General features: G+C 43.3%; 1 protein-coding gene and 1 long non-coding RNA gene across 3 annotated transcripts; one reads left to right on the forward strand and one right to left on the reverse strand.

Annotated features, from left to right (window-relative positions):
- The first annotated feature begins 13,556 nt into the window (after positions 1–13,556).
- RGMB (repulsive guidance molecule BMP co-receptor b) lies at positions 13,557–28,996 on the forward strand. Its single transcript, XM_063180158.1, has 3 exons — positions 13,557–13,837; positions 15,903–16,414; positions 25,528–28,996. The coding sequence occupies exons 1-3, from the start codon at positions 13,567–13,569 to the stop codon at positions 26,224–26,226; spliced, it is 1,482 nt and encodes a 493-aa protein (XP_063036228.1). The 5' UTR covers positions 13,557–13,566; the 3' UTR covers positions 26,227–28,996.
- Positions 28,997–29,514: 518 nt separating this feature from the next.
- On the reverse strand, positions 29,515–51,321 carry LOC134431888 (uncharacterized). Of its 2 annotated transcripts, none has more exons than XR_010031129.1 (3): positions 46,255–51,321; positions 34,089–34,183; positions 29,515–33,590 (listed from the first exon to the last, which is right to left on the reverse strand). It is a non-coding gene; the product is annotated as an uncharacterized LOC134431888 (long non-coding RNA). The 2 variants fall into 2 exon arrangements; XR_010031128.1 differs by having other exon boundaries at positions 29,515–30,754; positions 46,255–51,293.
- Between the last annotated feature and the right edge of the window lie 385 nt (positions 51,322–51,706).

Consider the following 51,706-nt stretch of genomic DNA (forward strand, 5'->3'; position numbering starts at 1 on the left):
TTTTTATTCAGCAATGGTGTCCAAATTATCAAAAGCTAGAGCTAGTAAAAGAGGACAAACAGAACACTCCAAGAAGGACGCATCTGTCCAGACCCCATCCTCTACGGTATGTTTGAGCCTATGAGCAGTACCAGGGGATGGTGCAAAAGACACATGCCTGTGGTGTGAACAGGTGAATGATCTCTGTCTGGTGGCTGAGCTTAAGGAGGAAGTAGAAAGACTAAGGAGTATTAGGGACAATGAAAGGGAAATGGACTGGTGGAGTTTCACCCTTCCATCTTCCATCATCCATGAGAGAAGCCCACCATGCATTAGAGGACTCCCATGCCTCCTACCATCAGGCAGTAAGAGGAGACCTAGTTAATGAAGGGGAGTGGAAATGGGTCCCTCCTCAGGGAGAGGAGAGGTGGTTGGGTGACTATAATATAAGGAGGTTCTTGACACCACAGAAATTGAAACTAACAACAATAAATTCAAATGCCTATTGATAAGAATCAGGGGGAAAGCTAATAAGGCTTAACATCCTGGTGGGAGTCTGTTATACACCACCCAGCCAGGAAGAGGTGGATAACTTATTCTAAAAGCAGCTGGAGGATGTTTCAAAATCACCAGCCCTTGTTCATGTAGGTGACTTTAACCTACCAGATATCTGCTGGGAACTCAACACAGCAAAGAGACAGTCTAGGAGGTTCTTAGAGTGTGTGGAAGGCAACTTCTTGTCACAGCTTGTGAGTCTACCAGGGAAGGGACTACATTAGACCTGTTTGCAAACAGAGATGGGCTGATAGGAGATGTGGTGGTTGGAGGCCATCTAGGGCACAGTGATCATGAAATTATAGAGTTTTCAATATTTGGTGAAACAAGGAGGGACACCAATAAAACTGACACACTCGACTTCTGGAAGGCAGACATAGGCCTATTCAAGAGACTTATTTGGAGAGTTTCTTGGGAAGCAGCCCTTAAGAACAAAGGAGTCCCAGAAGGATGGGTGTGCTTCAAAGCTGAAATCTTGAAGGCACAGTAACAGACTGTCCCTGTGTGTCAAAAGATGAGTTGAAAACGACCAGCCTGGATAGGCAAGGAGCTCTTGAAGGAGCTAAGGAAAGAAAAGAGGGTGTATCACCTTTGGAAGGAGAATCAGGTATCTCAGGAAATATTTAGAGGGTTGCTAGGGCATGTAGGAAAAAAATTAGAGAGGCAAAAGCACAGTTAGAACTCAAACTGGCAACTTCTGTGGACAATAAAAATAATTATATCTATACAATAATGGAAAAAGGAAGGGTAAAGACAATCTCTCTTCTCTATTAGATGTGGGAGGGAATTTAGTAACTAAAGATGAGGAAAAAGCAGAGGTACTGAACACCTTCTTTGCCTCAGTTTTCAACAGAAAGACAGGTTGTCTTCAGGACAACTGTCCTCCTGGGGTGGTAGATGGTGTCAGGGAGCACAACAGCCTGCCTATTACTGAGCAGAAAGCAATCAGAGACCTGCTGAACCACTTAGACCCTCATAAATCTATGGGACCATGAGATGGGATACATCCTAGGATGATGAGGGAGCTGGCAGATGAGCTTGCAAAGCCACTCTCCATCATTTACCATCACCCCTGGCTCACTGGGGAGGTCCCACATGACTGGAAGATGGCCAATGTGCTGCCCATCCACAAGAAGAGCCAGAAGGAGGATTCAGAAAACTACAGGCCAGTGAACCTAACCTCAGTACCTGGCAAGGTTATGGAACACGTCATCTTGAGTGACATCATATGGCACCTACAGGATGGCAAGGGTATCCAGCCCAGCCAGCATGGGTTTAGGAGGAGTAGGTCGTGCTTGGCCAACCTGATCTCCTTTTATGACCAGGTGATCCACCTGGTGGATGCAGGAAAGGCTGTGGATGTTGTCTATCTGGACTTCAGCAAAGCTTTGGACACTGCGTCCCACAGCATACTTCTGGAAAAGATGGCAGCCCACAGCTTGGGCAGGTGCACTCTTTGCTGGGTTAAGAACTGGCTGGATGGCTCAGTTCAGAGAGTGGGGGTGAACAGAGCTGCATCTAGTTTGTGGCCAGTCACAGTTGGGGTCCCCCAGGGGTAAGTGCTGGAGCCAGTCCTGTTTAATATCTTCACTGATCTGGAGGAGGGTGTTGGGCATCCATAAAATTAGAGGGTTTTGAGAAAGTGGTAAAAGGGATAGGCTTCAGACAGCAGATTTGTGAACAGTGCTAATGCAGCAGAAAAAGTTTTCTAAGCTGTAGAGCACACGTGAGAAATAGAACAATAAGCCCCTGTGATTTGCCCTTTTAGGTTGCAACAAGTTTATTTAATGTTTATTTAACCTTTAGAAGGTTAGTATGAATGAGTCTCTGTGCTTTGTCTCTCATAAACGAGCCATTGTGTTAGAAAATAAGTCTCTATTGTGTTAACTATGATTACGTGTGTTTCATATGATTGGACAGAATTATTGTCAATATGTTTTGCTCTATGTGTGATTGGCTGAAACTTGGACTGAGATAGCTTTATGCTATGCTGTAACGTTACATTTCTTTGGCATTCCATTTGAGTCAGCAAGCTGTTCACATCTGTTGTCTCCATTGTCCTAACAATGTACCGAGACTGATGTTTGAAATAAACAGCTCACGGTGCTGATTTTGGGTGTCCCGTCCCTGTTCGTGACTGTATATAGTGTGCCAACAGCATGAGGGGACTGAATTTATTGATTCCATCAATAAATTTGCTGGTGACACCAAGCTGGGAGCATGTGTCAATCTATTGGAGGGTAGGAGGGCTCTGCAAAGCAACCTGGACAGGCTGGATGGATAGGCTGAGTCCAACAATATGAAGTTTAACAAGTTCAGCTGCCAAGTCCTACCACTGCAACGCCCTGCAATGCTACAGGCTGGGGACAGAGAGGCTGGACAGTGCCCAGGTAGAAAGGGACCTGGGAGTACTGGTCAACAGCCAAGTGAATATAAGCTAGCAGTGTGCCAGGTGGCCAAAAAGCCCAATGGCATCCTGGTCTGTATCAAGACCACGGAAGTAATTCTTCCTCTGTACTCAGCACTGGCGAGGCAGTACCTTGAGTACTGTGTCCAGTTCTGGGCCCCTCGCTTCAGGAAGGATGTTGAGATACTCAAACAGGTCCAGAGGAGGGCAACAAGGCTGGTGAAGGTCTTGGAATACAAGCCCTCTGAAGAATGGCTGAGGATGGTAGGGTTGTTTAGCCTGGAAAAAAGGAGACTCAGGGGTGACCTTATCACTCTCTACAACTACCTGGGAGGTGGTTATAGTCAGGTGGGGATCTTCTCCCAGGAAACAGCTGACAGAATGAGAGGGCACAGTCTTAAGCTGTGCCAAGGGAAGTTTAAATTAGACATTAGAAAAAAAATTTTCACTGAAAGAGTGATTGTGCACTAGAATCATCTGCCCAGGGAGGTGGTGGAATCACTGTCCCTGGATGTGTTTAAAAAAAGATTTTACATGGCACTCAGTGCCATGTTTTAGTTGATGAGGAGATGTTAGGTAGTGTAAATTGCTGATCTCTCCTGGGGCAGTTTGGGTCAGATCCAGCCTTGGCCCCTTGCAGCCTTTACAAAGACAAAAGTAAAAGACATGAGGTTCTCTTCTCCTCTGGGCTAAAAAATTCCACAGCTTTATTGTGGAATTACTCCAGGGGGTCCGCGATGGGGAAGAAAACAGTGTCCCAGGGGAAAAAGAGGGTGAATGCCTGATAGTGGGAGACTTTTAAACCCAGGGGAATGGGGGGCGGAGGAAGAGGACTACAGCCAATGGGGTACAAAGGGGCAAGGGGAAAAGTAAACCTGGGACAAACCATTACCACCAGGGCTTCTGGGGGGAAATAGGACAAGACCATTGCAAGTTACCAAACACCTACTGCAAAAAGAACTACTAAATTAACTATTTAGTGCAATACAACAATGTAGGACTACATGATCTTAAAGGTCTTTTCCAACCTAGTTAATTCTGTGATTCTGTCACTTGTCCCACACCCATTTGCTGCCTGCCATGGTCAAGTCAAGGAGAACTGTTTCAGAATTACTGCCAGGTTGTGTGACAGAGGGAGCTGCAGAATATGCCACTCAGCTCTCTCAGGAAGGAAGGTGCCATCCAGCAGAAGAAAGGCAGGGCAAAGAAAGGTAGTCACTGCAAGCCACAGCCAAGTCCATTGGCACTTCACTACTTGCCTTCCTGCTCTTGCCCTGGTGCTGAAAACCACCAGTGGTATCTTGGTGGGCTTCAGAACAGCACCTAGGCCTAAATCCTACTGGCATCAACATTTCTTAGAGCCTTGGAGGTTCCTGAGCAATGGCTTTTTTCCTCATTTTTGGCAACTCAAATCAGTCTTGTCTGTAGAAAGAGTGAGTTTTGGAGTTTTCCTGAAAGGAACTAATCCCTGGGACAGCATGCAGCATTCCCACAGTGCAGTAAGGGTAAAAATTCCAGCAAACTGAAGACTCCAGGATGAATGGAGTAGTGGGGTTACAGACCATATTTGCCTGTCATAACCAGGTCATGAAGATGGAATGTAAATGGCCCCTTCCTCCTATTTCAAGGTGTTTCTGGGCACCAGATAAATCCTGCTTGAGCCTGTGAAGCAATGAGTTTGGAAAGGAATGGGTAATTTCTGGGTTTTTTTGAGCAGCATCTGTTTTTAAAATCAGCTGTTCCTCTGTCCAGCCTGGTATCTCTGACCATTGCAACACAATGGCAAGGACTATTTCAGAATGGCTTTTGCAAGTGTCAACTGTCCTGAGTGGGACTTGCAGTAAAACTCTGTAAGACATCAATACTGTTGGTAGATTGTATTCCTTGTCAACTTGTGTATAAGCTATACATGGTCTTCTGAATTGTCCATTGTTTCTTAGAGATGGCATGTCCTGTTTCTTGGGGTTTTGGGATGGTTTGGAATTGGGGGTCTCCTTCTTTCATCTGCTCTGTGCTGGCTTTGGAGGAGGGCCCAGTGCCCAGCTTTTGCCAAGCCATATTCTAGATGAGGAAGAAAGGGCAATTGCATTTCCAGCAAAATCCAAGGAAGAGTGGGGTAGCCAAAGTATCCTGTACAGATACAGGCTTTCAGCTGTGACTATAGAGTGTTTCAGTTCCTGCCCAACACAGAGACTCTTCTGTGACTGCCCCCCTTCCAGGTACCCATGGATGAATAGGTACAAGGCTATGCAAGCAGAAGAGAACAATGTGGGGATGTCTGCTGGCAATATAGTGCAGAGAAGAGCAAACAATCCAGGAGGTTCCTGGAGTGTGTGACAGAGAACTTCTGACACCTGGTAACCGAGTGAGTGAAGGATGGTGATGCTGGGCCTGCTGTTTGTGAGCACAGGACTGGTGAATGACAGGACGGTTGGATGCTGTCTTGGGCTCAGGAGTCATAAAATGGTCATTTTTGATTCTCCGAGAAGTAAGGATAGGGATGAGCAGAACTGCTGCCTGGAGCTGTCCTGCTCAGTCTAGAGAGGGAGCCCCCACCTCTGCTTGGTGCATAACCTCCAGGAGCCCAGGGCCTGTCACCTGAAACCTAAGCTAGCACTAAGGGTGGCCAGGTGCCTTGGGCTGATAAGACACTACTGCAAATAGGAGGCAACAGTGGCAGGTGGTTGTTTTGAAAGACAGCTCTTTTTACTTCTGTCTGTCTCATTTGTCCAGCTCAGACTCAGTCATATGCATAAGGTATGGGAACTGCTACTTCTCCCACTGAAGTCAGCACAGATTTTGGTGGTTGGCTGCCATGAGAGCAGAACTAGTTGTTTACAAAGTGGGTGCCTATAGTGCCCTGAGTCTTGAGGTCAGAGGGGTCCCTCGGTTGTGTGGGTGACAGGGAGCTGCCCCTTGTTATTATCCTTTGTCATGAAAAGCTGTGCTGGACAGAAGTGGGTCAATAGAGCAAACAGGTACCATGCAAGTCTCTTCTATCTGGATCCTCTGATATTTTAGGGGCACAAATACAGTGACTTTTGGTCACTTTGTGGATATCCATGTGAAGTGATGCTGCTGAATCTGTCTGTAGCACACCACCAGAGGAATAGCTTCTCAGTTCCTCAGGTACATTGATCCTTGGTATTGTCCTTTTATGAGGGAGAGACAAACTGGCTTAAAAGTGATGGGAGGGTGAAAGATGCTTCCAAACTTTCTTCCTTCCTTCTCTTCATTACAGGTAGATCTCTGCAGCTCATGGATTTGCCCAGGAAAACTCTCAGATATTTTCACAGGCTACAGGTATTTACTAGAGATATCATACCACAGCAAGAGCAGGTTTCTTGTTTGGTGTGTGCAGCAGGTTTCTTGCTTGTCTTTTCCCTTTTTTTTTTTTTTTTCATGAATCATGAATTTTGAATGCCTGAAGCTTGAGTGTCCCCATGACAAGTGTAGAGGCTAGGGAGACATTAATCTCATATGTGTTTGCATAGATTGACACTTGAATAGCTTTTGTGTTGTCAACACCTCAGGGACACATCCTCTAAGCTCCTGTGTCCTGTGTATGGCAGGGGGTGTCCTTGAAGCAGCCATCAGAATGTGGATTCACCTGTAGGTGTATCTGCCCATTCTCCCCACTGACCATTTTTCCTACAGTCTCAAAAGCCAGACCTTCTCAAAAAAAGTTCCCTGTCTGTAGGAGAGAGGGTGAGTAGGACGGGACAGATGGAGACAAGAGATGTCTGAAGCCAGGTCTTGGGACTTGTGGTTTATTGCAAAGGGTGTGGGTGAAGGGGCCCTGATTGGAGGTGCCAGGTGCAGCTTGCTGTAGGCCCAAAAAAGCAGCTCCAAAGAGAAGCCCAAAAGAGAGAGAGAGAGTGTAAGAGACAGCAAGAGGAAAAGAGAGGATGAAAGAAAGGAATAAGAGCGGACAAAAGAGAGCAAAAGAGTGAAGTTCCCATTACAATACAATAAATCTTCTTCTGCACTGAATATTCTAATTTTCACAAACCAATGTAGTACAAGATACAAATCCTATAGCATCTACATACAGCCTATAAGAATCATTACATTACCATACTGTGTTACATTTTAAACTGTAAAAACTACTCTTTGGACTCCTTCTGCCAAGCTAGTAGGGTCTGCTCTGACCCTTGGACCTGTCTGCAAGCAGAGGGTATTGTTTAATCAAAAGGGGATTATCTTCAGCCGGCTATACCATTGTTTTCCAGTTGTTCAATAACTAAGGCTTGGTATCTCAAAGCTTGTTTTCATTTCTATCTCACTTATAGTTTCCATATTCTCAAAATCTTTTGCCAGGCAATCATATTTGTAAGGCTTTTCTGTTTCATCTTCCCCAACCCTGTCCAGCTTTGGACTCCTGGTGCCCTTTGCAAATTCCCTTGTGGGAATCTGCAGCACCAGATCACTCAGCAGACTGCTTTTAAATCTCTGTCCCATTCATGATGGATATGTGCTGGATGGCAATACATTTAAAATTATTTGCTGGACTCTAAAATCCAGCCCAAAGAAGGTGCGTAAACTGAGATCACAACTTCCATTTTTACAGTGGACATTTGTAAGGAGTAAAAGAGGGATGCACTGTTGGTAGAAAGTACAGTTTTGTATGGAATTTTTCTCTGTTATTAAATTCTAGATGTCAAAATAAAGTGCTACTGAAAAGAACAAACTGATGCCAGTGCCACAGGTGAGAGGAGAAGGCAGCAGGTAAATCACATGATTTCAGACCCTGGATAGAGGTAGTCCTGTTTGTGTGTCTGGAAGCCAGGGAATTTTCAAGGTAGGTGAGTCTTTGAGACAGCGTAGGGCTGCCAAACAGCACAACAGATTTGTGTAACACAATACAACTCTGAAATTCTTCTCCTTACTAGTTGTGTACTTGGGCTATGAATAGCTTTTCTTTCTGCAGTAAAAGAACATCAGAAGCTTTTCAGTGCATCTATTAATCCATTTCTCTTCTTACTTTCATGGTTTAGCAGTGATAGTCCCCAGTTTTGTACTACCAGTAAAACCATGCACTTCCTCCCCCCTCCAACTGGAGGCATGAGCACCTGGATGTTTCTGCACATTGTGGAAGGGAATTCTCAGAGGACTCAGAAACACCTGTGGGTTATTGCTGTTCGAATGCAGCTCCTCAGACAAGTCCCTGCATCCTGTGTCTCCCGCAGGAGCTGCTGGCTATCCTGCACCAGCAAAGACCCACAACAGAAGCCACCTTCCAGAAAGTTGACAGTGTGTGAGCTACATGCTATGTAGCAATCTGTGGCAGAGTACAACCCCATCTGATGTACGCGTCACATAAGCACTATGAAAGGTGAGGTTATAATTCTAGAGGCCTGTATTTCTAGAATTCTATGTCTACAGATATTTAGGTATTGATATTTGTGGAGTTATATGCTGTTTTTTTACCTCTTTCCCCACTCTGCTGCCTCTGACCCCTCTTGTCATGGTGGGGTCTGGGCTAGCAGGCAGGCCGGCTGAGCAGCAGTTTCAGTCCCAGGTCCCTGCTACCCATACATGACAGGAGTGGAAGGAACCACCAGAGGCACCAGGCACCGACTCCCTGGGGAGTATCTGGGCTCAAACCACCAGGGAGCTAATAAAGGACCAGTACAGCTACGGATAACAAGGTTGTCACAGGGGACACCATGACTGAAGGCATGGTGCTGCTGTGGGTGGTGATGGTGGCACTGAGAGTATGGTATGGCTGTAGAGGCTGAGAGGAAGCAGTGAAACTGAGGGGTCTGGGAGAGCTGATGGTGATGGCAGTGACTGAGGAGAAAGAAATGGCCTGGGCTGAGAGAGGTGGTGGGGCTCCGGGCACTGGGGACACTGAGGGGGATGGCAGCACTGTGGGGGCGGATGGGCTTGGAGGGTCTGAAGGGACTGGGGGAACTGCATGTGTGCTGAGACTCTGGCGAGGCTAAGGGCATGGTGGAGATTACTCAGTATTTATTTCCTTTGTTTCCTAAATCTCTGTCTGCTCTGTTTCCAGAAGGACTGTTCTGGACAGGAGGAAGCAACTGAGGGGAATCATGGGGAAATGTGCTAGCTGGGTTCTGTCTCTATCTTGTTCTCTCCATATCTATATTCATCTATGTTTCTGTCTATATATACCTATGTTTCTCTATGTCAAGAGTTGTATTTCAAATTATGCACCATTATATACACTTAGTTACAGTATACAGAGATTTAGATAGGTACTTTAGTATTTGCGTATTTATGTACAAGCTCACCATGTAAACTGTTATATTTACACAGATGTCAATATATTTACATAAATTGTTATGCTTATATACATATGGAGTTCTATGTAAAGCTGTGTTGAGTTGTGCAGTTTAATGTTGAAGTCAGGTAGAAAAATTATGAAGAAAAGCCTCATAAAATCAGGCCTGCTCTGCTAGATCGATGGCTGGCCTGTCATTTCTTCTAAGCGCACCCAGTACTTTGCAAGTTCCCATGCGAAAATAATCTTGGTATGAATAGTTCATTAACAATCTATTCCTGGGTGAATAGTTCAATAATGATCTATTCCTGGGTGAAAAAACAACTAGCACCTGCATTAACATTAAATTTATCCCACAGAGTTAGTGAAGAAAATATATAAACAATTTAAAAATAGACAGACTTGATGGACAAGTAAAATACCTTTTACAAACCAGTAGAGTAATAGTCAAGAAAGCTATTATCAATTAAAGTTGTACACAAGGTCTGTAAAAACTGCATTAAAATGTGTTGTGTGAATAAAGAATGGGCTTTTTTCCCGTATTTAAAAAAACATGGAGTATTGAGGTGGCTGCTGGAACCCAGGCTAGCTCTTAGAACTCCAGCGCCAGGAATGGGAACTGCCTCAGTATGAGGATATACCAGAGGCAGAACCTTTAGAGCCACTTGCTCTAAAGTGCCAGACACAAGCCATGACAGAGACCAGGCAGAGGAAAAAGGAAGAGGCTCCTTGTCTTGGGGTTCCACAAGGAGCATTTAATCCAGGTGAAAGGAGAAGGAGAAAAAGCCCCACATTGTATTCCCAAGGGGTTTTGTACAGATACAAGTCAGGGGGTGGATACAAACAGCTAACCAATAGGGAATCCTCAGGGGAGGAATGAGCGTCTGGGGCCAATTGGGGTAGGGGGGTGGAGTGGATGGGTCACATGGGCCAATGGGGCTTCGAGGAGTAGGGGGATTTCAAAGGGGTGTTGCATACAGGGATTGGCCCGAGGTTTAAGTCGCAGAGAAGGTTTGGGAGTCAAGGGCTGGGTTGCCTTGACAGGCCGGGAAAGAGCTGGAACAAGAGGCAGGAATGGCATGAGGGACAGCTTTGAGGGAGGGTAAAACCCAAGGATAAACCAACTCAGGGAGAATGTGGGGGTACAACAGAACTAACTATTTAACAAGGAATCAATAAAATAAATTCAAACCACTACAGAGTCTCACATGATTCATTCTGATAGTTTGATTATTGCTTTGTGGATATTTAGATAGTTCAATTGATGTTTGTCTCTGTGTATACATATGTATGTAGGTATTACTTTATAACCTGCAATACATTTGATTGTGTGAACTGAAAGTGATATTTGTATCTTTATATATGGTCAGTACATTTATACCAATTTGTAGTAAGCTCTTAAACGAAACTGGTAATTGTATATAAGCACCACGGTTGCAAGCACTGTATAATCAATGAAACTTTTAAACTGAATAGGGTATTGAATTGTGGTATTTGAAGCTATTAGCAGATGCTGACCTTAGGATCCAGGAGGATTTTGGCAATGGGTCATGATAGGGACTGGAGGAAAATATGCAGGTATGCCTCAGAGATCCCCCAGGTCCAAAAAGGCAGGGAAATAAATGGTAGGGTTTGGATAGGCAGTGGAGCCACACATTCAGGGAAAACTCACTGCAAGGGCCTGCTAAGGAAAGCTACAATTCCAAGTGTAACTTTGAGAAAGGGAAAGAAACCCCCAATCCAAGAGGACAATTTATTTCTTTCAGGCCACCACTACTTTCTCACACAACAAGCAGACGAACATAAATCAACCCCACATACAGTGTAACGATTCTTCAGGTATATTTACACCTGTTACTACTTTGGAGTCCAAGATATCCCTTGTGTGAGAGATCCACAATGAGATCCACAATGCATTTGTAGATTTGTGTACTCTCTGAGAAATTATTTTTAAAATATGGCCCTTCACACCTTTCAGACAGTTTCAGACAAGGAAGATAGGTTTGCCTCAGCCTTAAAACCCTTTACAAGCTGTCTATCCTCCTACTCCTAGGGAATTTTTACTGCATTAGCTGGGTGTTTGAACACTTTAAAAATCTTTAGGACTATTATATATAATGAGAAAAATTTCTTGATATAGGTAAAATCACTCAGTTTTAGTTCTGATTTACATAAACCAGCATGATATAGGAAAACATAATGTGGTTACAGAAATCAATAGCTATGCTTGTAGAATGAATTGGCATTAGTTAAGGGAACATAATGATATATATCATCCTGTCAATTATCTTGTTTTCTTTGTACTTTTTGCTCCAGTTAAAAAAGTCCATAGCAGTGTAACAATATTCAATCCTAAGAGAAAAGAAATATGCCATATGACCTGTAATGAAGTATCTTCTTAGGTAAGCTATTTATAGATATAAGTGGTAAGAACAGGATCATGAACAACTAAGGCTGTAGAACTTTCTATACAATGTAGTTCAGCATGAGAAGATTCTGCCTCTGCTCAGATCTGGCCACAGTTCAGCCAGAACCCAGGAATGCAAGTAGCTGTAACTACATTATAAAAATTAAGTTTTTATATGAGCAATATGAAATTAAAAAGAAGAGTGTTGTCTCTTAGTAGAGGTGAACAGCAGGAATATTTCTCTAAGAGCATTGAAGAAAAAAGAAACCATAGATGATAGTTCTCAAAGCCCCAGCTAGATTAATGAATACTACGTGACCTACAGAAGAAGCCAAAAGGCTTCTTTCTAGGTTGTGGCAATTTACCTTAGTTTTAATGGTTACTGAAGCCCAGGTTTTTGGGGTTGGGGTATTTTGGTTGGTTGGTTGGTAGGTTGGTTTGTTTTTTTTTTTCAGATGTGGTTGATAAAAAGAACAGTTTATGTCTTGGATATTTATTTTCCAGAAATTTTCTAATAAAGAGAAATTCAAGGGAATCAGTTTGTCTGATTTGTATTTGTGGTTTTCTTATTGTCCATGCTTTTCCTAAAGAACCATATCACAGAATCACCAGTGCTGGCTCCTTGGTGCAACTAAACACCATTTTCGGTTGTCCTTTCATTTGAGATATAGCAGGAGACACATCCCCACCTGACTACAACCTCCTCTCAGTGAGCTGTAAAGAGCAAAAAAAGTCATCCTCCTTTCCTCTAGGCTGAACACCCCCAGCTCCCTCAGCCACTTCTCAGAGGACTGTGATTCAGACCCTTCCCCACAGTCTGTTTCTCTCCTCTGGATTCCCTCCAGCACCTCAATGTCTTTCTGGATATGAGCAGTGCAAAACTAAACAAAGGATTTGAAGAGTGACCTCACCAGTCCTGAGTACAGGGGGACAGTCCTGCTGGCCACACTACTGCTGACCCAAGCCAGGATGCCATTGGCCTTCTTGGCCTCCTGGGTCCATGCTGGCTGATGTTCAGCTCTGCCAGCCAGAATGCCCAGGCCTTTTTCCCCATGCAGCCTTCCAGCCACTGCCTCAGCCAGTAGCACTCCAGGCATTGTAACCCAATGGCAGGACCCAGCACCTGGCCTCACTGAACCTCGACCAATTGGCCTCAGCCAGTCTAGTCTTAGCAGTATGAAATATCTTTGCTAGCAAGGAGAAACAGATTGAAAAAACAAACAGCCTGAAAGCAGTGTTTTTACTTACACCTGAGATGTGCTGTAGTTCCCCCTGTTAGTTTCTTAACGACATACTCAAAGGGAAATTTACCCTTGGATGCTCAAAAAATATCCTGACATGATGGCATTTATCTTCTCCTCCAGATTCTTTTCCTAATTCTCACCTCGGCGATGTCCCCTGCTCTGTCTCGGTGTTCTGTCACCCACCCTTGTCCCTGTGCTGCCATCTGCTCTGTTCCCCTGGTATCCTCTGCCCTGTTCCCAGCAGTGCACCCAGCATTTGCCCTGTTCGGCCGTGTCCCCTGTCTGCGCCGGAAGTTTTCCCCGTCCAATCCCTGAGGTGTCCCTGCCCTATCCTGCCGGTGCCCCCTTTCTTATCCCACAGGTGTTCCTATTCCGGCGGGGCGCCCTCTCTTCTTCCTGGTGGTGTACCCCATCCTATCCCGGGAGTGTTTCCTTTCCTATCCCGGCGCTGTTCCCTGCCCTGTCCCGGCGGCCTCTCGCGACCTGTACCGCCTCAGGAGTGCGGCTCGTTGTGCGGGCGCACTCGACCGTTATCGACGCGGCGGCGGCGGGGCCCGCAGCGGGCGAGTCGTTGCCGCCAAGGGGGCATCGGGCGCCGGGGCCAGCCGTGACGGACAGCTCAGGTAGCCAATAGGAGGCGGAGCAGCGGGAGGGGCGCGGCGGACGATGAGCGGGCGCAGGCGCCGGCGCCGCTTCCGCCCCCCCCCCGCCCCCCCATCGGGGATCTATGTGTGCGCGTCGCGTCACGCCCCGCTGCCGTGGCTGTGGTTGCGACCCTGGAGGAGGAGGCAGAGGGGGGAAGCACCGTGGAAAACGTCGTCCGCTCGCCCGCGCCTCCGCCGCCTCATGCCGTGGCGCCGTCCTTCCGCCAGCCCGGGAACCTGCATGGTCGGGCATGGGGAGCGCTGTGCCCTCCCGCGCCCCCAGGGCTGAGGCGCCGCTCGCCATTCTGCGGCGGCTGCTCGCCGCACTGGGGCTGCTGCTGCTGCTGGGCGCAGGTACCGGGAGTGGGGGGCTGGGAGGGACAGGAGCGCAGCCGTGTGCGCGCAGACTCGAGGAGCTGGCGGGTCCTTTCCCTTCCGGTAGAGCCTTTCATGAAGGAGGGATTAGCGAGCTGGGGCTATGTAGTCCAGAGGAGAGAAGACTGAGAGGGAATCTCGTTAGTGCATATAAATATCTCGATCCGAGAGGATGGTGCCAGATTTCTTCATTGGTACCGAGCGGCAAGAAGAGGAACAAGGCTATAAACTGAAATACAAAAAGCTTCACCTCAACATTAGGAAGAACTTCCTTGCATTAAGGGTAGCAGAACACTGGAACAGGCTGGCAGGGAGGTCGTGGAGTTTCCCTCTCTCGAGACGTTCAAACCCTACCTGGACACGTTCCTGTGTCACCTGGTCTGAGCGATTCTGCCTTGGTGGAGGAGTTGGACTAGATGATTCCCAGAGGTCCTTTCCAGCCCTAAAAATTCTGTCATTCTGTGTTTTATTGGACTGTTTGATAACTTAACAGACTTGCTCAGCTAGCCTGATTTACTTGGGATTAAAATAATATTATGAATACAACTAAAGAGAAATAAAAGTTTTGATGCTTTGAAAGTCTGGCTCTAAACCCAGTATTCCCTCTGTCATTTTGCTTGGCGTGGGTCTTTTTTGTGTATCTGGAAACAGAAGTTGATTCTTGTTAGGTTTTTTTTCCCGTATTGTGCAGAGGCATGTATGGCTTGCACAAAGAAATTTTTACCTTACCTACACGAGTTATGGTCATACTTAGCTGTAGGTGGGGGATTCCTCATTCAACTTTGTGTTGTCTTGGGATTTTGACAGATTTGTGTTAGGTATGCGTCACTGGCAAAACAGTGCTCTTATAAATTCATGGTTTGGGTATGCAGAGTAAGTTGCCGCAATACTGACTCAGGAAGGTCAGCTAAGGAGCAGGCAAAGAAATTGATGATATTCTCTTATCACTGGGTGCATTGCTGAAAACAGCTGTTTAAAAGTGAAAAATGTTGTTATTCAGGCTATTTTCTACTTCTCATGGCTCAGGAGTTTCTCATACATTTTGTTTTCCCTTTTTTTGTAACTTTTCTATGTGTCTTTGTGGCATTCAAAACCTGCTTTATGACCGTGGAAAATTTCAGTTAAATGTTCCCACAGATGAATTTTAGTAGATAGTTTTGCACGCTTGAACAGCTATTGCATGAAGTTGTGCACCTATTCTTTATGAAGGTCCATTTTCTCTTTGCATGGCAGGAAATGTGATCTCTCCTAGATTGGGGTCCTCCTGGTTTTAACCTGTGTGAAAAGTGGGGTTCTGTTGCTCTTAGTGTGTATTGTTCATTTAATTTTTGCCCCTAGTAAGTTCTGCAGTGTATAGCTGTGTTAGCTGAAAACTTGCACTTCAGACAACTGGGTTTTTTCATGCTTTAGTCCCCAAAAAATGAGCAGTGAAGCTTTAGCTATGGCAGTACCAGGGAAATAAAGCAAACTGCTTGTCCACTTACCTACCCATTCTCCCCCACTCTGGTTTCTAAAAGAGAACTCGGTTTTTGCTTTATTCAGTCTAGTTTTTGTCTAAACATTTTTAGACATTTGGCATCTAACATCTAAGCAATGTCTAAAGAACATTGCTTTGTTGCCTTTACCACATTCTTCAGAGGGGCAGAATTCTTTATAAAGATTAAGTGAATTGTGTAAAGCACTTCAAGACTAAATGAAGACTTCTTATTGACTAAATGATTAATTTAAACAGAGAACTGCATCATCATCTTGGTATCTAGAAAAATATTTGGCTTGTACTTGATAGGACTTAGTGCTCTTAATTTTCATCTGGACAATATGAAGTAATGGATTAAGACATCACGAGTCCTGTCATCCGAGATAGTCTCCATTGTTATCTTTCTATCTTTCAACCTTTCTTTTTTCTAAAATGCAATGATTCCCTAATGGGTGAGCACTTTAAGTTTCTTTTAAGTAGTTTTCTATGGTACTTGTGGGAGTGGAAAGGGGGATTGCCACCGAGGAGGTTTGCTTTATGTCTTTCTGCTGTCTGTTTTGTGCTTAGGTGACTGTGAGCTGCACACATCTTGTGGAATCCAGAAGTGCACCACTGATTTTGTATCCTTTACCTCACATCTAAACGCAGCTCTTGAGGACTTTGATTTGGAATTCTGCAAGGCCCTGCGGGCATACTCTGTGTGTACCTATCGCAATGCCAAAGTATGCCGTGGAAACCTAGTCTACCATTCTGCAGTGCTTGGGATCGGTGATCTCATGACCCAGAGAAACTGTACCAAAAATGGACCCATATCCTCCACCAACTCTGAAATGACCCATGATCTTTGCAACTACAGTGGCCACACAGAAGCAAGAGAACATCAGGGGGGAGAGGAGATACCTCCTCCTACTTACCTGTTTTGTGGTTTGTTTGGGGATCCTCATCTGAGGACTTTTAAGGATCACTTCCAGACATGCAAAGTGGAAGGTGCTTGGCCCCTCATAGACAATAAATACTTATCAGTGCAAGTGACCAATGTGCCTGTGGTCCCAGGATCCAGCGCTACTGCTACAAACAAGGTACAGATTATTTTTCTGCACTGTGCATGCATGCAGAAGTAAAAGGCCAAGACAGTTAAGTAAGTCATTTAGCTCTTAACAGTGAAGAAGTGTATTAGCTTCAGAATCTTCTATGCAGTAGTATAAAAAAGTAAAACTCTTAGCATCTTCTTTAGTGAGCAAACAAAACAGGTTCGTTTCTTCCCTCTGCTCCTGCTTAAGACAAGAAAGCCTGTGCATATCACCACACAAGCCTGTAATTATACTGATGTAACGCTTTAAACAGTTATTGATTATTGAACATCTGTGACTGCCTCTGCACTAACTAGAAGTTTTAAAAAACCATACAATGCTTTGGATTGGAAGGGAATTTAAAGATGGAAAGAATATATGTGTCTTCTTTTTATTAATTTTCTAAACTTCACAGCTAAAACAAAACTGGTTACCAAAACACTGATGACTCAGAGCCAAAACAAGAGGACTGAGAGGAGGTAGCAAGCTAAATGTTTGTGACAAGGACTTAGAACCTCAGCTTTACTAAACAAGCAGTGGCCTTAAAATTGTGCCAAGAATATTAAACCCTTGTTGAGACAGGCAAGACTTAGGATTGTATGCCTCTCAGATACTTAGAGGAGTGTTGAATAGAAATATGTCTGCTAGTATTTAATAACTGATGCTATTTCTTTAACTTAAGAAGAGTCCTTGTTTCTTCCTGCTGGATGTGGGTAGCAAGTGTGTCCATCAATTACTTAATTGTGCATTTGAAGATGATATTGTCACATATCTCTTCTGGAGGGAAAGAGCTTTTTTAAAAATTGTGGTAGCATAGCTCTTGTATTGTCAAGCTACATCAGGCTATGTGTACACAGCCTCAAGACATTTACACTAGAGAATTTTCACTGTGTTGTTAAACCTGGAGGTAGGTTTTCTTAATTGCTGGACTCAGAAGCAGGAGTTGTCTGTCACAGTAGGGTAGAGCATCTTCTGTAGAGTTGGCTGGGCAGTAGTATTAATATAGAAAAATCAGTCTTACTATTAAGTTTGTGCTGGATTCTGAAGTATTGAAGTAATGGCAATGCTTGGATGAATGAACAGAGATTGGACCAAAGTTCAGAATTACATGTTCTTAACTTATACTAGTTTCAAAACCAGTCTTCATTGAGAATGAGTTCTGAAGGTGTATAAAATAAGGAATGAGAGTAATATGAGTGTGCTTTGCAAAAGAGACTTTTATCTCCTGCAGTCTCCTCCAGTGGCTTTTTCTAAAGTGGAAGAAAAAGCTGCATTTCATAATCTGCAGTAAGCTTTTATGCTCAGTTTTACTAAACTCTCGCTGAATTTTCTTCATTTTCTTGTTCCTGATAGTAGTAGAGGAAAAAGTTGAGATTCTTGTGTACAAAGTGTATGGATGGCTAGGGTGTGGTTGTAGTAGATAGGTGATCATAAGTTTATCCCCATTCTGAAAATTATTGATTATGGTAGCACATTATGCTGGTATTTGTCTTTTCAAAGAGATAAAGAGGAGAACACCAGGAGTAAATGTACGCACATACTGAGGGAAAGTATGATTTTAAAAAGTGCGCCTTCTGTCTTTATATATTCTTGATAAGAGGGGTTTTTTCCTTTTTCTTTGATTTGGGTATTTTTTTCTTCTCTTCCACTAGTCCCTGTCATTTGCCCAAGTGCAGCTAAGTGTGCAGAAGCAATCAAATGAAACAAGATCTATTATTTACAATACTAGAAACATTTCTAATGCTGATATATCTGGATGTTGCATAATGCTGCACCCCGATTTCGGGAGAGGAGGTGACGCTGGCTGCCAGCTAGCTCCAACCCCCTTCCTCGGCACGTGCCTTTAAGTGGCTGCTCCCCACCTTGAGCCACAGGCTAGGGCCGAGGGTAGCAGTTTGGCCACTGGTTGGAACCCCTTCTCGTGACCTGGCCGAGCAGGCAACCGTAGTCCTCGTCCAGCGGGAGTGGTTAAGGAGAAAGAGAGGGACTCTCTGGCTGCAGTTTCCAAGTTGCTTTTATTCCTTCCTGGAGAGGAGACCACAGATGATAACAAAGAAGCAAATCAACACCGAGGCGGCACAGAGGAGCAAGGAGTATGCAGATACATTAACTTATAAAGGGGGGCTGACTGTGGGGAGGAGTCAGCCTAACAACCAATGGTTAACAACTGGGGAAGGGCATAAGGGGGGACTAAACTATCATATAACCAATGGAATAGGAGAGGGGAGGAGAGCAGATGTAACCGACTAATAAGAGGAGGAAAATTACATAACTGACATGGAAGAATCTAGACAAAGGTGTGAGGATTAGCAAGATTGACAGGCTGTAGGGGCAGAATTACAGGGATTGACATCAAAGTGTCTGGAAAAAGAGGCAGGAACAAGGGTGATTGATAGAGAGGGTTGGTACAATGTAGGGTGAAACCAACTAGGAATAATGTACGGGTACATGGAACAGAACATCGCAAACATGTTGAAGCACAGAACTAAAAACAATAAAGCTGAAAACCACACCACCACAGTTGCCTAGTCCTTGAACTTTTTTCCTTTTTTTTTGACAGATAACAGAATTTACCACACCTGTTGTAGGCAAGGAAGGTTGTTTGAATGTACAAGTGACTTAGAAGATAAGCTTTAATATCTCTGATACATGCTCTTGACTCTGTTATTTCTAGTAGGAGCAGAAATACTACTATAATGAAATAGAAGAGGCCTGTTAAGCTACACTACCTCTGCTTCATTCACTCCAGTAACATTTTCCTCTGCAAGTATTCCATTTTAACTGTGGTTGGCTGTCTGCTGTTGGATATGCTTAAATTATTTTGGCCACCGGATAGCTTAAAGGACTTCTAAAGAGCTACACTTCAGTGACATTTATCTACATAGAGTAATCTCTACCTGAGAGCATCCAATAGGTCATCTACCTTCACCATATGAAAAGTTTTCAGACTATTCCTTTTTGTTAGTTTGGCTGTTTTTCATTGCACGTATTTGAAATAGATGTTTAATGGGAAATAAAAACAAAGGTATATGCTGAGCTTAAATTGTACAGAAGCCCAAGCAAATACTAACCTAATTAGTCCTGTCTAAAGAGGTTTAATGAAAAGAAGTACAACAAGTGTAGAAGATTTAATTTTTCCTGAATGCATTTTTCAGGGAAGTGGTTTTAGAAGCCGTAGAAACAGAATGGTTAATCTTCAGCCTGTTCTCCTTTTGAAAGGTGCAAACTTTCCCTTGCCCTTGTAGGGAGTTAGTACTTTTCACTTTTATGGTAGCTTTCTGCTGTACCAATCTTTGAGGGAGTTGATAATGAAGGCAACTTTATAAGTGAAGTTTTCTCTCTCCAAAACCTAAGAGACTATGGGAACCCCAGCAGCCTGAGGACTATCCAGTAAGTTCATAAAGGACAAGAGAATGCCAGGACGACACTTCAAGTAAGAATGTGAGGAGTAAACGGATGTTGTGTCTCCCCTACCCCTGAACTTGCATCTGGCATGAAAGTATGAAAAGCAGGAAAAATTTCCCTTGAATCCCTTAATTGGAAGAGCGCATCTTGTGAGAGTTGTGTACTTACAAAAATGCTCTTCACAATTTGTTTGTAGATCTTTTGCACATTTGTGTTACTCATAGTAACATGTTATCTTTCACCATGAGCAGAGCTATTCCATGTTCTGTGGTCTAGCTGAAACTTTGAAACTCCAGTTTTTTGAGCTTACCTGATGTATTTCCCTTGGCATAGGATCCTAGGGCCTTTCAGATAGAAAAGGAAGATCATCAGCAGATAACTGGGAAACTGAGTTTAAATTTAAGCTCTTCTTTATTTATTTTTTTTTTGACAGACTTCCTGCACGTGTTTTGAGTAGGTCACTGGCATTATTCATGTTTGATTTCTGCAGCTGTAGATAAAGAGCTTCCCCCTATCTTGGAGGGAGTTTTGAATTCCCTGAGAATAAATGTCTATTACAGGGAGCAGGTAGGAAGGGTATTGTATAGTGCATGAAATAGTACATTGAGGTTTTTAATTTTTATTTATTGTGTCCTTTTCTGGAGTAGTACAAAGTCTTTATAGCCTTTTGCTCCTGTGACAGGTATTCTGGATATCACTAAAGTTATTGTCCCTGAATAGAAACTGAGGCAGGGATGCATAGGCTTGCCAGTGGCAAGCTTCCCTTCTTGTTTGGAGGTGTCTTCTTGTTTGCATTAATTGGAAATGGGGGTTTTCCTGTCCAGGTGTTTTATAATAGATAGCTTGAGGGTGAGAGAGTGAATTTAACGATACAGAGAAGGAAAAAAACTACAGAGCTTTTCACTATAGTGATTTATTGGGTATAAACCTTGGAACTTGGGAATTGGTGCTATCAACAGGGTAAAGGAATTTTGAGGATAAATGTTATTTTACCCAGAGTCAAAAAACCTTAAATATCTCTTTTGTAGCATGGTTTCATTTTTGCAGGAAATTATTGCAGAGTGAGTACAGTGTAATAGAAAAATAATTAAAAGGTAATTGGAAAATAAATGTTCTAAATGTTTTAAGAAATAGAAGGATCAGGTAACTTGTCACATCATTATTCTTTTCATCTTTATGGACATTTTGCTTTAAGGCAGAGATTAATTTGTCTTATTACGTAGAAGTAGCTTTATACTACAGTTTCATTGGAGGCTGCAATAGAATCATTGAGGTTGGAGAAGACCTTTAAGATCATTGAGTCCAGTTGGAAACTGTCCATTCCACCACTTAGTGTAATCTGTGAGTGCCGTGTCTATATGCCTTTAAAACATTTTTGGGGATAATGATGCAAGAGGCTGAGAAGCCTGCTCCAGCGCTTGACAACTCTTTCAGTGAAGAAATTTTCTCTAATATTCAATCTAAATCTTCACAGGACAGCTTAAGGCCATTTCTTCTCATCCTGTCACTTGCTGTTTGAAAGGAGCGACTGACTCTTTCCTGGCTACAACCTCTTTCCAGAGACTTGTAGAGAGTAGTGAGGTCTCCCTTGATCTTCCTTTTCTCCAGGCTGAATGCCCCCAGTGCCCTCAGCCTCTATTCATCAGTCTTGTCCTTCAGATCCTTCCCCCGCTCCTTTTCCCTCCTGTGGACTTGCTCCAGCACCTCAGTGTCTTTCTGGTTATGAGAGGTGCAAAACTCAACACAGGTTTTGAGGTGTCACCTCAGCAGTGCTGAGTAGCAGGTACAGTCCTGCCCTAGTCCATATAGCTGCACTTTGGCACCCAAGGCAGGATGTCCTTGGTCTTCTTGGGCCCCTAGGCCCACTCTGACTCGTTCAGCCAGCTGAACAACCAGCATCCCTATGTCCTTTTCCACTAGGCACTTTTTCACTCACTCCTCCCCAAGCTTGGCAGTGTTACAATAAAGGTTGAAGTTAATGATGTTAGAGGTCTTTTTCTACCCAAACAATTCTAGAATTCTGTGAAATGCATAGTGAAATAACAACATAGTGATACCTTCGTCATTGTAATTGAATTGTGGCACTAGGGAGGATATCACTGTTGTCACTAGAAATGTAGGGATGTGACTACCATCAGGCTAAGAACAATTTATTGCTCATCAGTCTAAGAAAAATTTACTGCTCATCAGTCTCAGAGGCCATGAGATTTTAGAGGAGCAGGCAGTCGGCTGTAGCACAAAGTAGTCACAAGTTTCTTCGTTACAAGGAAAATATATAACTTTCTAAACCAATGGACAGTTGCCACAGGATTTATTTTATTTTTCTAACCTATCACCTTTACTTACTTCTGCTACACTGTGGATTCTTTTTATCCAATGGTCTTCTAATTCACAGGCACACATATGCTTCTATTGTTACTTCTAAACTCTTAGCTTATTCCATACAACCACACCCCTACATTATAAACCCTTCACCATTTTACCAGTACAGATTCTCACTTGCTTAAGGCATATTCTTACCTACAACTGTAGAAATACAAATTTATGATTTTTCTGCTTAGTATCTGTGTATTGTATTTTTTCATCAATCTAAGCCTCTAAGGCTGCAGATCAAACCCTTCCATGTCTGATTCCCACAGGAAGATAAGTACAAGAATTTAAGAGTTGAAAGTGTTGGTTTTGTTTAAGGCATGTTTAAGGCATTTTTGTTTAAACTTTCTGCAAACACATTAGGGTCTTCTCTAGAAATGGTAGTTTTACAGCTCAGTAACACCATCTTTGAAAGGTTTTGTATGTGCAGTGGAATTTAAGAAAGCTTTTTGAGCAGTGTACTCATCAGTACTGGCATGACTAGGAGTGGGAGGATGAAGTCCAAAATGAAATGTGTAAATTTTATGTGTGGGATTTCTTTGGTTTAGTAATCTTACTATAGCTGATGTTTGTTTATAGTATCCTCAGATACAATAAACAAACCTCTGGAAACCTTTACTTTCATCTTTCAGGGTGCCTCACTGCAGAAGACCTCTGTATGTGCCCAAAGAACAAGGCTGATACACTGATAGTTTCAAAGATCTTTCTTCATGTGAAGATTTTGGCATTTGGGTTTTTCCATCCTAAGTTTAGAAAGGGCAGCTAATCTAGTCTGTAAACAGTACTGCATAAGCAGCTTTGTGAAGGTGTTCTTGGGAACCAGACAGAATATGAAGAGTACTGTAGGTACATAAATATATATAACATGAGTTTGTTAGAAATAACCATTCTCACTTTTTAATTCTCTCTGATACCTTGGTAATTTAGAGAGAAAGCTCTGCAATGACCTTGTGCTTCATCTCCCTTCACAACAGGTTCTAAAGTATCTATAGTACCAGGGCATGATACTGAGATGGAATGTGTGATAAGGCAAAGCCCATGCAGCACTCTGGTTTTACTAATCTGGCCTATGGATTAGATGGATGCCACCCAACATACAATAGAATATTAAAAATCAGCGTCTTGAGCTGCAATGTTTAAATACAGTTATGTCCTTGGAAAATCTTAATGGTCTCTGTTGAGTCTCTGTTTAGAGAGTCCTTGCACCATGGAGGCCTTTATTCATTTAATAGTATTTCAGCTGTCATTCAGCATCAATTGTTATTGCTAATCTTAAATTAGGATGAAGGCTTCTTGTTCCTTCTCTGTGTTCTGAAATTGTGTGCATTTCATTCTTGTAAATGAGGGAGTTCTGGAGAGAGCAATATGATAGCTGCTTCCTGATAAATTTTGCCAGGTGCCTTGCTTAAATATTTAATCAAGCAGCCAGTTCAGTGTCTCATTAAAACAATGTGACTTCTTTTTGGCTCCAGGCTAAGGAGACTTAGAGCTTTACTTCTGTAGGTGTGTAAATTATTCTTTCCTGGCAGAACAGTGCAAATGTGCTCAAGGAAATAGCAATGCTTCTTTGTCTGAGCAGGCTGAGATTGAAGTCTGTTTCATTCAAACTGTGTTACACAAAATAAAAGGCCTTTTACTGCACTATGGCCTGGATTATATGCAGAAATATTAATCATTTGAGAGACCTCAGGTTTCTCTTCTGTAGGTTGCTGAGCTTACTTTACTAAGAACAAAGCTGTGAGATCATCTTTACAGCAACAGGAGCACTTGTGTGTTTTCTGGATTTTGGGCGTAAGCATTCCAGCTCAGCTGTGGTTCACAGTCATCACTTTACCAAATTACTTGACTACAGATGGTCTCAAGGTATATAGCTGATACATCTTATGCTGTATAACTAATTAATGCAAGGAAGAACCATTGGAAAAATCCAGTCAGCACTAGTGAGAATATGTGAAGTCAAAATGGTAAGTAATGTCCATGCTGTGAGACAAACACTGACAAAGCATCAACCACCTGAGATTAACAAATATTGAAAATAAATGTAATATTGCTTAGGATACGTCTGCAGACTCCAAAGAAGAAATTGTTGCAATGGAAGGAGAGAGGTGGGAAGACTTGTGTCTTATACAAGTGGTGTAGAGAGGTGACGCTAATGAGGGCAGAGGTTTTATTCAAATTGTTTTTAACTGGCTCTTGATTTAACCTCTTCCTTTTACTTTAAAACAGAGAGGCAGAAATAAAAGTTGTGCAGAAGTGTGATGGTTAATTGAAATTAAAATGTGAAGTTGCTGTGGAACAGATTTTAAGTTTAACCTTTGTTTAAAAATCCCTTCTGATATGTTTTGAAGTAATGTGAGTCTCATGGCAGACTACTTAAAACATAGACTGTAAATCATTTGATATAATCCATCAATGATGAAAATAATTATTAAAATATCTATTCTTGGTGCAAAATGTCTTTTGAGCTTTTCAAGAAGTCATTCCCCTCTAGTCATTCTTCCTCTAAAGGGAGTAGCATATCTGTTTGTAATACTTGGATGTGAATTCTAATTTTTGTTTTAGGAAAGCTGCTAGACACTCCGAACTTGGTCTGCCATATAGCCTAGTTATTCCCTTCAAGTAAGAATGGAGGACCTGCTTTTTCTTTTTTTTGTGACCTACTCCAATAAATAGAAAGGTTTAAAAGGCTAGTTCTAATATTAAAAAAAAAAAATTAATTGCTTTATGCTTATGATTTTGATGTTGAGCGTCACTCACTCTTCAAAGGCACATCTCTGGGTGTCTTTCAGTTTTGCATTGTTTCTCCTGTGGGCACATTTTCTAGCACAGTGGACTCTAAAGTCAAATCTCCCAGTTCCTAGGACTAATGTATCCAGGATCCCTAAGCTGTTATTTGACTAGTTGTTGTTCTTGGTCCTGATTATACCTTTCCCTGATTTGCATGGTCTCATTCTGGTTTTGCCATAGTTGCCAGCATTGTGGGAATTACTCGGTCGTTATGCTTCTCTATCATTGCAGGATGCATTCCAAAGTGTTAAGGAAGTGTGAGGCAGGAGTAGTTGTTATGCTTAATTAAATGTAAAGTGTTTTCCTCTCCTGACTGGGAGGCTGTTGCCACATGCTAATCGTCTTACTTCCAGACCAACAAAAACACAAATCTAACACATGCCATCCAGTAAAATACTGCTTTAAGCATGTGTACAGACTGCTTTCCTTAGGCGAGAGTTGTGAACAGCTGTCAGGTTTTAAGGTAGTGGGCAGTTCCAGACATATTCAGTTAAAGGAAAAGGGATTGAGGTGATGATTTCTTTCCACTAACTTTGCCCTCTTTTCCCCCTCCCCCGCAGATAACTATTATCTTCAAATCATACCAAGATTGTACAGATCAGAAAGTATATCAAGCAATGACTGATGATTTGCCTGCAGCTTTTGTTGATGGTACAGCAAGTGGAGGAGATGAGAACACCAGGGGCTTGCACATTGTGGAGAAAGTCAGTGGCAAATATATTGAGATGCATGCAAGGTACATCGGAACCACAGTGTATATCCGCCAGCTTGGGCACTACCTGACCCTGGCCATTCGCATGCCCCAGGAGTTGATCATGGCCTTTGAGGAGAGCCAGGATCTGCAGCTGTGTCTGAACGGCTGCCCTTCCAGTGAACGTATTGATCAGAGTGGCTACTTGCCATTGCCTGTGATGGGAAAGCTGCTTCCTTGGGGTACTGCATCTCATCCCCGATCAGGGTACACACTGGAAACAGCCACCACCAAATGCCATGAGAAGATGCTTGTGAAGGACATCTATTTTTACTCATGTGTATTTGATCTACTCACCACTGGCGATGACAACTTCACGGCTGCTGCTCACAGCGCCTTGCAGGATGTGGAGGCACTGCACCCCAGCAAAGAGCACTGGCATATCTTTCCCAGGAGTGGAAATGATGGTGTGGGCAGGGATAGCAAATTCTTTGTCAGTCTTGGACTTCTATGCTTGATCCTTGTTCCATATTTGTACGATTTTTTTAGACTCTTAACAAAATTTTGAAATATATATTGTCATAATATATTGAGTTAAGAGGAATATGTATGTATATACCATGTATATGAAGGAATGTTTTGTCTTGCGGCATCAATCAGATAGGATGTTCACTGTTTTCATGTATGTTTGATTCAGTATTCTAGGTATCTCTTTGTTTTACAGTTGTTGAAAAGTTTTATAGTGTCCCTGCATTGAGACCTGATAAAAAGCACTTTATTTTTCACACATTAAATATATAAGTGTGTACCTCAGTAACTATGTGTTACACAGTGCTCTCTTTTCTCTAAGTACTACTTGGTTTAACACATTTTTTAAACTGTTTTCCCAAGAGACCTTTAGTTAATGCCAAACATTTATCTTTTGAAGTTAGTGAATGGTCTCTGGAGAGAGCTTAAACTTAGAGGGAACACCTTTTTTTATTTTTTTTTTATTCTCTCTCTTATTATTTTTATTGTAATGCAACAGGCCCTCCAGTTGTCTGTATTCTAGAAGGCTACAGATTTATGGTTTTTTCATGCTTGGAAACAATGTATCAATCTTTGCAAAAAGTTGTAGGTGTGATTCATTAGCATACCAGTAAGTATTTGTGCGTGTGTAATAGAGTGGCTGTGCAGTGTGTAAATATTTTAAATTATTATAATAGAAGAACAGTTGTTGTGTCCCATCCCTGCCCCTGCTGAGGAATGTCAGTAAGGTGGTGTAAGTGACCCCTGATGGGGTGCACAGAAATTGGATACATAGACCATGTACTGGGCAGGTAATCTATAAACAAACTCTCAGTTTGTCTCCTGGCCAAACAGGATGGATAGGATACTGGATAGCTATGTGCCAAATACAGTTGTTATGCTTCTTGCAGATGCTTGTTTCCCTCTGTTATATAGGATATGTAAATTTATGACCAGCAGCTGCAAAACAGGCTAGTTTATTGAAAAAGATGAGTTTATTGAAAGAGATGAGGGAGGTAAGATGAGGAACCATTCCCTCAAGATCAACAACTCCCAGTTGTACAGTTCCTTTGTGGTGTTTGCAGAGATACAAGAATTTTAACACAGGGATCTGTGTTACTTCTGCATCCCTCCTGAGAGACATTATAAAAATCCTCTTTTCAAGTTATTGGAGAACTCTCAGACCAGAAGAACCCCAGAACAGAAAATTATTTTCTGTAAAACTGAAGAAGAGATGGGGAAATTTGAATAAATTATACAGAAAAGTCAACAAGATTACAGAACTTAGTGTAACAAGGTGATATGTTAAATATTTATGGAGTATTTCAGCTGCCAGGCTAATCACACTGTGTATAGGCAAAGTGCCAAAACTTATAAGAAGTTAGGTCAGATACATACAAAGAAATACAGACCTAATAAACCTAATCACAACTGTGAATATTGGTTCACTAAGCTTGTATTTCAACTGGAAGTTGAAGTGTGTGAGAAATAATCTTATCTGGAAGATGAATGAGTCAAACGAGTTGTGGAAATTGCCATAGAAGGCAAAATGTGCTTTAAACATGTATATGTTTACTGTACACAGAAGGCAGCTGTCATATCAGTGGGAGCTTTCTCACAGGTGTCAGTCTAACACCACAAGCTCTGGAGAAGGCTATGTAATGTGATCATCCATTGGTATTGTAATGCAACAACCAGTCAGCCATTACTGATGCTGTTTGCTGGGTGTTCTCTTAAGCTACCTTGGGTATTGACACTCAAAAGGGTTTTTGAGTATCTTCTAGAACTGTCCTAATTATATGCTAACAGAGCTTCTAATAACAGGTGATTATAGTTCTCTGTAGTTGTGGAGTCTGACTTCTTCCTTAGTGAGCATGTTGCAGGACTGGCAGAGACTGTATGCCTAATCCTTTATTTTGTGTGTACAGAAGGCTCCTAAATAAGGGTATTATAAAAAGAAATAGTAGGCTCAATTGCGTGTCAAACCAAAGATTATTTTTTTCTTCCTGGAGGACTTGTCTGGAATGTGCATAGAGCATCTGTTAAGTGGAATACAACCGGAAAGTACAACCTTTTCTTATGGGTCAAGTTACAGACCTTCAGTATTGCATTTCCTTTCAGACTACTGCTGTACTACCAGAAAATAGGATACCAATTATTTACATTCTCCTACTTTAGTGTTATGACTACTATGCCTTTGTTGTATGAGTTTTGAGGCTGTGCCAGTGTCTGTTTACTTATATATACTCCAAAGTGAAGCAAGCAATTCTGCAAGCTTTGAACTACCTAATGAGAGTTTCATTACTGGACATGTTTTGAAAAAAAGCCTAGGAGCATTATGGCTTTCTTCTCTTCTGAGAAGAGACACAGAGCACAGTTTAAAATCTTGCATTCATTTTGTCATAAAGGTACAGCTATTGTCTGAAATTTTCATGCTCTGGTTATTTAATGCCCATCTGTGTCTTGACTGATATAAATTATTTAGTGTCTTTCCCTGTTCCAGTTATACAATATCCAAATGGGACTAGTAGCAATTCCCTTTTTTTAGCAGGTATTGTGTGTTTTTTACAAGGTAAGTATTCTCTGTACTGTGCTGCTACTTCTCTTCAATTGTATTCAAAACAAACAGGGATTGTGGGGATCAGTGTTGTGCATTAGATTTTATAGTTCTCATTAATTACCTTGTTATGGAGAGCAACATAGCTACAGATTGAGTACAAGTATGCAGGTGAATTTGTGATGCTGATGTAAAACAACTGCATCTGATCTGATTCAGAATTCTTTATGTTTGTAAATGAACTTTGTTGACATTAAAAGCTGCTATTACTAAATAGACTGTGAACAGTAAGATTGATTAAAATCTTTGTGGAGAGGTATATATAAGAACTCATTAACTAGATATAAAAAAAGTATGTCATACGAGGTGTGCCAATACCTTATTTATAGGAATTATTTTACACTTATTTTCCAGTTACATTATTACATTATTTTACAATTATTTTAGAGCTTAATGTACACATCTGTCTACACTGTAACAATAGAAGAATATTTATTTATGTACACAAAATATGTACATGTCATTGATTTAGCATGTGCTGAGGGCTGGGTCTACAGAAGTTCTGTATATCTACTTAGTGTGTGAAGTATCTAAATCCAAAACTGAGGCACACAGTAAAGCCTTTTCATCTTGAACCCAGATGTTTTTCTGGGTGAAGCAGTCCAGCTGGAGAACAGTTGTCCTTCTCAGACGCCCTGGCTAGCTATCCAGCACCGCTAGCAGTAGGGGGGCACTATCTCGATTGCTGTTGGCAAACTATATACAGACATGAACAGAACAGGACAATCGGAATCAGTGGTGTGAGCTGTTTATTTCACACTTCAGTCTCAGTACATTGTTAGGACAGTGGAGACAGAGTATGTTTACAGCTCTCTGATTCAAATGGAATGCCAAGGAAACGTCGTATTACAGGGTAGCATAAAGGCATCTCAGCCTAGGTTTCAGCCAATCACACATAGAGCAAAACATATTGACAATAATTCTATCCAATCATATGAAACACACGTAATCGTAGTTAACACAATAAGAGACTTATTTTCTAACACAATGGCTTGTTTATGAGAGACAAAGCACAGAGACTCATTCATACTAACCTTCCAAAGATATATATTACATAAACTTGTTGCAACCTATAAGGGCAAGTCACAGGGGCTTATTGTTCTATTTCTCACATCTGCTCTACTGCTTAGAAAACTTTTCGCTGTATTAGCAATGTTCACAAATCTGCTGTCTGAGGCCTAGTTTTTTTACCACTTTCTCAAACCTCTCTAATTTTATGAATCCCAACACCCTATCTCCGTGGTTTGGGACAGCACCTAAGATAACCGCTCTGTGCTATGACAGCAGCACTACCTTGTGGTAGGACATGGCTTGGCTTATGGCCAAGTCAGCAGAAAAAGAAGAGAGCGCTCTCCAGCTATGGTGAATCCAGGTTTATTGGGTCCCAGGGGGAACCGACAGCCGAAGGGAAAGAGGGGGAAGTTGTAACAGCTTATAAGGAGGGAGGGAAACAAGGGAGGAGTCGGTCCTTGGACGAATAGGGTTTCAGAGGGGAGTGGGATACAAAAGATTGACTTGGGGAGAACACCAATGGGGATAACTTGAGGGTGGGACCCTGGCCTCTGAACCAATCACTCAACGCTCTAGCTAGAAGTTTCTAGAGAGTTCTAGAGAGAAGGGTGGGAGCGCTGAGTGACAGGGCACCGGGGAGGGATTTGAGAAAGGGTACATTAATCTCCAAGGCAACTGGGGAGGAGTTGGGATAACTGGCAGCACAAGGGAGGGAAGGGAGAACCAGGGCAGAACCATTACATGATAGGGGGGAACAGAACAGTCCAACTTACATAGACACAACACAACATCTCCCCCTTTATTGTTTAAAAAAATTAATGAAAAGTAATCTCCAAATGATGGAGGACACAATTGAAACTACAACTAAAAAGAACTAAAAGCACAGAAAATTGGCCCCACCCGACCTGAGAGACCCCATAGGATAACAGCAGCTTGAGAGGGAGCCATCAGGTTGGGGTTGCTGAAACAACAGAGAAACAAAATTGAGAAACAAGTTTAAAAACGTTGGTTCTGCCCCAGGAGGTCTAGATCTAGGCTGAAGGGTTTGTGCTTCCTCCTCCAACGGGCCTCCTTGACCTGCGTCACAACCCTGACTACCGGTGCTTTCCTTGGAAGAAAGGGCCTGACCCATTTGGATGGAGCCCATTTCAAACCTGAGGGAGTGGACACACATGCGTATCCCCTTCCCCAGGTTACCAGGTCAAAGGGCCCTTCTGTCTTCCAGGTCTCCGGATCCTTGACTAGGACTGGAGGCCTGGCTTTCAGGTGCAGCTGTATGTGGTGACCAAAGTGCCTCACTATAGAGGGATTAAGGTTGTCAAAGGAGCAATTTAAAAAATTAATCATAAAAAGTGCCTTGGACATGTGGGGACTCCACTGCTGTGCTTTTTTGTTTCAGAACCTTTTTTAGGCTCTGGTGGGTCCTCTCCACCACAGCTCTGCCTGTCGGGGAATAGGAGATGCCGGTCTTGTGCTCTATTCCCCATTGCTGCAGGAAGCTCTTGAGTTCCCTGGATTTGTACGCTGGGCCATTGTCATTTTTGATGACCTTGGGGGTGCCCACCACACAGAAAGCCTGCACAAGATGTTTTTCTGTGTTGGCTGCTTTTTGCCCTGTATGGGCAGAAGCATAGACTGCACTGGAGAAGGCATCCACGGAAACATGGACGTAATTCAACCGGCCAAAAGATGGGACATGTGTCACGTCCATTTGCCACACCTCACAACTAGACAAGCCTCTGGGGTTGATACCAGAGCTGATGGATGGGAGTTGATGGGACTAGCACTGAGAGCAAGTAGCCACAATCACCTTGCCTGTTCTCAAGTGATCTGAAATTTCGAACAAGGCCAGGGGCGTTTTGGTGGAATAGCTAGTGGCTAATCTTAGCTTGGCTGCACACATCCGGGAGTGGGGGCCATCTGGACTGGAATGGCAAGGGCATCAGCTCTTTGATTGCCCTCTGCAATGAACCCCAGCAGGTCGGTATGCATTACGAAAAAGGTTGCTCTCGGTGGGAGACCAGCATGACTAATCTTGAGAGCAAGTTGAATAAGGGAATGTTGGACACTTCCTGCAATACTGCATTTTCTGCCCCAGACACTACACCTGCAATGTAAGACGAATTTGTGACCAAATTGAACGGTTCAGAGAACCTCTCGAAAGCCCTGATGACTGTGTCCAATTCAGCTACTTGAGGTGATCCTTCCACCTCAGTAACATCAGCCTCCCATCGCTGGGTTTGACGGTCCTTCCAAGTCATTACAGACTTGTGAGATGCTCTGGACGCATGAGTAAACATGGTCAGTGCCTTCAGAGGGGTTCGTCTCTGAACCAAGAGCCGAAAAAAAAAAAAAAAAAAGGAAAATTGAACATCCTGATTAAAAATTTTGTGGGCCAGCTGATCAACAGCGATTTGGCTGGTATAGCAGTCCAGTGCAAATTGTAACATCTCATTCTCTCTGAGCAGTTTGTCAGATGTGTCCTTTTTGAATTGGCCCGATTTCAATTGGATGGGGATGTGAATGCAGTCAAAATCACAACCTGCAAGCTTCCTGATCTGTGATCTTGCCTTGCGGATCAGTTCTGCCATCAGCTCTTATGGCTGTGTCATCCTCTTGGACCTATGGTGGCCGAGGAAGACCCACTCTATAATGAAGAGAGGGTCTCTCGAGCCTCAGTCGTTGTCCTTGGGTGACTCGTCCCACTGAAAAATCACCCCATGGAGGTGTGGCAACTTTCCTAGAATAATAAATTTGAACGGCAGACCCGGCTGATATCTGTGGGCCTGCCTGGCTGAAGTGGACTTTTGGATTTTCTCCAGTGCTGTCTCTGCCTCCTGGGTAAGTGACCTAGGAGAACTGAGCTCCTCTCCCCTCTTCAATAAATTGAAAAGGGGGCTAGGTCGTTGGTTGGAATTCCTAGCCAAGGCCCTTACCCAATTCAAAGACCCACACAACTGGTGGACATCTGCCAAGGTCTTAACATTACTCTTTATAACCAATTTTTGCAGCACAATGGTCCGCCTGCTAATCTCCAAACCCAGGTACTTCCAGCATCCACTGAATTTTGTCCTGCTGAAGCTCGAAGCCTGCAGCAATCAATGCATTGCTTGTCAGGTCAAGTACGTGAGTAAGTATGTCATCCATTGGAGCAAACAAGTATGTCGTCCATATAATGGAGAATTATAGCGTCTTTTGCGGCTGTATGTACTGGGGACAACAAGGAAGCCACGTACCACTGGCAGATAACAGGGCTGTTTTTCATTCCCTGTGTTAAAACACGCCAATGGTAGCGCTTCCTTGGGGCTTCATGGTTGATGGTGGGGACCATGAAGGCAAAACATGGGGCGTTGTCAGGAAGTAGGGGAATTTAAAAGAAACAATCTTTTACATCTACAATTGCCAAATCCCAATTTTGGGGGAGCATCGTTGGGGACGGCATCCCTGGTTGGAGAGGACCCATGTCCTTAATAAATTTGGCGGAGGTCATGGAGGATCTGCCACTTATCTTTGTTGGGTTTTTTGATGACAAAAACTGGGGAGTTCCATTCCGACACGGTCTCTACCAGATTACCTTTAAGCAGCTGCTCCTGGACGAGCTCATTGAGCGCCTTCAACTTTTGTTTATTGAGTGGCCACTGTTCTACCCATACTGGTTTATTGGTCTTCCAATGCAGCTTCTGGGTAGGATGCTCTTCAGTGACCGCAGCCCAAAAAACCTTGGGGAGCCGCTGGGAGGTCAATTCTGGCTCCCCACTGGGCAAGAAGGTCTCTCTCCCACAGGGGTTGCGTATATTCTAAAACAAGTGGGCATATAGATGCCAATTGCCCATCCAGCCCCTTAATTTGCACAATACTCTTGGATTGTCTCGCTAATTGCATGCCCCCAACACCTTGAACGCGACCAGCCACATCCTGCAACTCCCAATGTGATGACCATTCTCGAGAAGGAATGATCGTCACATCTGCCCCTGTGTCCAAAAGCCCCTGGACAGATTTGTGATCTCCACCCCTTGAAAGGCAGCAGGTGATCTGGGGCTTTTCTCTCCCCAAAACCTGGGTCCAGGCTGCCATGTAAGGGACATCTTGCCGAGGTATGCAAGGCAGCTCTGAACCCCAGGTCAGCTCAGGCACTGGGATGCCCTGAGCTACAACCTGGCCTTCAGGCAGGAAGAGGGGAGGGCGGACACAGTACAGCCCCATAGAAAACTTCCCTGGGTCTGATGTTAAGAAACCCGGGACTACATTTAATTCAAGCAGTGTAAACTTTGTGTCTCCGACAACGACATACTTACATCCAATCTGTCTCCAGTTATCTGGGCACTCAAGGGAAACAGTTACCAGATGGAAGTTGAAGTCTCTTAGATGGAGTGGTCCGGTCAGCTGCAACCTGAAAGGGATAGTTTTAGAAAGTGTGGTTAAAATGGGACTAGGTTGAATGCAGTCTAGACAAGTCAAGTCCGGTTTCACAAAGTCAGTTTTGGTTGTGGACACAGGCAGGCCTGGTTTAGAATTCTCTCCTCCTTTCTCCGCCCAACAAGATGTTTTTAAACCTGCCTCATTTGTTTCTCCACACAAGAAGGGACTGCACTCAGAAACTAGTTTTTTTGTTGTGGGTTTCCCCGAGGTTCCTGCCCTTTCCTAAATTCTAAAAACTGGAGTCTCTGGGGGCAGTCAGGCATCCAGTGTCCAAGCTTCCCACAGAGATGGCAGGGAGCAGTTCTCCTTTGGAACAGTCCTAGGACGCGGGGACGTGATGGACAATCGGCCAAAGACAGGGCTGGATCTACAGGTGTGACCTCCATGGTTTCAGCGGCAGCAATCCTTCGAGGTTGCGGTCGGGTTTTGTAGACAAGGTCTCCCGGTGACAGCGAGACTTTGTGTGCATGAACTTCCAGCATGTGATGCAGAGTAGGAGGAGGGTCCAGGGGTAAACTGAAAATGGCAGCTTTGCAAGCCAGGTTAGCATTTGCAGATGCTACCTCCTTGAGAATCTCCATCCTGGCCTCCTCACTCTGCGCCTGCAAATCAAACTGCTTTGTGAAGGCAGTCAACAAAGGACATAAATGATTCATCTGCATGCTGGAAAATTCTAGAATAGGTGAAACACTGCTGACCCCAACCACAAGAAAGCCCTTTCTGCTGCCCTGGCAGTTTCTTTTAATGCCTCCAGGGGAATGGACCTAGCTTGGGAATGACCATCCGCCCAATTCCCCATCCCGCACAGATGGTCATTTGAGATGATATCACCATCAAAATCAACACCAGTGTGGGGATTGTCCCAAAGGGAGGGTAGGATTCCCACCACCTCCTTTTTCAATGATGCCTCCCACATGACAAACTCCATGGGGTTTAGCAGGCATGAAAAAAAGGTGCCGCAAGTTGGAGGGGGTGACTTCTGATTCTGTCAACATGGCCCTCAGGATCCCCCAGAAGTACTGGCTCTCCCAGGAGAAATCCTTTTGGGCCTTGCTCTTTGATAACATTGTGGGGGAATGGGGTCCACTGGGCCTGGGCTTTCCCCTCCATCTCTGGGTGGTATGGACCGGAGCCACTGAAGGGATGGAAACCGGCTCTGGGTCCTGGGTCTCCACCCCTCGCCCCCCGGGCACCGTAGCATGGGAACCAGAAGGCAGGGCATGGGAACCAGAACTGAGAAGGGAAGGGGACTGGCTGGAGGACTGGGCGGGGATGTCAGATGTTTAGGTCTCCACCCCAAGGGAGGAGTCAAAGGGTGGAGCTTCGTAGGAGGGAGGAGAAATGGGAGGAGCTGCCGAAGGAGGAGGGGCAGAAGGAAGTTGGGAGGAATCTAGGGACAGGAAGGGGTTTTTTGGGGAACGAAAAGGATTGTGGGATAAGGAAGGAGAAAGGGTGGGAAAAACCATGTGGCTCCCTCCATCTTGTGCTCCATGGGAGCCACCTTGGGGAGGGAGATAAAACTGAACTGAGGATTTAGAAACTGGGGATTTATTAACTGGGTGAGAAAGGGAAGGAAAAGAACGCCGAAGAGTCTGGCCAGGACTCCTCGGGCAGGGGGATTGGGAGCTTTGAGGGGAGCCAGGGGAATGGTGGACACCCTGTGCTGTGCTGAAGCAGGCTGCCCCTCTCAAAATCCCACTTTTAGGGCAAGCAGGGGAGGGAGAAGGGCTAGGAGCAGGGGAACAGGGAGAATTGGGCATTAAGCTCTGTGAAGACAACTGTTTTCCCAATTGAGCTGGATTTTAACACCGATTTAATTTGAGAAGTCCAAAATAGGATTTTTATCAAAGAAGAGTCCCCCGACTTAACAGAATCTTGTAATTTACAATTAACAACATCCCAGAAACTGGGGTCATAAATTTGGTTGGGGGAAATTTCTGGAAATTGGGAAAACAGCCATTTTGCTAATTTTTTAAACTCTTTTTTCTGAACCTTAACACATACCCCCCCCACAAGGATTCCTGCAACTTGGGTAAAAGCTCTTTTCTGAGCTGCAGAAAAGCAAGCACCCATGATAAAGATATTATGTGGTGCGACTCAGTCCAGCCACCACCCCAGAAAAACTTTAAGAAAAGGAACAAAGAGCCCCACACCAGCCCCTGTCAGAAAAAAGAGAAAGCTGCACAGCAAAGTGAAGCCCCCTGCCACACCGCACGGAAAATGGCAAACGGCAGCTGCGGGCTCCCCCGTGCCATGCCACACGGCTCTTAAAATGGTGGGTGATGGCTGCCAGCTCCTCTGCACCATGTAGTTGCCACGCGGGAGCTTGGAGTCGCCCATGCCGGTGTCCCGCTGCGGCGGCAGGAACCAGCTGCACCGAAAAGTGGGAGCAGGAACAGGCCTGCACTGCACCAAGAGAGCCCAAAAACTGAGCCGGCACCGCGCCACCGGGTAGAGGAGGGGCAGGGAGAGAATGTGCCGTAGCTGCAAAACCGCGCACGTGAAAAACGGCAGAGGAAAGTGCTGCGCAGTGCCAGGGGATAGACAGAATAGAAAGACAGGGAGAGAAATAGAGAAATACTTACAATCTGGCGAGGGACAAAAGAAATCTGGGAGCAATGGTTTCTGCTGGGGGAACGACTCCTTGGGTGTGAGGAGCTGCCATTCCCGATCCCCCAGAGCACCACCCACCAAAAAGGGGTTGACACTTCTGGAGGTAATTTGACGGCCAATGAGACTTACAGCCTCATCCGCAGAGTCTAGAGATGCCCTCAGGCCTCATGTTGGACGCCAAAACTGAAGCGGTCCAGCTGGAGAACAACTGTCCTTCTCAGACATCCCGGCTAGCTATCCAGCACTGCTTGCAGTAGGAGGGCACTATCCCGATCTCTATGGTTTGGGACAGCACCTAAGATAACCGCTCTGTGCTATGACAGCAGCACTACCTTGTGGTAGGACATGGCTTGGCTTATGGCCAAGTCAGCAGAAAAAGAAGAGAGCGCTCTCCAGCTATGGTGAATCCAGGTTTATTGGGTCCCAGGGGGAACCGACAGCCGAAGGGAAAGAGGGGGAAGTTGCAACAGCTTACAAGGAGGGAGGGAAACCAGGGAGGAGTCGGTCCTTGGATGAATAGGGTTTCAGAGGGGAGTGGGATACAAAAGATTGACTTGGGGAGAACACCAATGGGGATAACTTGAGGGTGGGGCCTTGGCCTCTGAACCAATCACTCAACGCTCTAGCTAGAAGTTTCTAGAGAGTTCTAGAGAGAAGGGTGGGAGCGCCGAGTGACAGGGCACCGGGGAGGGATTTGAGAAAGGGTACATTAATCTCCAAGGCACCTGGGGAGGAGTTGGGATAACTGGCAGCACAAGGGAGGGAATGGAGAACCAGGGCAGAACCATTACATGATAGGGGGGAACAGAACAGTCCAACTTCACAGACACAACACAACGTCTGGGGTCTCTAATTCTTTTCTCAGTCCAGTGAGCCCCCTTAAAGGATCTGTGTTTTGCTGCTGAGCAGAGAAAATGAAAGCAGCCTTCAGAGTTGTACCTACACCCCAGCCAGAGTCATATGTTGGTCATTTGCCTGGTTTACTTGCAGGACCTTTTGGGCAGGTTTGACTTGCTCACTCATGTTTGGCAGGTGATAGTGGAGTTGTTTAGAGTATAGCGGTGATGAGCATTCTGCTGGAGTTTGGGAGAGCCAAGTTGAAATTCCTCTTCTGCCTTGGTCCTTCACATCTTGTGAGTAATAGCTGGGAGCTATTATTGAATAAACATAATTTTGTGGTATCACAGGGGGATAGCTTTATCCAAACTTAGGTCCAGAGGTCCTCAAAAGAGATGGAGGCATACTTCAGCACTTGAAGTAACACTGTAAACTTGTAAACTTGTAAACTACTTCTGTGGTTGGTGGAGTGAATGGCAACATTTTAGATGAATCAGATTATCTTCTGGAAATGCCTATTGCTATTGTCCAGGAGAGGAGGAAACAGCTATTTTAAGTAGCTGAAGTCAGGTGAAACTATTCCAGTCCTGATGGGTACATTTTAAATTCCAGCCTAGGTTCACACCCAGGGACAACCTAAGTTCACTAGAGACAAGCCACCTGATCCAGCACTTCCTGCACAGCTCCTTGTCTTCCAGATTTGGATGATGGAGACACCTTGCCCTGCAAAAGTCTCACATCAGACCTAGGTCTTGCCTATAGTCTGAAACTTTCAATGTTTGATTATCTTGAAAGTAGAACTGAAGAAGGTAACAAGGCCACCCCATGCTTGTTGTACTAGCCCGTTCTCCAAAAGCACTCTGTGGTTCAGGGGTAGGGTGGAAAAGAGAAACAAAGAAGCTGAAGTCAGAGGGTAAAGAGGAGAGTGGACCATGTGGGTAAGATCTTAGCGGTGTTTAAATCCCAAACTGTTTACATTTTCTAGTGAATTGTATATAACAGTACAGTATATAACAAATCTGCAGAGGAACAAGGGCTGCATTTTCTAATTAGAGAATTTTATCTTTTAGTCTCTTCTTGGATGTGTCCTTGCTGCCATTACCATACAAGTGTTTTACAGAAAGCAAAACAGTTTCAACAGCTGAGGCTGGCAAAACCCTTACATACCCTGCAGCCATATTATTAATGTATTTGACTAAGAGGTGTTTGTTTGAATCCCCACTCCAAACTGTGTGAAGGAGATGTGTAAACAAAGGTTTCTTGCCTGCTTGGGTGACTGCAATAGTTATTCTACTAGGCTTACCGTTTTTATCTGATAAAAGAGCATGTTGCTGTCCTTTCTCAGGGAAAATGCTCTGCTTGGAAGTGTATGAGACCTGCATTCAAAGAGTATGTTGGATTGAAACTACTCCCACTTTCTATGGGTGGGGTATGTCACAGGAATAACTTTCTCTAACACTGTCTGTAGAGACATCTCAGCAGTGGCAAACCCTTGTGGGCAGGTCAAGTTAAAAAATCACGTACATCACCATCTGTCATGCCATCTCTAATCCCTTACTTCTGACCTTTGTAGTGCCAGTGGTTTGGCATGACCTGCCTTCATCTAGTTCTTCCTTCAGGTGCTGCCAGTCATCACTCACCAACTTGCCTAAAACACCATGAACAAATTCTCTGTAAAAATAAGTAAACTGATACTCAGCCATAATCGAGAACTGTTACCAGAACAGGCTTTTTGGGGGGGGCGGGAAATTACAATGCTTTAGCAATTATAAATCCTGTAGAAAGGCCCAAATCATTAAATTGTGCCTTGCACAGTAGTGTTTGGGATTCTTTGGAATGCTACCATTTCAGAGTGATTTTTTGCATTGTTTTACTCTGATCATAAAATCTGACAATCTTGATGTTGCTGTTTTGTGGACAGAAATAGAAGGCCCTTAAAAGTGGAAACACTTTCTACTTCAGTGTTTAGAGTCAGATAAAAATCCAAATTTCACAATAATAAAAATGAAGCCAAATAGAGGTCTTTTCATAAATGTGTTAAGATGTTGCTCCTACATTGTCTGCTGGGAGCAAAATGTGTGGGGAAATCTTTAGTTCTGCACAATTGAGGTGATTTTGATACAAGTTTCTTCTACACTAACTCAAGCAAAACAAACAGCTGTCAGCAGCTGGAGTGCATTACATAATCTTCTAAACATTTCTTTCCATTTAGTTCTACCAGGAAGGATCCATTTCACTCAGTCAGAGATGTGCATCAAAAGCAGGGTAAGAGGGAGGAAGAAATAAGGAGGTTCTCTTCAAAAGTGAAAATCTTACCAGCTCTTTCAATATTAAGAAAAGGTCAGTTGTCTTGTAATTATAATGCAAACCTTTAAAATCAATATTCTATGTAATATCTCTGCATAAAAAAATAACAACCAGAACCCTGCAATCTAAAAGCAGTTCATTAGTCTAATGACCAAAAAAACCTTTCCAATTTCAACTTTAACTAGCTAGTAAAAATATCCTCTGAGAAAAGTGACAGTAGTTAAATGGCAATATATTGGCCTCTGGTGGAGGCTTTAAATAAGGGCTATTAACTGCAGTGCAATTGTGCACAATAGAATTGTATTACATTACATTACAGTACACTGACAGTCATTGATGAAGTTTCCGAAGGTAACAATTTAAGCATGATTTTTTACCACTAATTTTGCCTTAGTGGGGTTCTTTAATTTATGTGTGTGTGGACCACTATGTATACAGAGAGTCTCCTTGATTTTTGGATTCCAGATACAGTTTTCTTTTGTGCCAGAGTATTCAGTGTTTCAGAGACTAAGACAATTAGGAATTTCTCTATCTTGCCTTTTCACCGCTGTTGCTTATGCATAGAGTCAGCATTCCTAAAGAGGGAATACAATTCTTCCATTATTAATTTCTTTCACCCTTACACATAACTTCAAATATAGGGATTATTGTGTATCACCTTTGGTTAAAGCACTGCATCCTAGAATCTCAGACAGACTCTTTCCCCTGCATGTAACTTCCAAGGCTTTTTTTCAAACTCATAGCACTCACTGTTAGCTGCATTTTTCTACAAAGGGACAAAACAATGCTTGTCACTTCCTTACACTGATTGTCTTATGCTACCAAGGAGCAGCCGAGTTGAAGTTACCGTTTCATCTCTAGTATCCAGCAGTCTGAACCCATAAATGTAATTTTAACAAGCAAATAAGCATCCTACAAGAAAAATTTCATGTGTGAAGTTAACAGAGCCTTGTGTTCTCACTTTTCTTCTCATATTGATTTTTTACCTAGACAGAAAAAATCCACAACATAACCTTCTACAGATGGGTAAACCCATTTCTGGGATTATGTCAAGAATAGCCTTTCAAAAGCCTGTTATCCCTGCAAATTAACAAACTCCAGTTTTTGCAGATGAGCTTTAATTTTGAATATCCAAAAATCCTAGGACCTAGTGAGCTGCATCTCAGCATTCTCATCCTTTGTATTTGAAAAGCCATGACTGTCAGGTGAAGTCTATAATGACTATATGTTCCATGCACGTAGAGATGCACCCAGTTATGATGATCCTGTGTAAAAGGTGTGATAACTTTCACCACAATGCACAAAGTGCTCTTTGCACATCCTTGTTCCTGTGAGCTGGGCCCCCTTCTACCCTGTTTTACTGGCAGGGTTTCTCCTGTCCACATCAGCCTGAGCCCTTTGCACGTCAGTCCAGATCACAACTTTTTCTCTTGATGCTTGTGAGGAATACTCTCTTGTGGAAAAAGTTTGTGGGAGACACCTGCTTACTTTAAAAATTCTAAAAAGTTTATTAAACCTTAACAAAAATACAACAAAAGGACTAAATAAGTATGGGGACAAAGGGTAGATATAGGTCCAATTGTGTCAGGAACCCACGTCTTAAGAAAGGAACCCACTTGCCACGGCAAAACGTCCAGATATGGACAACACTGGACAAACCAGACCAGTGAAGAGCCTTTTTTTATTATTTGCACATCAGTCTCAGAACATGGTTTTACAATGGAGACAGGATGTTAACAGCTCGCTGATCCACAGGGAATGCCAGAGAAGGTGGGGTGATACAGAATGACATAAAACCATCTCAGTCTAGATTTCAGCCAATCATACATAGAACAACACATATTGACAAGCATTCTATCCAATCTTATAAAACACACGTAATGGTAGTTAAAACAATGACTGGTTCATAAGAGACAAAGAACAGAGCCCTATTCATGCTAACCTTCTAAAGATATACATTAAATAACCTTGCTGCCATCCTAAAGCCAATTCTACAGAAGCCTATTGTTATTTGTCACGTACGCTCTACTGCTTGGGAAACTTTTCTGCTGTATCTGCAATGCTAACAAAACTTCAGTCTGAGGCCTATACTTTTTTAATCATTTCCTAAAAACCCTCTAACTTCATGGATTCCAACAATTCCCTCTCTCTGTTTGACCCAGAAGCTTTCATTTTCTTGTCGCTTACTACTTGTGTTACATAGCTATATTGCAAAATTTCTGCTTATTATCTGTTGGAGACCTATTTGCACTAAACTGAGGCATTGCTAAATTACGGCACAGCAACTTAATGCTGTGAAGGCCCAATTCTTGAAAGAGATATATTACAGCATCCTGAGTGGGTCGCTGCTGGTGAGAGAGAGACGGTGAATCTTGTTTCTAGATCAGAAGGCTGGATTTATTGCTATATAATATATAGTACATTATGACTATACTAAATTGAATTAAAGAGAGAGGTTTGCAGAGCTGCTAGCTAGCTAAGAATAGAAAGAAAGAATCTCTAACAAAGTTGTGTCCAAGGACTCAGTCCCCTAGCTTGCACTTTGTGATTGGCCCTTAATTATAAACAAGAAGCATGAGCCAATCAAGGTGCATCCTATTACATTCCACAGCAGCTGATAACAATTGTTTACATTTCCTTCTGAGGCCTCTGCTTTCCAGAAGACGCAGAAATCTGAAAGAAAGGATTTCTGTGAAAAAATGTCTGCGACAGAGATATGAATCACATTTGGTAATAGTCACAAGTCATTGTTCAAAAACCTCTGGTCAATTCCAAGGTCTTAATTCAAAACCTTCGTTCATGTCTATACCTTCATCTACTGCTTTCGTGAGATTTTGAACACTCTCTGTGCTTCTACTTCCTAACTCTCCTGCTTGTATGACAAAAACTTCTCGGACTGTTTTGTTCATCATTCGTCGTACACAACAAAGTATACAAGGTACCACTATCAATATCAGTATTGAAACACCTAATACGTAAAGACCTATCTTGCAAAGTTGCCTTAGCCAAGGTGCAAAACTCCAATTTTGAAACAAATCATCCAACCAGGAACCTCCATCTTCTTTAATTTGGGCTGTCAGATCCTTCAATTTTTGAATGCTTTTGTGAATGGATTCAGAATGATCAGACACATTCATACAACACAATCCTTCAAATTCCTCACAACTGTGCCCTTGTGCCAGTAAAAGAAAATCAATGGCTGCTCTGTTTTTAAGGGTAGCATGTCTAATACTATCAACATCGGTCAACATATCACTGATTGCAGAGGATGTGGCATTAGCTTGTTTGCTCAGCCAGCATCCAGCTCAATCTAATTGTCTCAATGCCACAGCTGAAGCCAATTGGGGTAAAAATATACCTGCTGAAACCCTTCTGGTAGCATTCCAAGGCATAAAATCACTCTGACAGTTCTCCTCATAATGAGGGACAGCTCTTGTTCTCCTTTATTTCTTTTTCATCACTGCTTTGGCAGTGGGGGCAATTATGGTGAGCATACCAATGCTACAAGGGCCACCTTCAAGGTGAGCTGGAATGCCTTGCTAAGCTCTGTCTCTACAAATGAACCAATACCCTTTCGGCAATTTCCGTGGATATTGATCCGTCTCAGGAAGCACATCCCAATTGTTTGAAACATTACACCAAAACCTCAAATTTTTATATGCAAAATAATGAGGGGTAACACTGTACTTTGGGGGATCACCTTTTCTCCAGGCACGGGTCATGAAAGTAAAACAAAGATCCATGGTCAAAGAACCAAGGATTTCCAATTCTTGAGGTTCAGATGCTGCCCTGAGAAGTTTTTTGGACCAAACATTCCAATTGAAGGAGGGATTGTTTCCATTGTCAATTCCACCTGGCCTACCATTGGATTGTTTTTTGACCAAAGGCAACTCTTTCACTGGCACACCAACCAGACAGGTTGAAAAAGGCTTTTCTGGTTCCGAATTAGACAGACATATAGTATCTGATCCGGCAGCCTTGGCTAAGGTCACCCAAACATTTGTTTTTTGTTGTTCCACAGGCAAATCTGCACAACAAAAAACAATAAAGATCAAGCAAAACAAGTATACCATTTGAATTTGCCCCATCTCTTTCATGAACTAAGTTTTGGCAGAATTCTTTTTACACAAAAACAATAACCTAAGCTTTTGCCAAAAATTAGCTCTGTTAAACAAACATTCAGCATTCAATTGGCATACTCATAAATAACATTGGCACAAAATCAGAGTTCATGGGTTCCACTGATGCACAAAGAACGTCAGGCACAAGAGGCGTCAGGCGAGACCCGGGATCTTTCGATTCGGCTCACGTCTGCGTAATTGCTTCCTCGGTTCTGGGCTCGTCAACGGGATCTGAGGTGCGATACGGTTTGACGTTTTTGGCAGGAACCCACTTAATTCCAGCCCCTGTGGAGACAGAAGCATACCCTTTCCCCATGTTATTAATCTGAATCTGTGATTAAATTAAAAGGTTGAGGGAAAAGCTGAAAAGCTTGAACGACAGTCAAAGTCCAGTGATGAGGTTGTCTTCTTTGAAGAGTTGATGTCTCAGCCTTGGATCTTTGTTGCATCCTTGAAGTTTAGTTGTAGAAAAGTCAAGTCCAGCCTTCTGGATTTCAGTCCCAACACCAGCACAGGTTTGCTGCATCTCTGTCTGAGTTGAAGCTGTGATGAGCAAATCATCCATGTAGTAGTAGAATCTTGAATCCTGGAAAATTCTGTGAACTAAGGACAAAACTTATACAACAAGACATTAGCAGATCATATACATCATGACAATCACATCTCATGACAGGTAGAAAGTCACTTTGATTGGAATCTTTACATATGACAATCCTTTTGTGACATGACCAGGTTTACAGTGAGGCCTTTTGTCAGAGGCTGCCACTAGCTACCAGGCGTTCTGCCAGTGTCCGAATTCTTGGCAAGGACATTGTACTCTTGTCCAGGAATTCTGCCAGGCCCGGGACTTTGGCCAGGTCCGTGGCTTTGGCCAAGTCCGGGAACTTTTCCAATGTCCAGTTTTTTGACAGAGACCTCCAAACCACATGCCCCCTTGGAGCCCTGCCATGAACGGCAGGGGTGGGCTCCAACAAACAACACGCCTCCTCCGAAGCCCTGCCCAAAGGGGCTGGGACAGAGGCGTGTTCCCCTAATCCAGGAAAAATGCCAACGTTGGCCTTTTAACCTTGAATTTGTTACTTTAGAAAAATTACCACAAGTTTCACATTGTCTCCCTGCCAAGAAAAACTCAGCTGGAGAGCTGCCATAGCTTACATGGTTTTGTTTTAAAATACAAGGAATAGAGTCATGACATTTTAAAAATTCAACCTGCATTTTTTCAGGGAATTTTTGAGAGTTTTCCATCCTTTCAAAGGACTCCACCCTTTGGATTAAAGCCAATTTTTCTTTCTCTGAATCCATGGATTGACAAACACCAGAAAAACCATGTTTTTGCTTTACTGAAAAGGAATTCCCAGAATCCCCCTGCATTTGACACATTTGAATTGAACCCGGAACCACAATTTCCTGAGTGGAAGCGACCTCTTCAGCTTCCACCTCAGGCATAGTAGAATCTAATTCAGTTTTCAGTGTCCCTGCATAAACAATTTTAGGTAGTACAATCTCTTTATCACAAAGCCTTTTTTCATTTCACTTTTCTACACATTTCGTCCCTTCCCCCTTACAAGATTCACATATTTTTACATTTACAGAACAACGCAAAAAGTCCGAAAGAGTTTCATTTTTTCCCAGAGGGAGAGAAGAAAGATTTTTTTCAACAGAGTTCAAAGCATTACTTTCAGCATCTGAAACAACATTTGTTACATTCTCCGATACACACACAGTCTCCGTTTTACTGGAATTTAAAGAGACAGAAACAGAAATTTTGTTTTCTGAGTCTGAGTTGACCTTATTATTATCAGTTTGTTTAAAACACTCCATCAGAGCTCTAGAAGTCAGCATAAGTGCTCTTAAGCTTTCATCTTCTTTGAGAGAGACTAAATTATATATTCTCCAGTTTATCTGATCCCAAAAATGAAAAGTAAAAGCAAACTGTAAATTTAAATCTTGAGTATTCGCTTTAACCCAGATAAGTAAGTTTTAAAGCTCAGTTTTTGAGACTTCAGAACGACCTTTTTCTTGTAACATTGTCTCTAATTGATGAAAAACATCCCATTCAACTTTTGATAAGTTCGTTCCCATTTTTGTTTTCTTTTAATAAATTTTTTTTTTCTATCTTTGCTCCCAATGTTACTCAAGCGCTCTCCCGAGATAAGTTACTTACAAATTCCTTGGCTTCGGTGGGAGAGATGATACCGTCCTCCTGATTAACACTTGAGTCTCCAGCAGCAGGTAAATCCACGATTTTTCTTTTTTCTTCCAATCTACATCCTTGAACGTGGTATCCTCACACGGGCAGGCACCAATTATGGGGACAAAGGGTAGATATAGGTCCAATTGTGTCAGGAACCCACGTCTTAAGAAAGGAACCCACTTGCCACTGCAAAACGTCCAGATATGGACAACACTGGACAAACCAGACCAGTGAAGAGCCTTTTTTTATTATTTGCACATCAGTCTCAGAACATGGTTTTACAATGGAGACAGGATGTTAACAGCTCGCTGATCCACAGGGAATGCCAGAGAAGGTGGGGTGATACAGAATGACATAAAACCATCTCAGTCTAGATTTCAGCCAATCATACATAGAACAACACATATTGACAAGCATTCTATCCAATCTTATAAAACACACGTAATGGTAGTTAAAACAATGACTGGTTCATAAGAGACAAAGAACAGAGCCCTATTCATGCTAACCTTCTAAAGATATACATTAAATAACCTTGCTGCCATCCTAAAGCCAATTCTACAGAAGCCTATTGTTATTTGTCACGTATGCTCTACTGCTTGGGAAACTTTTCTACTGTATCTGCAATGCTAACAAAACTTCAGTCTGAGGCCTATACTTTTTTAACCATTTCCTAAAAACCCTCTAACTCCATGGATTCCAACAATAAGGAAAAATTGCAGTGCTGCGAACAGCCTTCATGGCTGCCTACCGCGTGGCAGGTTCATCTTCAAGATGGATGCTCAGTGTTTTATACCCCTAGCAATTGCGTCAGCCACCCTGGCCCCTTCCCAAGGTCTGTCAGTCAACTCTTCTTTGCCATTTATCAGTGGAGACTGCTTTCTTGTCACTTGATTGGAGGGCCACGTGTTGTCATGCCCCTTAGAAACAAGCTTTTCTGTTCCCAACTGCCCCATGGAAGGGGCACATGTGCCCACCTTCTTTCTACCTGTCCTAGACAACCCAGGCTGCCTAATGGCAACAATACAGAGGGGGAGAGGAGGAAAGGGAACTATGGAGAGGACAGAGGACATCTAAACTACAATAACATAACTATGCCTCAATAAAGATTCTTTTAATATTCACACAGTATTCATGCCCATGCGAGCGCCAATCATCTCACTATCCATCTGTAACAAGTTGAAAGAGAACAAAGTCACCAAAGCATCACTTACTTACTGATAACAAGTCATCTGAGTCAGGTGCATCTCACTGAGGAGCCATACATCTCTCTAAAATGCACCAACTTTTATACTCTTCCTCAACCGCTGTTGTCCCTGTCCCATTATCCCATTGGCTGGGTATCAGGAACTCAAATTCCTCACATTCTTTCTGAATGCCCGACGTGCTCAAGCTGATACCTCCCTTCCCCCCACACTTTCTATACCTCTAAGTACCAAGCACTGGTTAACTCCCCTTTTCCTACCCCACCCCACCCTGCACTGAAGCAGCCTAGGCTCATGCTAGCTACATCTTTGCCTAAAAGACTGTTTCTAGTTCAAAACCTTTCTCACTATCTTGCCCAGACTTGACAGACATGAGAAGCTCTTTTGTCACAGTCATGTTGGACCAACTAACCATCCTTCATCTTTCAAAATGGCCCTGTGGTCATAAAAGCTGAAGTTTTAATCAAGACCAGCTGCAACAGTGGTTGTTGACCTGCACCATCAATCTACTCCTCCTCAAGTTCCTCCTTTCACTAGCAAGTGAAAGGGCAGGGCACCACTGGGCCCTGGCACCCCTGGTCCTCACTTGCACAGCCTCACACTCATTCGTGCTTTGCTCCAGGTCTTGCCTGGTGTAGGGAATGAGTAAAAAGTAAGGAATGTTTCTCAATTGCCTCTTAGAAAATTAAGGTTTGAAAGTTAAAGTGTTCAACTGCCTCTAACAAAAACTTTAGAAACTGCTATATTTTAGAAAATGAAGCATCCTGTTTCAAGTCATTAGAAGGGCTTGTACTTGGTACATCAGCAGAGTAAGTAATAAACTTCGAAACATCAGGCAAACTTCTCCTGAACACCAATGAACCAGCCAACCTCAAGGGAGCAAATAAAGTTATGATGGATGTGGCTAACCTGCCCCCATGTCTAAAAACTTATCAAAGTGATGGAGTCTTTACTGTCTTTGCTGTCCTTCACTGTTCTGGCTGCTCCTACAAAGCTGTTTGTCCTTCCCCTCCTCCTCCCTCAACCCCTGCCCCATCCCCCGCTGGTCGGGCTGCCTGGCTCAGCTCCCTTGCTGGATTGCTGGCCAGCTCTCAGAGGAGCTTCACCAGGGAAAGACCCATCATGCCCCATGAAGATATTCCCCATGCACTCTATAAGCCAGTGCTGGACCCCTGGTAATCCCTTTCCTGTGGTATTCGTCATTATTCTTGGAAATTTCCTATTTTTCTGTTTCCTTTTTATCCTTCCTTCATGAAAAAATAAGTGAGTTATCACTTTGAATCCAAACATCTAATCTCATTTGTGTTTTAATATCACTTTCAGATATGTCTAGAACCTAGTTCCTTTGCTTAATTGTTGATCAAAGCAAAAGTCACCTCACCTTAAGGTATGGCTGGTTCTCAAGTTGGCCAGGAACTAGAGAAGCCTTATCAGCCTCCCCACAGTGCCCCTGTAAAGCAGCCCATCTTTTTTATCCTGACCCAGGCCAGGCAGCATGGTAGGAGGGAACTTCTGCCCCTCCACAGGGAGTTCCAATGTCACTTGCCACCTCACCCAGCTTTTCCTGGGGAGACTCAGGGGCTGCCAGATGGGGCATGTGCCAGCCCATCATATGTTTTTGGGGTACTAAATCCCTTTTGTAGGTACAGACCTTCATTTCCCACACCTCTATGCGTGCATAGACTATGCCTGTGCCCCCAAGTGCAGCCCCCAAGGGGTTCAGGCTGACACATCCTTGTTGCTGTCAGGAGAAATTATTATAGAAGGTCAGGCACAGGTTAACAAGCCTCACAAGACCACTCCGGCATGTAATTAAGATCAGTCTATTGCTGGAAATACTCTCCTTTGCTCTTCGTCTGCTTTGCCCTTGTTCATGCCCACTAAGAGTCTGGCAAGTCTATCATGGTATTATCCAAACACATGATGAAAGATTCACTTTCTATTATCTACCAACTGGAACTTCAGTTCTAAAAGTCTTTAGACAGTCTAAAGACTGTGTGATGCTTTGTTCTTCTTGTCTCTCTTGTCTCTGTTTATAATGTTGAAAACTCTACCTGAAATATTCATTTCAATCAATAAAGTACATCAGAAATAGCCATGATTATACATTTATATTTGTGCTGTAGTTATTATTTTAGAATCTGCTCTTTTGATGGTCTCACTTTGGAGTCTGGAAAGACCTGAACGTACCAACCATTTAGTTCTCTAAGTTTTAGTTTTGGCATTAACTGCAAGAAGGTTGCTACATTCTGGAGCTCAAAATACGGCTAACGCACATATTTTGCATTTGAATTAGGCTTGAGAGAAATACACAGATTGTAGGAAGTGAGTGTTGTCGTGGAGTGCATGTACCCCTATGGACCCCCGGGAGTAGGGGAGATGGGGAATGCCAACCTATAGCTGCCCTTACCCACATAGGCTCCCCTTCCTCCGGTGATTGGAGGCTCCTAGGAGTGGTTTGAGCCCTTGGCCTGAGTTGTACCCCTTGAACTAGGACCCCGCTGCGGGGTCATAGAGCGGGACACACTCGGTATCCCGAACTAGGATCCCACTGGGGGGTCATAGGGTTACCTGAGGGGGTTAGTGGGGCGGGCTTTCCCAGTGAGGAGTAGAGCTCCAACTGCTAGCTCAAACTACCTGGAGGACTGTTCCTCAGGGATAGATTAGGGGAGTCTACTCCCTGAGGAACTAGGACCTTGGGGGTGGGAGAAAATAGTCCTATACTGAACAAAGTGGCCACCGTGTAGGGGAGTGCCCCTTTTCTGAAGCCAGGGAAGGGGAGGGTTCCCAACCCAAGGGGAGTAGGGTCCCCTTGAACTAGGACCCCAGTGGGAAGGGGGTCATAGAGGGGACGTAGGCTTACCCTGAGCTAGGATCCCAGCTGAAGAGGGTCGTAGGGGTGGCTGAAAATAGACTTCACAGGGATGGTGACGCGCAGGGGGAAGGTGGGCCACCGGCTGTGGAAGGGCCCTTTCAGTCACTGAGGTTGAAGGGGAGGTTAGAACCAGCTTACATTGCGGAGAATTTTTCTCTTTTTTTGTATGTTAAGAGTCGGGGCCCCTAAGGAGTGAGGTTTGAAGGTGAGGGCAGGCCAAAATTCCTTTGACCACTCCTTAGGAATTTTGGAGTTTTCTGTGTGGCTGGCCAAGAAGCGGCCATTTGGGGTTTTCTGTGAGATGGGCCAATAAGCAGCCATTTGGAGTTTTCTGTGAGGCGAGCTGACAAGCGGTCATTTTGAGTTTTCAGTGAGGCAGACCAAGAAGCAGCCATTTTGAGTTTTTGGTGAGGCGAGCTGAGAAGCGGCCATTTTGAGTTTTCTATGCAGTGGGTCAGGAAGCGGCCATTTTGATTTTCATGTGTGGTGTGCAGTGACCATTTTAAGTAAGTGGCTTGCTGCATCTATTTTGTATTTGGTTGAGCAGGTAAGTTGTTTCATTTCTTGAAATAGCCATCATTATTGTTTAGTTTTCCAGCTAAAAGGATAGATAATGTATTTCTTTTTGGAATTAATTTCGACATTTCACTATTGTTAGGTTATAAATGTTCATTGGAATTGACATTATTATTCCGAAACTCTTGTTAAACTGCCATAGTTATTTTGTTTCCCACACTAAATATTTAAGTCACCTTTTTTTTGGTTTTGTTTCCCACTAAAGCCATCATATTTATTTCATTTCTTACGTCAAACATTTCTTTAAAGTTGCCATCTTTGTCTTGTCTCTTATGATAAGGAACTTTTTAAAGTAACCATTATTATTACATTTTCCACAATAATTAATATTTATTTTCTCTTCCTCATTTATAACTAATACATATACCTTATCAGGAAAAAAAAATTGTATTTGGATACCAATTGCTAATTAAAGATGGTACAGTGTGCTGGCAAAAGTGCCAGCAGGAAGAGAAAAAGGAAGGAAGTTTTTAAGAAAATACGTCCTAGTAGTCCTTTAGGTGAACTTTTAAATAATTGGGATACTAATGAGGGAATGAAGGATCTAGATAAGATAAAAATGATAAGATACTGTACAGAAATATGGCCTAAAGAGAGTACTGCTGAAGGACCTATGGACCTATTTTTTGGCCCTGGTACGGGACAAAAGAAAGATGACTACGTATAGCATTAAATAGATATGTCAATATCCGAGTAGAAACTTGCGATGAAGAGATTAGATATGCTAAATGTTGGTTAGAAAGGGAGAAACAGGAAGAGGAAATAAAAT

Source organism: Melospiza melodia, chromosome Z (assembly GCF_035770615.1).
Source record: "Melospiza melodia melodia isolate bMelMel2 chromosome Z, bMelMel2.pri, whole genome shotgun sequence".
Classification (NCBI taxonomy): Eukaryota; Metazoa; Chordata; class Aves; order Passeriformes; family Passerellidae; genus Melospiza; species Melospiza melodia.

Coding starts and splice junctions, on each gene's coding strand:
- RGMB (XM_063180158.1), top strand. CDS start 13,567: ATGTGTGCGCGTCGCGTCACGCCCCGCTGCCGTGGCTGTGGTTGCGAC. Junction 13,838..15,902: donor GCTGCTGCTGCTGGGCGCAG/GTACCGGGAGTG, acceptor TTTTGTGCTTAG/GTGACTGTGAGCTGCACACA. Junction 16,415..25,527: donor GCGCTACTGCTACAAACAAG/GTACAGATTATT, acceptor CCTCCCCCGCAG/ATAACTATTATCTTCAAATC.